This window comes from Pongo pygmaeus, chromosome 13 (genome assembly GCF_028885625.2).
Source record: "Pongo pygmaeus isolate AG05252 chromosome 13, NHGRI_mPonPyg2-v2.0_pri, whole genome shotgun sequence".
Taxonomy (NCBI): domain Eukaryota; kingdom Metazoa; phylum Chordata; class Mammalia; order Primates; family Hominidae; genus Pongo; species Pongo pygmaeus.
This window is the reverse complement of record NC_072386.2, coordinates 96,366,282-96,438,370: the sequence shown is the minus strand read 5'-3', so window position 1 is coordinate 96,438,370 and position 72,089 is coordinate 96,366,282.

Sequence of the window (72,089 nt, the reverse complement as noted above, 5' to 3'; positions counted from 1 at the left end):
CTAAACCTTCCAACTCAGCCAATCCTTGAGATGAAAATTATAAATATTCTGGTAAACATAAGAATCCTTTTAAAAGGGAGCATATGTTTACAGAAGATATCATTATGCTCTTGCTTTCTTAACCAAGGAGCCCCAACTCAGGCACCTGAATAAGGATGTGAGGCCAGAATTAGGCAGGAAGTGACCATTTCAGAAACCTCTGGCTAACTATGAGATATGGGAGTGTTTTCTTAAGGCTTTCTTTTACTGCTGCTTTTTTTTTTTTTTTTTTTTTTTTTTTTTTTTTTTTTTTTTTTTTTTTTTGCTAACTGGTCCAGAAGGAAAATTACAAGGTGGAATGAAAAAGGGATGAAAACTCCCAGCAAAATGATGACATGTCAGTCCTTTTTAAAGATGCTTGGAAGAGTCTTTACAATGGCCCCTGTTGATTTTTAAGCATCCAAAATGTGAAAATCATTGCATTATTTTTCATCATGCCAGAAGGTATTTGCATTTTTATTTTTGTGTGGTTGGGGCAGATGAATTCCTAGAAAGGAAGCTGGCACCATGCCAACTCTCAGCAGCTGATGTGGATGGGGATCCTGCATCTTCCAGGCAGAAAGGTGACTAGTAAATGTGTTGTGTTACTGTTTCCAAGTAACTTTTTTGACATACACCATTCCACCACAACTCCATAAGGTAAGTAATTAAGATCCCAATTTAACAAGGAAAATTCAAGAAGAGTGAGTGACTGTCCAAACATCAGTTCTGTGTAACAAGATTTGGCTTCAACATTGATGCCTCAAGCAGATTTGGTTAATGTGATCACCCAGGCAGGTGTCACCTTCCCCCTCACTGCTCTTTTGAAGCTCCACCAAAAAACCTCCCAGCCAAAAGACAACATGTTAGTGATTTTTCTTAAAAGCTACAGCTTCCACAGAAACTCCAAACCAGCTTTGGCAGTCCCCTTGAGTGTAGGCAGGAATTGGGACTTTCCTCTAGCCCATAAAATACAGCAAAGGGGGTGGGATGTCATTCCTGTGATGAGGATACTGTACATAAGACCACCTTGTTAGTAGACTTAGTCTGGCTCTCCTGCTGGATTTGAAGAAGGAAACTGCTATGTTGTGAACTGCCAAGGTAGAGGGCAACATGGTGGGGAACCACAGGTGAACTGTAGGACCTGCAGATGTCCTTCAGCCAATAGCCAGAGAGAAACTGAGGCCCCCAGCTCCCATAGACCACCAAGAAATGAATTCTGCCCACAACCTGAATGATCTTGGAAGTGTGTTCTTCTTCAGTCAGGCCTCCAGATGAGAATGCAGCCAGCTACACACTGTGATTTCAGCCTTTGAGACCCTGAGCAGAGGACCCAACTCAGCCATGCTTAGATTCCTGACCTATAGAAACTACAAGATAATAAATGTGTGTTGTTTCAAGCCACTATGTTTAGATAACTAATGCAAGCAGAGCTAGACTTGAACCAAGATTATTCTATCACAAACCTTTCTTTCTTGAGTTGCACAAGTAAGAACCAAGCTATGCAGCTACAGCAAGCTTACAAAATGTAAACCGAACTGAGGCGGGGCTCAGCAGCCCCAGTGTCCCACTACTAAGTGGCTATCCCTTCACTAAGGAGCTATGCTCATTGACCACCTCTCCATAAGCATGAAAAACAAACAATGAACAGAATCGGATTCATCTGGGTCCTCCCTTCTACCTAGAGACGTCCTGGCATTATGGGAAAAGCCATAAAAATCTGTGTTCTGCCATTCCTGTGCTTATTTGGGCTCATTTGAACAAGTCATATCAGCTCCCTCATACTTCATTATTCTTTTCTTTAAAATAGGGGGCATCAAACATACTTTGCAGGATTATAGAGGGATCTGGAACTAAAATACATACCTGACACATATTAATAATTATATATGGAAACGGTTAGTATTATATTATCTACATTATTTTCCCTATATTACAGATGCAAAACAAAAATGACTTGTCCAAGACCATGCAGCTATTAATCTGCAAAGCTGGGAATGGAGCCCAGGTTCTCTGATTCCAACTGTAGAGCTTTTCCTATTACATTCCCCTTCCTAATTTTTGAAAAATGTTCAAAATACAATTTAATTTATGTCAATTTGAAAAATAAGGGGGAGGAGCCAAGATGGCCGAATAGGAACAGCTCCGGTCTACAGCTCCCAGCGCGAGCGACGCAGAAGACGGGTGATTTCTGCATTTCCATCAGAGGTACCGTGTTCATCTCACTAGGGAGTGCCAGACAGTGGGCGCAGGTCAGTGGGTGAGCGCACCGTGCGCCAGCCGAAGCAGGGGCGAGGCATTGCCTCACTCGGGAAGCGCAAGGGGTCAGGGAGTTCCCCTTCCAGGGGTGACAGACGGCACCTGGAAAATCGGGCCACTCCCACCCGAATACTGTGCTTTTCCGACGGGCTTAGGAAACGGGGCACCAGGAGAGTATAGCCCGCACCTGGCTCAGAGGGTCCTACGCCCACGGAGTCTCGCTGATTGCTAGCACAGCAGTCTGAGATCAAACAGCAAGTCCGCAGCGAGGCTGGGGGAGGGGCGCCCGCCATTGCCCAGGCTTGCTTAGGTAAACAAAGCAGCCTGGAAGCTTGAACTGGGTGGAGCCCACCACAGCTCAGGGAGGCCTGCCTGCCTCTGTAGGCTCCACCTCTGGGGGCAGGACACAGACAAACAAAAAGACAGCAGTAACCTCTGCAGACTTAAATGTCCCTGTCTGACAGCTGTGAGGAGAGCAGTGGTTCTCCCAGCACGCAGCTGGAGATCTGAGAACGGGCTGACTGCCTCCTCAAGTGGGTCCCTGACCCCTGACCCCTGAGCAGCCTAACTGGGAGGCACCCCCCAGCAGGGGCAGACTGACACCTCACACGACCGGCCAGGTACTCCAACAGACCTGCAGCTGAGGGTTCTGTCTGTTAGAAGGAAAACTAACAGAAAGGACATCCACACCAAAAACCCATCTGTACATCACCATCATCAAAGACCAAAAGTAGATAAAACCACAAAGATGGGGAAAAAACAGAGCAGAAAAACTGGAAACTCTAAAAACCAGAGTACCTCTCCTCCTCCAAAGGAACGCAGTTCCTCACCAGCAGCGGAACAAAGCTGGACGGAGAATGACTTTGACGAGCTGAGAGAAGAAGGCTTCAGACGATCAAATTACTCCGAGCTACGGGAGGATATTCAAACCAAAGGCAAAGAAGTTGAAAACTTTGAAAAAAATTTAGAAGAATGTATAACTAGAATAACCAATACAGAGAAGTGCTTAAAGGAGCTGATGGAGCTGAAAACCAAGGCTCGAGAACTACGTGAAGAATGCAGAAGCCTCAGGAGCCGATGCGATCAAATGGAAGAAAGGGTATCAGCCCTGGAAGATGAAATGAATGAAATGAAGCGAGAAGGGAAGTTTAGAGAAAAAAGAATAAAAAGAAACGAGCAAAGCCTCCAAGAAATATGGGACTATGTGAAAAGACCAAATCTACGTCTGATTGGTGTACCTGAAAGTGACGGGGAGAATGGAAACAAGTTGGAAAACACTCTGCAGGATATTATCCAGGAGAACTTCCCCAATCTAGCAAGGCAGGCCAACATTCAGATTCAGGAAATACAGAGAACGCCACAAAGATACTCCTCGAGAAGAGCAACTCCAAGACACATAATTGTCAGATTCACCAAAGTTGAAATGAAGGAAAAAATGTTAAGGGCAGCCAGAGAGAAAGGTCGGGTTACCATCAAAGGGAAGCCCATCAGACTAACAGCGGATCTCTCGGCAGAAACCCTACAAGCCAGAAGAGAGTGGGGGCCAATATTCAACATTCTTAAAGAAAAGAATTTTCAACCCAGAATTTCATATCCTGCCAAACTAAGCTTCATAAGTGAAGGAGAAATAAAATACTTTACAGACAAGCAAATGCTGAGAGATTTTGTCACCACCAGGCCTGCCCTAAAAGAGCTCCTGAAGGAAGCGCTAAACATGGAAAGGCACAACCGGTACCAGCCACTGCAAAATCATACCGAAATGTAAAGAACATCGAGACTAGGAAGAGACTGCATCAACTAACGAGCAAAATATCCAGCTAACATCATAATGACAGGATCAAATTCACACATAACAATATTAACTTTAAATGTAAATGGACTAAATGCTCCAATTAAAAGACACAGACTGGCAAACTGGATAAAGACTCAAGACCCATCAGTGTGCTGTATTCAGGAAACCCATCTCACGTGCAGAGACACACATAGGCTCAAAATAAAAGGATGGAGGAAGACCTACCAAGCAAATGGAAAACAAAAAAAGGCAGGGGTTGCAATCCTAGTCTCTGATAAAACAGACTTTAAACCAACAAAGATCAAAAGAGACAAAGAAGGCCATTACATAATGGTAAAGGGATTAATTCAACAAGAAGAGCTAACTATCCTAAATATATATGCACCCAATACAGGAGCACCCAGATTCATAAAGCAAGTCCTGAGTGACCTACAAAGAGACTTAGACTCCCACACATTAATAATGGGAGACTTTAACACTCCACTATCAACATTAGACAGATCAACGAGACAGAAAGTCAACAAGGATACCCAGGAATTGAACTCAGCTCTGCACCAAGCGGACCTAATAGACATCTACAGAACTCTCCACCCCAAATCAACAGAATATACATTTTTTTCAGCACCACACCACACCTATTCCAAAATTGACCATATACTTGGAAGTAAAGCTCTCCTCAATAAATGTAAAAGAACAGAAATTGTAACAAACTGTCTCTCAGATCACAGTGCAATCAAGCTAGAACTCAGGATTAAGAATCTCACTCAAAACCGCTCAACTACGTGGAAACTGAACAACCTGCTCCTGAATGACTACTGGGTACATAACGAAATGAAGGCAGAAATAAAGATGTTCTTTGAAACCAACGAGAACCAAGACACAACATACCAGAATCTCTGGGATGCATTCAAAGCAGTGTGTAGAGGGAAATTTATAGCACTAAATGCCCACAAGAGAAAGCAGGAAAGATCCAAAATTGACACCCTAACATCACAATTAAAAGAACTAGAAAAGCAAGAGCAAACACATTCAAAAGCTAGCAGAAGGCAAGAAATAACTAAAATCAGAGCAGAACTGAAGGAAATAGAGACACAAAAAACCCTTCAAAAAATAAATGAATCCAGGAGCTGGTTTTTTGAAAGGATCAACAAAATTGATAGACCGCTAGCAAGATTAATAAAGAAAAAAAGAGAGAAGAATCAAATAGATGCAATAAAAAATGATAAAGGGGATATCACCACCGATCCCACAGAAATACAAACTACCATCAGAGAATATTACAAACACCTCTATGCAAATAAACTAGAAAATCTAGAAGAAATGGATAAATTCCTCAACACATACACCCTCCCAAGACTAAACCAGGAAGAAGTTGAATCTCTGAATAGACCAATAACAGGAGCTGAAATTGTGGCAATAATCAATAGCTTACCAACCAAAAAAAGTCCAGGTCCAGATGGATTCACAGCCGAATTCTACCAGAGGTACAAGGAGGAGCTGGTACCATTCCTTCTGAAACTATTCCAATCAATAGAAAAAGAGGGAATCCTCCCTAACTCATTTTATGAGGCCAGCATCATCCTGATACCAAAGCCTGGCAGAGACACAACAAAAAAAGAGAATTTTAGACCAATATCCTTGATGAACATTGATGCAAAAATCCTCAATAAAATACTGGCAAACAGAATCCAGCAGCACATCAAAAAGCTTATCCACCATGATCAAGTGGGCTTCATCCCTGGGATGCAAGGCTGGTTCAATATACGCAAATCAATAAACGTAATCCAGCATATAAACAGAACGAAAGACAAAAACCACATGATTATCTCAATAGATGCAGAAAAGGCCTTTGACAAAATTCAACAACCCTTCATGCTAAAAACTCTCAATAAATTAGGAATTGATGGGACGTATCTCAAAATAATAAGAGCTATTTATGACAAACCCACAGCCAATATCATACTGAATGGGCAAAAACTGGAAGCATTCCCTTTGAAAACTGGCACAAGACAGGGATGCCCTCTCTCACCACTTCTATTCAACATAGTGTTGGAAGTTCTGGCCAGGGCAATTAGGCAGGAGAAGGAAATCAAGGGTATTCAATTAGGAAAAGAGGAAGTCAAATTGTCCCTGTTTGCAGATGACATGATAGTATATCTAGAAAACCCCATTGTCTCAGCCCAAAATCTCCTTAAGCTGATAAGCAACTTCAGCAAAGTCTCAGGATACAAAATCAATGTGCAAAAATCACAAGCATTCTTATACATCAATAACAGACAAACAGAGAGCCAAATCATGAGTGAACTCCCATTCACAATTGCTTCAAAGAGAATAAAATACCTAGGAATCCAACTTACAAGGGATGTGAAAGACCTCTTCAAGGAGAACTACAAACCACTGCTCAAGGAAATAAAAGAGGATACAAACAAATGGAAGAACATTCCATGCTCATGGGTAGGAAGAATCAATATCATGAAAATGGCCATCCTTCCCAAGGTAATTTACAGATTCAATGCCATCCCCATCAAGCTACCAATGACTTTCTTCACAGAATTGGAAAAAACTACTTTAAAGTTCATATGGAACCAAAAAAGAGCCCGCATCGCCAAGTCAATCCTAAGCCAAAAGAACAAAGCTGGAGGCATCACACTACCTGACTTCAAACTATACTACAAGGCTACAGTAACCAAAACAGCATGGTACTGGTACCAAAACAGAGATATAGATCAATGGAACAGAACAGAGCCGTCAGAAATAATGCCACATATCTACAACTATCTGATCTTTGACAAACCTGACAAAAACAAGAAATGGGGAAAGGATTCCCTATTTAATCAATGGTGCTGGGAAAACTGGCTAGCCATATGTAGAAAGCTGAAACTGGATCCCTTCCTTACACCTTATACAAAAATCAATTCAAGATGGATTAAAGATTTAAATGTTAGACCTAAAACCATAAAAACCCTAGAAGAAAACCTAGGCATTACCATTCAGGACATAGGCATGGGCAAGGACTTCATGTCTAAAACACCAAAAGCAATGGCAACAAAAGCCAAAATTGACAAATGGGATCTAATTAAACTCAAGAGCTTCTGCACAGCAAAAGAAACTACCATCAGAGTGAACAGGCAACCTACAAAATGGGAGAAAATTTTCGCAACCTACTCATCTGACAAAGGGCTAATATCCAGAATCTACAATGAACTCCAACAAATTTACAAGAAAAAAACAAACAACCCCATCAAAAAGTGGGCGAAGGACATGAACAGACACTTCTCAAAAGAAGACATTTATGCAGCCAAAAAACACATGAAAAAATGCTCACCATCACTGGCCATCAGAGAAATGCAAATCAAAACCACAATGAGATACCATCTCACACCAGTTAGAATGGCAATCATTAAAAAGTCAGGAAACAACAGGTGCTGGAGAGGATGTGGAGAAATAGGAACACTTTTACACTGTTGGTGGGACTGTAAACTAGTTCAACCCTTGTGGAAGTCAGTGTGGCGATTCCTCAGGGATCTAGAACTAGAAATTCCATTCGACCCAGCCATCCCATTACTGGGTATATACCCAAAGGACTATAAATCATGCTGCTATAAAGACACATGCACACGTATGTTTATTGCGGCATTATTCACAATAGCAAAGACTTGGAACCAACCCAAATGTCCAACAATGATAGACTGGATTAAGAAAATGTGGCACATATACACCATGGAATACTATGCAGCCATAAAAAATGATGAGTTCACGTCCTTTGTAGGGACATGGATGAAATTGGAAATCATCATTCTCAGTAAACTATCGCAAGAACAAAAAACCAAACACCGCATATTCTCACTCATAGGTGGGAATTGAACAATGAGAACACATGGACACAGGAAGGGGAACATCACACTCTGGGGACTGTTGTGGGGTGGGGGGAGGGGGGAGGGATAGCATTGGGAGATATACATATGTAACTTACCTGCACATTGCGCACATGTACCATAAAACCTAAAGTATAATAATAATAATAATAATAATAATAAAAGAAAAAAAAAAGAAAAAAAAAAAAAAAAAAGAAAAATAAATATATTCCATTCAGTTCTTTGAGGAAAGGGTTGCTGTGTAATGAAACAAAATATTTGAGCTGCCTCAAATCCTTTGTGGAAGAGGCCAGGATAGAAATGCATTTCCAAAAAAGATGGGAATCCCTGGTTTAAATAATTATGCCTAAAATAACCACTGCAATTAAGCAGCTCCTTAGCATCAAGTTTCTAAATTTTGGCAGAGGCAATTGACTTTTTCTTGAATTCTTTCATCCTAGTTACAAAACTGGATTAATTGAATCACTATGTCCAAGTTCCTTCTGCAACCCTGGGGAAGACTGCTACCATAAGCATGAAACACATCTGTGACAGAGTATTAAGGCTTTATCCACAAATTACCAAGGGACCACCAATTCTCTAGGACTTGTGACAGTCAACACATTCTAATTTAACAAAGAAAAAAAAGTCTGCTGTTTTGAAATTAACACAACCACAGATGTATTCACCAAAATGAAATTTGTCTGCAGAATTCAGTACCACAATTTTTTTTTCTAGTTTGTCCAGCTCGTAAGCAGGTGAGGGGTTCTGATACCACTATATTGCCTAAGCAAGTCAAGAAAAGCATCATATAGGGATTTGAACTAGACCTCCTTTCAGGTCCCATGCAGCCCTGGGAACCCATGATTCGAATGTGTGTTTTGCTATTCCAGGATACAAACTACAAGTCTATGAGGGAAACCAGATTGAAAATAAGACTCATAAGTTCTATTTAAGTGATGCTGCTTTGAATCACATAGCTGGAGAAGTTTGCTAAAGGCACTTATGCACCAGTTAAACTACAGGCACACAAGCATTTCTATTTACTGCCTTACGAAGGAAAGGCAAGAAGGGGAGAGCTGCCAAACCAGGAAGAAATAGAGGTGATGTTCAAAGGCCAGCTAAAAGCACATTCAATGTTTAAAGCAATCTAGAAATGTGAAACCAGGCCATTAAATAATAAGAATTAGATGAAACAGCAACAAACATTAGATTAAGAAAAATACCCATAAATATCAATTAATATAGTACTTTGATTACCAAAAACATTGCATTATTGGAATATATTCCCAGTAGAGAAATGGTACTGGAAACTATTAGATCTCCTATGCATGGGAAAGCATGCATAGAAATGGAGATAGAGAAAAAGAAAAGGAGGAAAGATATGGAACAATTATGCTGCATCTGTTTCTTACACATCAGCGGGGGGCACTTTTCCCTAAATCAGTTGAACAGTCAGTGATGTGAAAGATGAGGGCTCATTAGGCAGCCTGCAGACAGCACCTGAAATGGTTTGTCAAACAGTCGTGCCTCTGAAAATCAACAATGAACCAGGAGGTGATGCTTCATTTATAGGGGGAAAGGCAAAAGCAATCAAGACCCAAAGACAGGGCAACTGGGCTCTATGTAGGCTCATTATGCTCAGCTCTGCCAAAATAAAATGACAAAGAAGCCAAATGCCAGGGTAGGAAACAAAAATTAAGGCAGCAACAGGGAAGGAAGGCACAAATATTTCTTGAATGCTTAGCAGGTGCCCCATACCGCATATCATCTCTTTTTCATTTACAGCAACCCAGTACAGTGGTATTGCTTCCACTCTTCAAGATAATGAAACAAAGAATAATTTGCTCAAAGTCACAGTGTACTAGATTCAAAAACATGTATGTCCAACTGCAAACAGGAATCTCTTGAACACAGCAAAGCTGTTTTCCAGAAAGTACAAAATATTAAGGATAATGTCTATCAATGAAAGAGACTAAGAAAGAGTTTTAGGAGCTCAGTAGAGAAAATAGCTACAGACCTGTGAATTAAGAGCTGATTATGGATTCAGCTTATACTTCTCACATGTCAGGAAATGGAGGATCCATAGTTCAAGCAGGAATAAAGAGGAGTGGGGGAGTAAGTCTTTGTGGACAGCATCTTTGTATGGCTTTCTTTCTCTACAATAGGAATTTTGCTGAGGCACTGGTCCAAACGTTCTTGGGTAGTTCCTACAAATGCTTACCAAGTCAAGTACCCCGGCTTACATGGAGAACACTGCGCGTGTCCTTCCAGACCAGGAGCCATTTGTCAGACTGTGTGAATTATCTACTAGAGGAACTTAGGGTTCTCTATTGAACAGAAAATGTTGAAAGTAAGAAATATTGCTTAAACAAGGTAAGTCTCAGATCTCCTTTTGACCTCAGTTTATAATTTAACATGCAGCCAGGAAAAAGGCTTTTATTCACAAATATTTAATGACCCTCTACTATGTGCTGAGCATTAGGTTTCATTTCACTCATCTACTTATTCTCAGTCTTAGAGAAATCCATAGAAACCCTCAGGTCATCTTACCCAACTATCATGTGAAAAGAAAGCCCACCCTTAAATTCAAGTCAACAAATATTTCCTGAGAAGTCAAGATACCATGGAACCAAGAAGCACAAAGCATGGCTCCTGTTCTCTAAAAGGTTTAAGATTATACAGCATGCAAATGTAAGTTCCCTTGCTCATTCATAAGAGAAGCTGTTATCAGCTCAGCTTCTGCCTTCCCTAGCATTTCCACTACCAGAACTTCCATCTGAAGTCAAGGTCTCCTTCAGGTTCCAATACAACAAATGAAAAAGCAAAAACTAGTCTGGCTCATGGACTCTTCAGAATCCTTATTGGCTTGATGATCCTCCTTTACAAACCATAGCAGCAGGTCATGTCAAACCTTCTTCCAAGTACCAACAAACAGATGTAACAAAGGTTATAGAGGTTAAAATCCCCTCCCCACCACACCACACCATAACAGCACATATTTTCCAGAATCCTCCCAGCATTATAGCAGTCAAGCATGAAAAGCACGAGGCACATTTTCAGGAGGGACAAAAGGAACATAAAGAGCACTTAGCTCTGCTCTAGAGATGTCTGTTCTCAATTGTATCATCTCATGATCTTAGCTTCTTCTGAGGGTTCTTGGCATCTAGCAATGAATTGCACCATTACAAGAGCCCTGGAAAAGTCTAGACTAAACCAAAGAACATACTGAAGAATGCTACCAAAGTGGTATTATGATTGTGGAAGTATCACTTGAATCTACATGTCCTTCCCCAATATCCAGCATTACTAGATTAGACAGCACTACATTTACATAAATTATTTTTTAATGCAGAAAAGCAAGAGATTTGGACAGTATGGTTGCAATTATTTCAAGGCTAATGAGAATGTAGGTTATTAGGTGGCCCATCCATAGACAAGAAAACAGAAGATGCTTGAGTGTTGCAGCAATAACTAACTGGAGAAGAACATGAAGAGAAATGTTGATCACTGCAGTTTTGTACTCAGACCCCAATTAAACCCCCAGTACACTTTGCTCCAATTCCCATTCAGGACCCACCTTAGTAATCCTCCCCCAACAACCAACCCTGCCCAGCTGTCAGCTCAAAGTCCTCTACCTGCCCAGACTGTAATCAGTGGAGCAATTCAAAAACTTCATCTCTAAGGTCTAGAAACAGGGCCTGTTTCTTCAAGAGGGACCTAGACATCCATGTGAATTCCATATCTTAACCTACCTAACTGAAGGAACTTGCATTATTTAACCTCTCTATTCCTCAGTTCCTGCATCTTTAAAATGAGAATTGATCCCTATTGGGGGAACCTGCCCCCAATATTTCAACATATGTTCTTTCTATTTTCCATAAGTGTCAGCGAGCTGAGAAATAAAAAGAAAGAGTACAAAAAGAGGAATTTTATAGCTGGGCCACCAGGGGTGACATCACATATCAGTAGGACCATGATGCCCTCCTGAGTCTCAGACCAGCAAGTTTTTATTAAGGTTTTCAAAAGGGGAGAGGGTGTAAGAACAGGGGGTAGGTACAAAGATCACATGCTTCAAAGGGCAAAAAGCAGAACTACTAATAAGGGCCTAACAAAGATCACATGCTTCTGAGGGAACAGGACAAAGGGAAAAAGCAGAACCACTGATAAGGGTCTATGTTCAGTGGTGCATGTATTGTCTTAATAAACATCTTAACAGAAAACAGGGTTCGAGAGCAGAGAACCGGTCTGACCACAAATTTACCAGGGCAGAGTTTCCCAACCTTAGTGAGCCTGAGGGTACTGCAGGAGACCAGGGCGTATCTCAGTCCTTATCTCAACCGCATAAGACAGACATTCCCAGAGTGGCCGTTTATAGACCTACCCCCAGGGATGCATTCCTTTCCCAGGGTATTAATATTAATATTCCTTACTAGGAAAAGAATTTATGATATCTCTCCTACTTGCACATCCATTTATAGGCTCTCTGCAAGAAGAAAAATATAGCTCTTTTTGCCCGATCCCGCAGGCAGTCAGACCTTACGGTTGTCTCTTCCCTTGTTCCCTAAAAATCGCTGTTATTCTGTTCTTTTTCAAGGTGCACTGATTTCATATTGTTCAAACACACATTTTACAATCAATTTGTACAGTTAACACAATTATCACAGTGGTCCTGATGTGACATATATCCTCAGCTTATGAAGATAACAGAATTAAGAATTAAAGACAGGCATAAGAAATTATGAAAGTATTATTTGGGAACTGATAAATGTCCATTAAATCTTCACAATTTATATTCCTCTGCCATGGCTCCAGCTGGTCCCTCCATTCGGGGTCCCTGACTTCCCACAACAGGTCCCTAGAAGGATTAAATTTGCTAATATATGCTAAATGTTTAGAAAACAATTCAGCCAATTTGTGAGAAACTTTGTAAGTGCTTGTCGTTATAATTATTATTATTATTATTATTTTCCTTCCCACCACCACCATCACTTGTCATAGGCTATATGAGAGGTTTCTGGCTTGATTTCTCTCCTGAGCCTAGATCCTTGCCCAAAATCTCAGCCACCTAACTATGTCCTAGTCATGACAAGGCTCTCACTAGCTCCCTTTCCCAGTAAGGTGCAACTTTTCTCTTTGTTTGCAACACAGAGTTCTGCCATGAACCAAAATACACTCTGATATCAAGAATCACACCTGACTGGACCTACTCACCTTCTCAGCTCTCTAGTTTTGGCATATGCAGCTAAAACAAACCCAGTAAGGTCTGGAACCTAGAGGGACCCAGAGGAGAGGCAAATGACTGAAGATAACAGGTCCCAGGGCTCTGATCAAGCTGAGCAGTATTTTTTAAGGGATATAGGCCTTGGGAAAATACTGAATATATATATATATTTTTTTCCTAATATTTATTTTATTTCCCTGGATATATATAATTTTTATTATACATAAAATAATTATTATTATTATAATGACAAGCACTTACAAAGTTTCTTACAAATGGGCTGAATGCTGTTCTAAACATTTAGCATCTACTAACATATATATATATATATATATATATATATATATCCAGAGAAAGAGTCTGGGTCACATCAATGAGGAAAATCCACAGAAGCAGTCTCGGTTCTTTGCTATAAGGTCAAGCTAAAGCAATAAGCAAGCAAATAACCAAGAGGTCAGAAACCAAAAATATTGGACACAGGTCAAGAAACAAACTACGAAATGGCCTAAAGAAAGTAGTTCAAGCCAAAGACATGAATGGCATGCCCACAAGGACAGAGATTTTATTTCATTTGTTCCCTTGTATAACCCCATACTAAAAGGTCCTCCAATATTCATGGAATGAACAAACGAATGAATCATCAGATTGTAGAGTTCCTCTTGATATGGTGCTACCTGAATGGTACAGGAAAACTGAGAAGAGGACAAGCCTCAAAACACTAAGGATTTGAAGAACTAGACACAGATTTTCTAGGGATCAAGCCTGAATATACCTCCAGCCTGGACATTGAACAGCTGGCTCACTTCTCTGGTCTTCATGGTCTGGGACCTCTCCTCTGCTATTTGAGCAGAGGAGACTTCCGTCTGTCACTGCACTGATTACACTGCACTGTAATCTTCCACTTCTCTGTCTTCTGGACTGAATGTGACACAGGACCTGGCACATAATAATAATTCAGGAATGTTGTTAAATGACCCTTCCCTAAGGATTCTGCCATAGAGGTGAATAGGCAAAGAACAAGAGAATAATTCAATTTGGTGGTTTAAGTCTTATTTTTGCCTGGACAGCAGGGCACTAATTTAGCAAGAGGCAATAAGATAAATTCAGAACTAACTAGAAAATAACCAAAAGAGTTTGACTCCGTATCTCTAGACTGACAAGGATGGCAAGGGAACTTAAAACTGAATTTAAAAATTAAAAATAATAACAACATTAATAATAATGGCTGACATGAAGGGTGAATGTAGGGGTGTTAGTCGATGAGGTACTGAACCTGAATCAGCAGAGCCACGTGATCGCCACAGAAAATGATGCAGCCCTCAGTTTCAATGTTAGACTAGCACCCAGAACAATGGGGAAACAGCCCTGCTCATCTGTGCACTAGCCAGGCCACATCCTGAGGGCTACCTGCCCTCAGTTCGAGATTCTACACTCTGAGAATGGAAAAAAACAGACATATTCAGTTGAGCATACCGGTAAGGTAAGCAAACTCAAACCTATAACAAAATAAGACCTGTCAAAAACAAAACAAAATAAAACAAAACCAAAAAAAAAAAAAAAAAGCTGTTTGGCCTGCAGATGGTCTGCAGAGGCATAAGAGCTATAGTCAATAGCAAAAGGCCTATTGGACTAGAAACTGAGGCTCAAGGAGGTTAAGTTACTTGATCAAAATCACACCATGACTTGGTGACATATACCTGGGAATCAAACTCAAGTCTAATTCTAAAACCCAAATTAAGTATAAAATTATTATGCTTGAACTGGAAAGACCTTGATGTCTTAGAAAATCCTCTCTGGGTCTCAAGTCTCCATCTGTACAAGGGCAAAGCTACATAACTTCAAAGCACCAGTGGTGTTTTGAAGATCTCTGCATTGTATGTACATTCAGTGAAGGAAAGAAAATCTGAGTGTCCTTAGCAAATTGACCCCAAACTTTCTCACAGGATCAGGGTGCTGACACCTATATGTTCAAACAGTACCTTTAGCCATCCTAGCCTGAAGTGTGTAATAAAGGATATTGGATCAGAGTCACATTTATCAAAGTCCCATCAGGACAATGGCTGGAATCCCCACATTCATTCAACAAATACGTTTGAGTGTCTGCTCAAGCCAAAGCCCCATGCCATGTACTGGGTGCATAGTGGTTAATAAAATGACATTCTAGTGAAGGAGGCATGCATTGTTCAATAAACCACAAATAAGTTGTATGTAATTACAACCTGTGATAAATATAATGAAGGCAAATAACTAGATTTTATAAGAGAAAATAACAGGCAGGTGGGGTTTATAAACAATGCAAGCAGTACATAACCCACAGTGTTCTTCTCTCTGGGAAAAGCTGTTTTTTGTTTTGTTTTGTTTTGTTTTTGTTTTTTTATTGAGATGAAGTCTTGCTCCATCTCCCAGGCTAGAGTGCAGTGGTGCAATCTCGGCTGACTGTAAACTCCACTGCCTGGGTTCAAGTGATTTTCCTGCCTCAGCCTCCCAAGTAGCTGGGAATACAGGTGTGTGCCACCACGCATGGCCAATTTTTTTTAATTATTATTTTTAGTAGAGACAGGGTTTTGCCATGTTGGCCAGGCTGGTCTCAAACTCCTGACCTCTGGTGATCCGCCTGTCTCGGCCTCCCAAAGTGCTGGGATTACAGGCGTGAGCCACCGCACCTGGCCAGAAAAGCTGTTTTAGAGCAAAGTTTCCCCTAAAACCAAAATTGAGAACTTAAAGGCTCAGGCACACCTCCAGTGAGCCCTTCAGACCTTCAGTAAAAAGGTGGGACAGAAAGAATGATGTGCCTCAATAAAGAGGAGACACTACCTGTGTATGTGTTACCATAGCAGAATGAGAAATACAAGAGGAGCTGTCTTATGTTGAGCTCCAGAAAGGAAAAAGGAAGAGGAAAGCAGGCAGGAAGGGGCACTGCAAATGAGCAGTAGTTACCTTTAACACAGGACACAACCCACTAGTGGCAGTAGCAATAGAAATGACAACTTATGTCCACACAATGACTTGTACATGGACGTTCACAGCAACTTTATTCATAATATCCCAAAATGGGAAAAACCAAAATGTTCAACAGGTGAATGAATAATTATGGTATATTTGTGAAATGGAATAGTCATCAGCAATAAACAGGAATGCATTACTGATACACTCGATGGTATTGGTGAATCTCACAGACATGCAAAGTGAAAGACCCAGACACAAAAAGACACATATCATATGATTCCATTTATATGAAATGCTAGCAAGACAAAACTAATCTGTAGTGATAGTAAATCAGCATTGGTCCGGAATGGGGGGAGTAGGGACCAGAGGCAGGGGGAAGAGATTGAAAAGAGAGACACATTCAGAGAATGTTCTAAGAAAATGGGAATCTTCTATATCTCTATTGGAGTGAGAGTTACATGGGTTCGCAACCTGTACATTAGCATGCATAAATTTTGATACATGCAAATCATACCTCAATAAAACTGGTTTTACAATCTCCTCATTCTTGCAATTTTGTCCAATATTCTTTCAGAAGCTGAGACAAGTTTCTTAGAAGGAAGGAGGTCAACACCATGACAGTGCTGTACCCCAAATCACCTCGCTATCCTGGCATTTAATTAATGGCTGGTGAATGTCAGCCCTTCCTGGCATCCAGTCCACTGCCTGAGAATTGAGGACATCGTATTCTCCCCTGACAAGGAGCAGCCAGCCCCAGCACCTCTACCACTTCTTTCAGACAGCCTGACAGGCACTTACTCGTACAGACCCATGCTGCCAGACTAGCGCATCCCTGGTGGTCATTCAGAGTAGGACCTCTTTGGGGAAAGTATATTTATTATAAAGCCAAGACTTCTACTCTATGAAACTCATTATTTTTTTGTTGTTGTTACTTAGCAAATGTTGTTGAGGACATAGTTCACTCCTTTATCCTGTCTCTGGTAAAAAGAAAGGTAAGAGAAATTCTTCTCTGGTCTTAGTCCCAGGATTAAGTGTGCTACTGTTTTTCCCTTATGGATACTATTATTGTTTTTGCCTTAACTGCTCAGAAATTAAATGTGTACCCCATCTCTAGCAAATGTACACACATTTTATTCACTAACCTTATCCAAGTTTTGAACTTATTTCTCTGTTATTATTTTCTTTTTGCCCTCATTTCCTCAATTGCTTTTTTAAATATAGATTTTATTTTCTTTAGAGTAGTTTTAGGCTCACAGCAAATTTGAGCAGAAAGCAGAGTTCCCATATTCTCCTCTTCCCTTCCCCCAGCTACAGTATCTCCCGCTATTAATATCACATGCCAGAATGATATTATATATTTGTCACATTCCATGAAGCTACATTGATACATCCTTTTCATCCCAAATCCATCATTTACATTAGGGTTCAGTCTTGGTGTTATATGTTCTATGGGTTTTGATATGTGTATAATCACATGTATCTACCATTATAGTATCATACAGAGTAGCTCACTGACCAAAAAATCATCTGTGCTCTGCCCATTCATCCCTCCTATCTCCCAAATCTCTGGCAGCCACTGATCTTTTTACTGTCTCCGGAGTTTTGTCTGTTCCAGAATGTCATACAGTTGTAGTCACACAGTATGTAGCATTTTCAGATTGATCTCTTACACTTAGTAATATGCATTTAAGGTTCTTCTATGGTTTGATAGTTTATCTCTTTTTAACACTGAATAATATTCCACTGTCTGGATATACCAGTTTATCCATTCACTAACTGCTTAGTTGCCTTCAAGTTTTGATAATTATGAATAAAACTGTGTTAAATATCTCTGTACAGGTTATTATGTGAACATAAGTTTTTAATTCCTTTTGATAAATACCAAGGAGCACAATTGCTAGACTGTAGGGTAAATGTATGTTTAATTTGTAAAAATCTGCCAAAATGTCTTCCAAAGTGGCTGATACGGTTTGGCTGTGTCCCCACTCAAAATCTCATCTTGAATTGTAATAATCCCCAAGTGTCAAGGGGATTATTACAATAGTATGGTGATTTTCCCCATACTGTTCTTGTGATAGTGAGTGAGTTCTCATAAGATCTGGTAGTTTTATAAGGGGCTTCCCCCTTCACTTGGCTATTATTCTCTCATTCTGTCTCCTGTCACACTATGAAAAGGTGCCTTCTGCCATGATTGTAAGTTTCCTGAGGGCTCCTCATCTATGCAGAACGGTGAGTCAATTAAACGTCTTTTCTTGGCCAGGCACAGTGGCTCTCACCTGTAATCCCAGCACTTTGGGAGGCCGAGGCAGGTAGATCATTTGAGGTCAGGAGTTCTAGACCAGCCTGACCAACATGGTGAAACCCCATCTCTACTAAAAATACACAAAAAATTAGCCGGGCGTGGTGGTGGCGCGTCTTTAATCCCAGCTACTTGGGAAGCTGAGGCAAGAGAATTGCTTGAACCCAGGAGGCAGGGGTTGAAGTGAGCTGAGATGGTGCCACTGCATTCCAGCCTGGGCAACAGAGCAAGACTCTGTCTGAAAAAAGAAAAAAAAATCCTCTTTTCTTTATAAATTACCTAGTCTTGAGCATGTCTTTATTAGCAACATGACAGCCCACTAATACAGTGGCTGTATCATTTTGCACTCTCACCAGCAACTAACGAGAGTTTCTCTTGCTCCACCACTTCCCAGCATTTGGTGGTGTTAGTGGTTTGTATTTTAGTCACCCTAAAAAGTGTTTATCTCATTGTTTTAATTTTCAGTTCCCTAATGACATATAATGTGAGCATCTTTTCATGTGCTTATATGCTTATTCGACATTTGTGTATCTTCTTTGGTGTGGTGTCTGTTCAGATCTTTTGCCCATTTTTTTAACTGGGTTGTTTATTTTCTTATTGTTGAATTTTAACAGTACTTTGTATATTTTGAATAACCGTCCTTTATCAGACACATCTCTTGCAAATATTTTCTCTCCGTCTGTGGGCGAGTGCCCTCTCATTCTCAATTACTTGTTAGAAACCTTTTTGTAGTATATATTTTTAAAAGTCAGCCTGATCCTTTCTGAGACAAATTCATATATTGATAATTTTTACATAGATTTTAAATATAAAATAGAATAGGGAAGGCTATGCCACAGGTGATTTCTCCTGCTTTGTCATCTGTTTCACTTTGTTTTAGCTCATTTACTGACTGTTAAAGCTTGAACGAATTCCTTCCTCTTAGGACCTCAACTTCTTCTTCTGTAAAATGAGGTAGGTGGATCAGATCATGCCCAGCGTTCCTTAAAGCTTTCACAGGACACATGCCAACAGTCCAGCCAGTCGAGGGCTCAACCCCAGCTCATCTCATGGCAACAGAGAGACCTACACCCTGAAAACTTTGAAAAATGGATTCAACATACTGACATAGGGCATGATTCTCAGTGACTCTCTCTAATCTTCACTAACATCTGTCTGAGCAAAAAACTGGTATTATTTTATTAGCTTTTTGGAGGAATATCTGGGATAGAAATATCCCATGCTCAACTCTTGGCTGACAATATGGAAAAACCGACATTATAGATTCCAAATGAATGTAGGGGAGATTGGGAAAAACAAGGAAGTGAAAATATTTTGCAAAACTAAATCTGAAAATGGTTAGGAAAAAAGTCAAATAACAATAAGCATTTAGAGTCCACAGAATCCTAGCACCTCCAGGTATTCTCATAGCCCTTAGCATCACTTAAATTGCAGTGAAGATTCCTTGGAAGCTCAAACTCATTTTCTGTGATTCCCAATCTTACCAGGTATTACTAGCCACACTTTGTTATTTTATTTTGTTGTTGTTGTTGTCGCTTTATGAAGAAACTGAGGCTTAGATACATTAAATAATCTAAGACCACACAAGTGACAGAAAGAGTGAGGGACCAGGTCTTCTAACTTCTGGCCCAGAGCTCTTTCCACCCCATACTCCTGCCCCATGATTGGTTCAATTTTAAATCTTTCTTGGGTAAATATCTCCCTTCTATGCCCATTTCCATTCTTATCCCTTCAATTCCAGCCACTGGCCAGTTTTATAGGGCTTTATGGACATATTTCAGGTGACTCCTAGTCAGGAGAGATTTTTAATATCGCAGATGTCAGGATGAAGAATTGAAAATAATCCTAAAAGGTTGGAATGCAGAGCAGAAGCCAGTATGCTGAAATCTTACAGGCTTAATATAAAAACCTGAACAAGTTATTTCCCACTATATGCTGTGTGCTGTGTTGTAGCTCCAGGTTTCTTGCTGAGAATGCCTTTCCACCACAGTCTACCTAACTAGGACCTGCAGTTAATCCTGCAAATCCTAGCTGAATTACCTCTCCTCCTGGAAACCTTACTTAGCACATCCAGGCAGAATCATCAAATCTTTCTTGTGTCACCTAGAACACACTTCTATTGATGCACTGGCCCCAGATTACTATATAAAATTGTATGTGTCTATGTCTCCCTACTCTGTGAAAACCAAAAATAGCCACAAGAATCTTGTGTGCATTATAAACTATTTCTTTACGTGACTGAAAGTTCCTGGAGAGTAGGGTCTGGGTCCTATTCATGCCCATATCCCCAGGCAGCACCAGGCCAAAGTACATAAACATCTGTGCCACACAGTATTCTAGTGAATGAGACAAAGTTTATATACTCGTGGTTCTTATGTTCTAGCAGAGAGAAGCAGATAATATGCATCAAGGTAAAACAAAGAACACTTGAGATTGCTGTACTAGGAAAAAAAAACAAAACTAGATGACTTAAGGGACTAGCCTGGGTTTTTGGTTTTTTTTTTTCCTTTTCTTTTACATTAAAGTTCCAGGATACATGAGCAGAATGTGCAGGTAAGTGTGTGCCGTGGTGGTTTGCTGCACCTATCAACCCATCACCTAGGTATTAAGCCCCATATGTGTCAGTCATTTGTCCTGATGCTCTCCCTCCCCTCATCTCCTTCCCCAACAGACCCTGGTGTGTGTTGTTTCCCTCCCTGTGTCCATGTGTTCTCATTGTTCAGCTCCTACGTATGAGTGAGAACATGCAGTGTTTGGTTTTTCTGTTCCTGTATTAGTTTACTGAGGATGATGGCTTCCAATTTCATCCATGTTCCTGCAAAGGACATGATCTCATTCCTTTTTATGGCTGCATAGTATTTCATGGTGTATATGCACCACCTTTTCTTTGTCCAGTCTATCATTGATGGGCATCCAGGTTGGTTCCATGTCTTTACTATTGTGAATAGTAGCCTAGGGTTATTGTTAACCAGGGCAAGAAGAGCCTTTGGAAAAAGCAACCTTTGAACTCAGACTTGAATGATGCCTAGGAGCCAGCCATGGGGGGAATCTAGGGAATGACCATTCCAATCAGAAGGGCAGCAGTGCCAAATAAATCATGGAGACAGGAAGAAGCATGACACATTTGAGGGACAGCAATAAACTGCTTATTAGGTTTAGAGTCATTTCTCAATCTTCCATGAGGGCAGGGGTGAAGGAGAGAAGAGTATGTGATTAATTTTTCTCAAATGCCTTCCAGATCCCTGGAACTTTACGTATGTGATCTCATATAATCCTCACAACCATAGAACAGATTTATCCCATTTTACAGATGAGGCCCAGAAAGGAGGGGGGGCAGAAGCCATATCTGAAAGACCCGGCTTTGGTTCTTCCCACCTTGTCACTCTACACCAGTTGCCTCCTCATGTAGTAGAGGAAACAAGAGAAGAGCACGACATACTCCGATGCTAGGTAAAAAGCCCCAAGTAGCACAGAAATGTGCAGCCCAACAGCTGTTGGTATTTTAGGACATGAAGGAACAGAACCCACCCATCTTTCCAGCTTCTGCCCATCTGTCAATGCCACAGCATACCATAGGCACCTAGCGAAGTCTTTGAAATACATTCTCTGAGCGATATGTTAAGTATCCAATTTGAAAAGAAAACTGGCTATGAAAGCTGAGCTGTGGATAATTCCCTAAGCTCTTTCCCCCTAATTATGGTGCACACAGCCAGCCAGCGAAACAAAGACTTAGGCCCTCTGTTGATTCTCTGATGCCTCATCTGAAGTCTAGGTATTTATTTTAATTCAGGACTTGGTTCCTTTTAAAGAAAAATCAGAGTCCCTGAAGAGATTCTCCTGCTAAGATTTCAATCTCCATTTCCTCCGAAATGGATGTCAAAGACAAAATCCCCAGGATCCTTGTGACAGTCCACTTGGGTTTCTAATTTTGACAAGGAAACCATAATCTGGTGGTTTAACCCCTGAGGATGAATGCAAGAAGGAATGAGAATCAAATGGATGAATCGATCAAATAGAAACAGAGGTCTGCACAGAACAACATTCATGGAAATAAAATCTCCTGAGGCTCTAAGCTAATAGAAGCAGCTGGTGAAGACCACCAAAGACAAGAGAGTGAGAAAGGGCTTCCAGTGCGAGAAAGCAGAGTGGCTTCTCAGGGACAATGGAGCAGAAATTAGCATTCCAATGAACCAGCACAAAGGGACCCTGGCCAAGCCTGGGAAGGAGGCCCCTCTCCTCCTGGCCCCTTCTTAAGGTCCATTTGTATCCCTCTGCAGCCTTCCCACAAAATAAGTTGGTTTCCTACACATTATCTTCTTGTGTATTTTTAATCAAAATATGTTTTCTGCTTCAGTTAGCTAAAAATAGAGGGCTCCTCTGCTTGATATTTGGGCAGAATACGGCCCCAACATTGAAATACTCACTGTTGTCAGAACTGTGCTGTCTCTCTTTCCCTTTCTTTTAATAAAAGTTTGGATTCCACTGAGTGTTCTTCCACTCTTAAGCTCCAAACATTTCAAACACCACAAAAGATATGACAAGATGAAAGGAAGTGTCCACAAATAGACAGCTAGACAACTAGTTAGCAGCTGTCTGCTTTTCTTCAGGGTTTGTCTTTTTTCAATTTTTTTTTTCTGCGGGGGGGAAAAATGTTTATTTTTCATTCTTGAAGAAGCCTGACTACAGACTGACTCTCTCTCTCTCTCTCTCTCTCCCCTTCCCTAACCCCCTCTCTCCCTCTCTCTCTCTCCCTCCCTCTTCCCCTCTCCCTCTCTCTCTCTCTGTCTCTAACATTGGCCATTTTCCAAGCCTGTTGAGTGTTAGAAGGAGAAAAACACTTACCACGCCATGTGTAACCCTGATCTTTGGAACTCATTGTCCTTCTGGGGCACCGTGTGGAGGGCTGCAGCAGCTAAGTAGAATTGCTCATTCTCCATCTTTTATAGTCCAATGTTTGCAATTTAATGAGGTTTTGATGTTCCATCAAGTAAGGGCATTTCTTTAACAAAAGGAACCTGAAACACAGGTTTTGATTTAAAAACCTGCCCAGGCTTTGGAGAGCTGATTTAAATCTATTTTAGATCTGGATCAACTAAGGTTTGATTTGAAGTTATTTCTCTTGTTCCCTAGCAGATCAGGAAAGAACATTATTCTTTAATTCTTGATTTTAATTGCAGCTGCTTTGCAAATTTCTCACCACTCCTGTCTCCAGGTCTTAAGCTCATAAAATGAAGATCCTGTAGCATAAAGACAAACCTTTAGAGTGCAGCTGAGAACACCTCTTTCCTACTAGTCCAGATCCCCTCTCAGATCTCAGGTTGATATCACTGGATGGCCCAAGAGGCAACAAGAGCCTCCCTGTGAGTTAATTCAGGGTTGCAAGTGTGTACCTCTGCTCACACTGGATCACCATTCCCCCCTGCCTATTAAATACTGCCATGGGACTTTCTGATGTATCTGACCAAACCCTACCCATCTTGCCTATTTTACAAGCTGGATATAAAATGAACATCACATGTAAAAGCACTTTGCAAACCAAGGGTGATGCAAACTATCATCCTCATGCTCATCACCTACTCTTCCCCCCAAGGCTGCCCTTTCTAACGAGAGAGAGTATCCTCCACCTGTCCAGAAATTAGATGATGTCTAAGGATCTTCCTCTCTTAAGCATCACCACAACCCATCCATCTCTACCAATGTCAATTACCTCTCCTAAACACCTCACAAATGTATCCCTGTCCTCTCCCACAGTCTTGATGGTGCCCAGGTCAAGGCCCTCTTCCTCTCCTAACTGATGTTACAGCCTAAAAGTCCCATTTCTCTCTAAATCATCCTCTGCTGCAAGAAAGGTTTTTTTTAATTACTATTATCACCCCCTTTGTTACCATCTCCAAGCAATTCCCACCTTCCTCGGCATAAAGTCCAGACATAGTCAAGGTTCTAGGGCCCGCCACAATCCAGCCTCTGTCAATTTCCATGGCTTTTGTCCCATCACTCACCCCTCACCCCAACACCAGTCACACTGGCCTTTGCACTCCCAGGCTTCCATGATTTTCTTCAAGGCTACCCCTCTGCTAGGATGTCCTTTCCCTATTCCAGCCTGATCAACTTCTCAGTTCACTCCATGAAAACTTTCCCTGCCCTGGTTTTGGTTAATGGTCCTGCCCCTGTTCTCCCACAACACTGTAAAAACACCTCTATCACTGCAACCAGCAGTCAGTCACTTACTAAGCCTCATTTGTTGTTCCTCATTCCTGTGCATTCTGGCCAAAGAACAAATTATACATTTCTCGCCCCACAGCCTAACCCAGGACTAGGCATCAATAAACAATTGATAGGTAGGTTAACTAATTAATTAAATACTTATCTATCAAATAGGTCAAAATTTTCAGCAGTCCTATAAGCTGTGGTAGAAAAAAAAAGACCAAGAGGGCTTCTTTGTGAAAGGTCACTTAGGGCAGCTTATCCATCTAGAACTGACTGTATGTGGGACAAAGGATGGTATGCACGATGCCATAGATAAAGAAACATACTGTGCTTAGATGGGCACTTACAAGGCATAGCTTACTCAGTGATAGGGCTAACCCTTCCAAATCATAGAGAAGTAGTCTTGGGGTAGCAGAATGAGACTTGAACTAGAGTCCAAAGTCCTGGGTCCACTGACATGTACTCACTTTGCAACTCTGTGGAAGTCAACCTCTCTGATCCTTTTTCATGAAACAGAAAAACACTGCAGATCCTGCCTGTTTCACAAGCTGGATATGAGATTAACATCATATGTAAAAGCAAACCAAGGGTGATGCAAATTATCATCCTTATTTGATTTAAGGTCAGCTTAGCAAATATGCCTGAATTTTTTTAAAGTCTACCCTCTACAGATGTTCTCCTATTAAAATCTTGCGTATATATTTACAAGCAAGTAGGACATAACATATAACAATAATTTGAAGTAGTAATTAGTGTGTTTTCCTTCATGTCTGCTTTCATGGAATTTCCTCACTGTTACTCCAAGGACATCCCCTCTTTGCCTAGACACCTAGATGTGAGCCACCTACTGCTTGGAGGTAAACGACACACTGAAGAACCAGAAAACCACAAGGGACTATTCTTAAATATTGAGTTCAAAAGCCACTGGGCTAGGTGTAAAACAGAAAGATTGAGAGCAGACATTGAGAGGAGATTGTTTCTGCCACTAGACTAGATAAAAGTCTCCATGGGCCAAGAGGAGGGAAGAGGAGGAATCACATAGACAAAATGAGTGAGATGGAGAGACCACAGGCATGTGCCCCAGCAGGAGCCATTCATCATCATCATCAGCCTGGGAGCAGAAAGAAAACCTGGCTTCCCCATTGTTATCTACTAACAACTACCAATCAATAGAAACCAGTGCATCACCCACGAGATGTTCACCTCCTTTCTGCCCTTAGAGATTTCCTAGCCTCTTATACAATCCACTCCATGTCAAAAATGCTTCATTCAATGGCCCAGGTCACTGGTAGGGATACACACACACAGACACACATACACACACACACACACACACACACACTCACATACACATACCCGCACACACACACACATGCACCCATGCACTGAGTAGAAAATAGGGCCCAGAAGACACAGGAGTGGTTATCCTCATGTTTGTGGAAGCGAGACTAGATGCAACCAGCAGAAGATCTCCCACCAAGCTAACACTGGGACACACACACACAAAACCCTATCTCCTCCTTCCCTTACATATTGTAAAGTGCCTCTCAGTCTTCATACAGAACATCAGAAATTGAACTGATAAATCAAGGATACATTTTTAAGGGGATAAAAAAGCTTGGCTTCTAAACAAATACAGTAGAATATTTACTATGAAGAATTGACTTAGAATAATATCAAGGTCTTGCCTGAAGTAGCTTTTGTCATAAAACTTCTTTCTGAGTGCATTGCCCTTATGTATCAAAAGTGTTTGGTACATTTTGCTGAATACTGAGGAGCATTTATGAAGCCAGATGATCTTAGGCACAGAATGGCTAAACACTAGCACTCACGAAGTTGGTGGGAGAAAGAGGGGTCACCTTGGATGTGTTACACAGAAAGTGCCAGAGCATCCATGCTTCTGTCCAACAAGAGATCTGTTTATAATTCACACTCTGATCTTTGTGGCAAGAAGCAAGCAGGATTCAACCCGCCCCCTGCCCCCCACCACATCTCCTATAGCACAGTGGCTGACCCAAGCCTGGAGCATGAAGATGAGGAAAAGGCAGAGAGGGTGGGCAGAATCCTGCAAATAAATGAACAGCCCAATTCCTAATGGAGTAGTAGAGAAGTTACGGCAGGTTCATGGCCACGCAGGTTGGAGACAGGTATACTGCACGTGAGAACAGAAGCCAGCAGGATACACAGAGCTACTGCCCACGTGGAGGTTACTACAGATGATGAAGGAAGAGAAATAACTGCCTAGGCAGCTATAACACAGTGGGATAAGTGCTGGGATAGAGAAAGAAAGGCTTCCTGTAGTGCCTCCTATTACAGAAACACCCTGGAGGGGAACTTGACATAGCCAAGGGTTAAGGGCAGGAGCTAAGAAAGATTATTGTCAGAAGTAACTTATTTTTTTAATTGAGAGATAATAATTCTATATATTTATGGGGTACAATGGGGTGTTTTGATACATTTAAGAATGAGTGAGAGTTTTCTAGGTAAATAGGATGTGATGAGTGAACCAAGCAGTTGGCAGAGTTCTCATACTAGATATTCAAGAGAAAAAGCAAAGCCACAGATCTATTTAATCTGGCTCTCAGAGCTTTGTAGGTTTGTGGATGTTGTTGTTGTTAATTACTGTCATCAGTGAAGGTTTTCACATTAAAATTCTGATTTCTGATTTCTCTTGAAATACCCTCATGGTAACAACTGACTAGAACTGAGTAATGACTACCCCTTTAAATGTGGTCTGATTTACCCCAGTTGCTATCACTTTTTCTTGTGCCTTCCTATGGTCTGAATGTATCCCCCCAAGTTCATATGTCAAAACTTAATGGCAATTAATTATTGTTAATATGAGAATGGTAAGAGGTGAGGGCCTTTGGGGCCACCAAGTTATGAGGGCAGAGCCCTCATGAATGGGATTAGTGCCCTTATACAAAGAGCTTTAGGGAGCCCCGTTTCTCCTTCTACCATGTGAGGACACTGTTCATCTCTCCTGTCACATAAGCACACAGCAAAAGGGTTCCATCTATGAGGATCAGACATGAAAGCAGCTGGCACCTTGATCTTGAACTTCCCAGCCTCCAGAACTATGAGCAATAAACTCCTATTATTTATAAATTACCCAGTCTAAGGTACTTCGTTACAGAATCCCGAATGGACTAAGACATGCCCTTAGCAGTGAGGCCTAGGTCAGCTCCATTTGTCATTAAGCTTGTGCTATTGTCTTTCTAATAGTACAGTTCAAGGAAAAACAAAATGTTTCTTACGTTCATGTTTCTACCAAAAGTGAAAAAGGTAGGATAGAGCAAGAAAACCATGTTTCGCCGACTCTTTTCCCTCACAGTATGGCCATCCCAGCCCCTATATACCTGAGTGCTGAGTCCCAGCCTAGACCCACATGAGGATAGGAACCATATCTTGTTCACCTCTACAAATGGCACTTGGTAGAGAAGAAATGAATGCTTTTTGAGTGATTTTTTTTTAATGTACAATGTCTACAATCCAGGAAGAACACATTTTATTCAGAGAACTGGAGGGAAAATTAGGATGAATGTAAAGGAATAAAGGGAAACCTGGCATGAGGGTAAAGAGGAGGACAGAGGCCGTATCAGGAAAGTCTGGTCAGGCTTTCTAGAGTGGAGACTTTAAGAGCACTGGGAACGTTTTGAAAGGTTTTAAGCAGAGGGAGTGGACTTCCCTAGACTGACGTTTAGAAAGAGCTCTCAGCAGCATTGTAAAAGCTGCATTGGAGGAGCTTTCATTTTGTTCATGTTAGAGGCTGGTCTAAGAAGGCATCACAATGGTCCCGGTGACCACCAGCGAAGGCCTGAACTGGACAGGGGTGGTGGCAATAGTGAATAAAGAGTTTTAAGGCATCAGAATCCCCATCAGAAGCTGACCATTTGAGGGTAGAGAAAGGAGAGTACAGGTCAGACTTAGGCCCGGTGGGTGGGGCCATCCATGTCTAGCAATGAACAAGGCTCCCATGAATGCACTGAAGTGAAATGAGGCCACCTTCCCTAGTCACCTTTTTCTGTTCCATAATCTGGAACAGAAGTTTAACTACTATTTCTGGAAGTTTAACTACTATTTCTGGAAGTTTAACTACTATTTCAGCTAGAGTTTGATAGACAAAATATTGGGTGCCCAGTTCAATTGAATTTCAGATCAACAAAATTTTCTTTAATATAAGTATGCCTCATAAAACATTTGGGCATCCTATATTTTTATTTGCTAAATCTGGCAACCCTGGTTTCAGCCCCATTCCTTCCACCAGGGCTTGCCATTGTAACCCACCCTTATCTCCCAGAGTGATGGATTTGGGGAGGCATTTTCTTACCACAGGGTAGAAATCTCCAAACACTGTTCTAGAGCAACTTTACATACGGAAATTGATGGAGCTGTTTTTCTGTAAAACATTCCCATGGCCCATTAAGTTTTGGTGTAAAGAAAGTATCACCATGCTCCCCCAGTGAAGTTTCCAAAGGAAGCAAGTGAGTACCCCAAAGGCAGAGCCAATGAGCCAAAATCACAGACACAAAAGGAGACAGGAGACATGAGAGAAAGGGCAACTAGGAGCAGAGAAGAGAAGAGGAGTGGTGGAACAAAGAAAACCACATCTATCGTGAATCAGGCAGAAGACTCCAAGGTCCACAGGGAGTCTTAACATACTCACACATGGGTGATGGAATTATCAATAATATTCTATTCCTTCATCTTCACACTTTTCTATATTTCAAAAAGTGCTACATTGAATATGTGCTACTTTTATTTTTAAAAATAGTAAATGTTATTTTAAAAAGGAAAAGCAGGTAGGCTATTCAAAGTTTTTGCTACAAAAATTTTAGGATTTGTCTTCAAACCCATGATAGCAGTTGGTACCATTTGAGTTTAGGGGGCAAATGCATTTGTAGCAAAATTAGTGGAGGCAGCTAGGTTGTCTGATGACTGCATAAGCAATAATAAATCCAAAGTACTTGCATCTAGCAGCGGCACCTCCTAACAAAGAAGCTACTGGAACTAAAATGTCTCAAACCTTAGAGAAATCCTGCAACATGCCACATCTTTTTAGCAGAGCTTTCACAATGTGATGCCTCCATGCACCCAAAGTGTAGACCCAGAAAAGGAAAATATAAAATGATATTTTTTTTGGTTACAATGCTTTTTTCCCCCACACATGAATTCCAATGGGTGCAACTACTCTCTCTAGGGAGGAGGGGGGAAGAGGTAATCATGACAAATTATCCTTTTTGCAAGTTATCATCCTCTTGCTCTGTCTCTGTCAAATTGTTCCTCCAACACAGCAGCCTGCAAGCCCTGCTCAGCCTTCCCCTTCGAGTGCTATTTATACCTTTTGGATCAAACCAGCACTTTTGCATATCTCAGCCTTTTCAGGGGCTGTGATGGTGAACTGTACCGTTTTCAGTCATTCCCATCAGAGTCACTCGTCATCATGTCCCTGAATATCTGTAAGGACAATGCATTCCACAATCACTTCAATCTAAATCTGTCGATAATTATGATAGAAGGGGATAGTCTAAGTTTCACCTGTGAAGGAATGGGTCATTTTTCAAACCTACACGTTGCTTCCAAATTATCTGTAAGCAGCAACACAACCTTGATCAGCAAAGAAGTGGTTGCGAGCCTCTTTTTTGGTAATTCTCCCAGGAAACAAATCACTATTTCTCCTAAACAAAGACTGTATTTCTTCTCCTTAAGCAATTTTCTTTCCTTCATGCTGTTTGTTAGGTATTGGCTTATTTTATTGAAGAGAACACTCATGGAAAAGAAACTCAATATCCAAGGTGTTGGAGCAAAGAAAGGAGGTAAAAGAAGGGAAGGAAAGGAAAGAGTGCTACAAAGAAGGGAGAGAGGAGATGGGTGGAAAGTATGACGTTAAAGAGATGATGATGCTTGTCCTGGAACAATCAGCTTAGCAGAACATTGCAGCTGCTTCTTTCCAACTATTTTTCTGGATGGGAAGTAAGTTCGAGTGGCTGCAGAATTTTTAAGCTTCCCCGTGATGGTTTACAAACTTCCCTTACCACAGACTCATTTCTCCAATCACATTTCCCTCTTTCTTTAGTCAACATCCTAGAAGTTTATATCTAAAGCATTTTAAATTGCTAGATATAAATAGACTCAAAACAAATTATTAATGCTACAAAATCAGGAAGTTTAAAACTGAAAATGATACTTCTGTAAAACTCAAAGGGAGTAATAAGGGGTAGAAGGATAGGAATTTTTTTTAACCCCAAGGCTACTTTTTCCAACCCATCAAGAGTCCACACATTTGGAAAATTCAAGAAAATGTATGGTATTTACTAGAAACTTGTGGGTTTCTAAACAATCAAGCAGGCTGTGTTTCACCCATCTTCCCCAATGAAGGTTTGGGAAAATATATAGGAAGGAGCTTCACACTGGCCAGCATTTCTCTTAACCCTCGAACAAGGAATGCACTGAGTAGCCAGATTGTGTCTCCGTGACCTCAAGGGAAAATTAGCTTTCCCATTTAATTCCTACCCAATAAGGGAGAGTACAAAGAGTACAGGATGTGGAATCAGGGGACCTTGATCAAGTCTTGCCTATTTGTAGATATGGAGTAAGTCTCAGTTTTCATACCCTTAAAATTAGAATAATAACTAAAAATCTGTGAGCATTTAATAACATATGGATTTTTAAAAATACTAGATAAACTATAGAGCTCTAAGTGTTTTTTTTTTTTTTTATCAGAACCAACTATCCTGGCTCAAAGGGAGGATCAGTCCCCACATCATCCTCATCATTTGGCTGTGGCATTTGCTTCCAAAAATTAACTAAAGAGATTTCTATTTACCCTCTGAGCAAGCTCAAGCTCTGTAAAAGGGCAAAATGAAAGTTAAAGAGATGACCCTTGCCTCCATGATTAAAATATGTCTCTAGACCAAAATGCTCACATCTAAAACTAAATTAGAGGTATTTTCTGCATGTTTCTTACAATGGGAACAAGGCGATTTTAAAATGCAGACAGGAAAGCAAGATGGAAACAAATTAGCTTGCTCTAATAATGATAATAATAGCAAAATTATATGGAACCTTCTCTATTTAACCCTCACTCTAGTCCTGTGAAATAGGTACTTTTAGTACCCTATTGTATGGATGAGGAAGCTGAGGTAGAAGACATGGAAGCAACATATGCCCAAGGTCTCATAGTGAGTAAATGGCAGTATGACTGGATTCTGATTAACTTCAGCATGCAATCTAGAATCAAGGGTGATACAGGGCTGGCTGGCAATGCAGGGAACAGACACATCTTACTTGCTCTGTGACCTAGACTTTATCTCTCAGAGCTTCATTTTTATATCCTTAAAATGAGATAATATTCCTCCCAACAAGTTTACATAAGGATTGAAGATAACATTTATAAATCATAGAACACATAATAGTTGTCTAAGAAATGTAACTAAAAATAATTTTGTTGCTGTTCCTGCTACTATATCTCTATCATGCTTGTTATAAAGACACAAGTTCTTTGTGTGTGAATCTTGTTCTTTGAACATTGGGGTCACTGTGCTGTAGGTTGTTACCATTATCTGATTGAGACCTATAAAGAAGGCTGCTCACTCATGGCTAAGTATAGGGATATCCCCAAAGATGAAGCCACCTGTAGAAGAAAGTTGTTCCTCAAAAAAGAAATGAGAACTATGACGGTGGGTTCTAGGTAGGCAGGAGACAGAGTTTCACTTCTCTCTCTGGATCTAATGTCAAGAGGTAGAGATGTCTGCAGCTGCTCTCCTGAAAGGTGGATGATAAAAGGGTGTCCTGTCTGCAAAGGGAGAGAGAAAGAGAGGAAGACAGAAACTCCTATGGGTACTTCAAGCTAGAAATGTGTAACTTAAATGAAGATCTAAATTCACAAATCCTCTCTTTATTTTCCCATTTTTGTCTCCATGCAACTGGTGTTGTACAATGCAGCTGGACAAGTGGATGAGTCTTTTACCTAGATACTTACCCCAAATGTTAAAGGCAGAAAGTGTTCTTTCGTGCATCATGGTTGCAGCAGTAGTACGTGAGAAGCACCAGGAGGAGGGTGAAGCTTGGAAAGAAAGGCTGAGATTTCTTAATTCATTTTTCCTTCCTTTTTAAGAAATTCTTCTTACAGTGCCAATTTGGAGGTTTCTGCATCTTATTTTTATTAGGAATGTGGCTTTTCCACATAAGTGCTAATTAGATCCTAGAGCTTTTAGAGGGAATTTCAGATATTTCTTGCTGTTATCCTTGTCCTGGGCAACCCTGATTTGTAGAACCATAAAAGCATCTGGAGAGGAATCAAGAGATGAAGAATCAAAAGTGAGGGAGGGGATCATGGCAGATGGGAGGCAGGAATACATTGCAGCTCTGACTTAGATGAACAGAGGAACATGTGGAGGCTCCTAACATGAATTTTTACTCCAGAATGACTGCAGGCATAAATCAGGAAACCTGAGAGGACCCACAGATCCCCTGAAGGAAGCAGATTGCTCCTGTAGGACCCAGGAGACAACCCAGATAGTGTGCTGCTATCCATGGCTGAGAGACTGACAGATGGGTCACATCACAGGACTCTGTACAGACAACCCCCAGTACCAGCCTGGAGCCTAGTAGACCCAAGCCAGAAAGTGTTCTTTAGTGGGCAGCATCATGGTGGTAGCAGTAGTACATGAGAAGCACCAAGTCTACCACGATCTGGGCTGGTACTGGGGGTTGTCTATACAGAGTGGCCAGATCCAGAAAAGAGACAACAACCACTACAGCTCTGGCCACCTTGTGGGACAAAAGAATCTGAAAAACAGTCTTCAGCCCTAGACCTTCCCTCTGACAGAGGCTACTCAAATGAGAAGGAACCAGAAACTAACTCTGGTAATATGAAAAAACAAGGTGTCTAATACCTCCAAAAAATCACACTAGTTCACCAGCAATGGACCCAAACCAAGAAGAAATCCCTGATTTACCTGAAATAGAATTCAGGAGGTTAGTTATTAAGCTAATCAGGGAGGCACCAGAGAAAGGTGAAGCCCAATGTAAGGAAATCAAAAAAATGATACAAGAAGTGAAGGGAGAAATATTCAAGAAAATAGACAGCATAAATGAAAAACAATAAAAACTTCAGGAAACAATGGACACACTTATTATATAAATGCAAAATGAACTGGAAAGCCTCAGCAATATAGCTGAACAAGTAGAAGAAAGAAATTCAGAGCTCAAAGACATGGTCTTCAAATTAACCTAATCCAACAAAGACAAAGAAAAAAGAATAAGAAAATACAAACAAAGCCTCCAAGAGGTCTGGGATTATGTTACATGAACAAACCTAAGAATAATTGGTGTTACTGAGGAAGAGAAATACAAAAGCTTGGAAAATGTATTTGGGGGAATAATCGAGGAAAACTTCCCCAGCCTTGCCAGAGACCTAGACATCCAAATACAAGAAGCACAAAGAGCACCTGGGAAATTCATCAAAAAAAGATCGTCGTCTAGGCACATTGTCATCAGGTTATCTAAAGTTAAGATGAAGGAAAGAATCTTAAGAGCTATAAGACCAAAGCACCAAGTAACCTATAAAGGAAAACCTATCAGATTAACAGCCGATTTCTCAGCAGAAACACTACATGTTAGAGGGGATTGGTGCCCTATATTCAGCCTCCTCAAACAAAACAATTATCAGCCAAGAATTTTGTATCCAGTGAAACTAAGTTTCATATGTGAAGGAAAGATAGAGTCTTTTTCAGACAAACAAATGCTAAGAGAATTTGCCACTACCCAGCCACCACTACAAGAACTGCTCAAAGGAGCTCTAAATCTTGAAACAAATCCTGGAGACAAATCAAAACAGAACCTTTTTAAAACATAAATCTCATAGGACCTATAAAACAAAAATACAATTTAAAAAACAAAAAACCAGGGTACACAGGCAACAAATGGTATGATGAATGGTACCTCACATCTCAATACTAACATTGAATGTAAATGGCCTAAATGCTACACTTAAAAGATACAGAATTTCAGAATGGATAAGAAGTCACCAACCCGCTATCTTGCTGCCTTCAAGAGACTCTGCTAACATATAAGGACTTGCATAAACTTAAGGTAAAGGGGTGGAAAAAGATATTTCATGCAAATGGACACCAAAAGCAAGCAGGAGTAGCTATTCTTAAATCAGACAGATAAACTTTAAAGCAATAGCAGTTAAAAAAGACAAAGAGGGACATTATATAATGATAAAAGGCCTTGTCCAACAATTAACACATATGCACATATCACAATCCTAAACATATATGTACCTAACACTGGAGCTCCCAAATTTATAAAACAATTACTAATAGACCTAACAAATGAGATAGATAGCAACACAATAACAGTAAGGGACTTCAGTACTCCACTGACAGCACTAGACAGGTCATCAAGACAGAAAGTCAACAAAGAAACAATAGATTTATACTATACCCTGGAACAAATAGACTTAACAGATATATACAGAATATTCCATCCAACAACCACAGAATATACATTCTATTCAACAGCACATGGAACTTTCTCCAAGATAGACCATATGACAGGCCACAAAACGAGCATCAATAAATTTAAGAAAATTGAAATTATATCAAGCACTCTCTCAGACCACAGTGGAGTAAAACCAGAAATCAATTCCAAAAGGAACCTTCAAAAACCATGCAAATACATGGAAATTAAATATCCTGCTCCTGAATGAGCATGGGGTCAAAAATGAAATCAAGGTGGAAATTAAAAAATTCTTCAAACTGAATGACAATAGTGAGAAAACCTATCAAAACCTCTGGGACACAGCAAAGGCAGTGCTAAGAAGAAAGTTCATAGCCCTAAATGTCTACATCAAAAAGTCTGAAAGAGCATAAACAGACACTTATAGGTTACACCTTAAGGAACAAGAGAAACAAGAACAAACCAAGCCCAAATCCATCAGAAGAAAGGAATAACCAAGATCAGAGCAGAACTAAATAAAATCTAAACAAAAACATAAAAAAGACAAATGAAACAAAAATCTGGTTATTTGACAAGATAAATAAAATTGATAGACCATCAGCAAGATTAACCAAGAAAAGAAGAGAGGAAATCCAAATAAGCTCAATAAGAAATGAAACAGGATATATCATAACTGACACCACAGAAATATAAAAGATCATTTAAGTCTACTATGAACACCTTTATGCACACAAACTAGAAAACCTAGAAGAGATGGATAAATTCCTGGAAAAAAACAACCCTCCTAGCTTTAGTCAGTAAGAATTAGATACCCTGAACAGATAAATAACAATCAGTGAGACTGAAATGGTAATTTAAAAATTACCAGCAAAAAAGATTCAGGACCAGATGAGTTCACAGCAGAATTCTACCAGACATTCAAAGAAGAATTGGTATCAGTCCTATTGACACTATTTCACAAGACAGAAAAAGAGGGTACCTTCTCTAAATCATTCCATGAAGCCAGGATTACACTAATACCAAAACCAGGAAAGGACATAACCAAAAAAGAAAACGGCAGACCAATATCCCCGATGAACATAGATGCTAAAATCCTTAACAAAATACTAGCTAACCAAATCCAACAACATATCAGAAAGATAATCCACCATGATCAAGTGGGTTTCATACCAGGGATGCAGCAATGGTTTAACATATGCAAGTCAATAATGTCATACATCACATAAACAGAATTAAAAACAAAAATCACATAATCATCTCAATAGATGCAGAAAAAGCATTCAACAAAATCCAGCATCGCTTTATGATTAAAACACCTAGCAAAATCAGCATACAAGGGACATACCTTAATATAAGAAAAGCCGTCTATGACAAACCAATGGCCAACATAATACTGAATGGGGAAAAGTTGAAAGTGTTCCCTCTGAGAACTGGAACAAGACAAGGATGCCTACTCTCACCACTCCTCTTCAACATAGTACTGGAAGTCCTAGCCAGAGCAATCAGCCAAGAGAAAGAAATAAAGGCCATCCAAATCAGTAAAGAGGAAGTCAAACTGTCACTGTTTGCTGATGATGTGATCATTTACCTAGAAAACCCTGAACAATCCTCCAGAAAGCTCCTAGAACTGATCAAAGAATTCAGCAAAGTTTCCAGATACAAGATTAATGTACACAAATTAGCAGCTCTTCTATACACCAACAGTGACCAAGCTGAGAATCAAATCAAGAGCTCAACTGCTTTTATGATAGCTGCAAAAAAAATAAAATACAATACTTAGGAATATACCTAACCAAGGTCATGAAAGACCTCTACAAGGAAAACTATAAAACACTGCTGAAAGAAATTGTAGACTACACAAACAAATGGAAACACATCCCATGCTCATGGATGGGTAGAATCAATATTGTGAAAATGACCATACTGCCAAAAGCAATCTATAAATTCAATACAATTCCCATCAAAATACCACCATCATTCTTCAAAGAACTAGAAAAAAAAATTCTAAAATTCATATGGAACCAAAAAAGAGCCTGCATAGCCAACGCAAGACTAAGCAAAAAGAACAAATCTGGAGGCATAACATTACCTGATTTCAAACTATACTATTAGGCCATAGTTACCAAAACAGCATGGTACCGGTATAAAAATAGGCACATAGACCAATGGAACAGAATAGAGAACCCAGAAATAAACCAAAATACTTACAGCCAACTGATCTTCAACAAAGCAAACAAAAACATAAAGTGGGGAAAGGACAGCTTTTCAACAAATGATGCTGGGATAATTGGCTAGCCACATGTAGGAGAATGAAACTGGATCCTCATCTCTCACCTTATACAAAACTCAACTCAAGATGGATTAAGAACTTGAATCTAAGACCTGAAACAATGAAAATTCTAGAAGATAACACTGGAAAAACCCTTCTAGACATTGGCTTAGGCAAGGATTTCATGACCAAGAACGAAAAAGCAAATGCAAGTTTAAAAAAAGATAAATTGCTAGGACTTAATTAAATGAAAGAGCTTTTACATGGCAAAAGCAGCAGTCAGCAGAGTAAACAGACAACCCATAGGGTGGGAAAAAATCTTCACAATCTGTACATCTGACAAAGGACTAATATCCTGAATCTGCAATGAACTCGAACAAATTAACAAGAAAAACAAACAAACAAATAATCTCATCGAAAAGTGGGCTAAGGACATGAATAGACAATTCCCAAAAGAAGATATACAAATGGGCCAACAAACATATGAAAAAATGCTCAACATCACTAATGATCAGGGAAATGCAAATCAAAACCATAATGTGATACCACCTTACTCCTGCAAGAACGGCCATAGTCAAAAAATCAAAAAATAGTAGATGTTGACATGGATACAGTGAAGAGGGAAGACTTCTACACTGCTTGTGGGAATGCAAACTAGTACAATCGCTATGGAAAACAGTGTGGAGATTCCTTAAAGATCTAAAAGTAGAACTACCATTTGATTCAGCAATCCCACTACTGGTATCTACCCAGAGAAAAGAAGTCATTATACAAAAAAGATACTAGTACCCGCATGTTTACAGCAGCACAATTCACAATTGCCAAAATGTGGAACCAACCCAAACGCCCATCAATCAACGATTGATATATGATGGACTACTACTCAGCCATAAAAAGGAATGAATTAATGGCATTCGCAGCAACCTGGATGAGATTGGAGACTAGTATTCTAAGTAAAGTAACTCAGGAATGGAAAACCAAACATTGTATGTTCTCACTGATATGTGGGAGCTAAGCTATGAGGACACAAAGGCATAAGAATGATACAAGGGACTCTGGGAACTTGGGGTAAGAGTTGGGGGGGGGTGAGGGATAAAATACTACAAACAGGGTGCAGTATATACTGTGTGGGTGATGGGTGCACCAAAATCTCACAAATCACCACTAAAGAATTTACTCATGTAACCAAACACCACTTGCTCCCCAATAACCTATGGAAATTTTTTAAAAATTGAAAACAGAGATGAGAAATCAAGTGTTCAGAAAATAACACTGATAAAACCCTAAACAAAACATACAAATTTATAGAGACCTAATAGAAAAACAAACCCTTCACCCTAGACACCATCCACAGTGGCATCCAGGATGGTGCCACAGCTCTTTAGATTGTTGCCAGGAGAGGTCTGAGCTCTTTAACATCAGCTGGGCCCTTAGTGTGCTTAACAGGCATTGCTCTTAATCATCTGTGGCCAGTTCCTTCTTTGCCCCTTCAATGGCGGCTACAAACCTCTCGACTCACTTCAAGCCCCCTATGTCTTCCCTTCCTCCCTCTCCTTCAGATGATCTCACAGACAATATTCAACAGATAAAACAAGTGAGCCAGCCTGAATTTCTTGATCCTCTTTCGACTACACCAACAACCATCTGACTCACCCACTCCTTCGTGAACTTCTCCCTCCAGTGCCCGAGAAAGATATGTTCCTCCCACTGCTCCAGGCACATTCTTCCTGATTGTTCTTCATCTTATCCCTTTCCACCAGTGGTCCTTCAGTCTGTGATGGTCCAGATCCTTCTTTCTCCTGGATCCTTCCTTTACTCCTGGGAAACATGAGCAAGTGTCTCCTAACTTTAATGTCCCTCCCTTTCCCATATCCCTATCTAGTAGCTACCGCCGTCTCCTTCCCTCTTTTTATAACTACGTGTCTAGAAAGAGTTGTCCACTTTCAGTGTGCTTAGATTCTATCATTCACTCTTCAACTCAACCCTAGACACTCTCACCAAGAACACCTGTGAACTCCATATTGCATAAGCCAATGGATACATCTCAATCCTCACCTCCATGATCCCTCATCAGCACCACTACTAGCTCAATTACCTGGGAAACATTTATTTACCCTTAAAATTTGGTTTAAGAGAGTCACCTCTTCTGTGATTCATCCCTGGCCTCTCTAGGCCAGGGTGACCCCTCCCTCTTGGCACCCAAGCAGTACTGAACACTGTATGCATACCTCTGCTACCCCTCTTCTCACCTTGTATTGCATTTAACTCCGACATCTGTCTCTCTGCTCCAGGTGTGTAAGTTTCTGGAAAACACAGGCACTGTGTTTTCAGTACCTGACATGTAGGCCTCCAATAAATATATCTCAAATTGAACTGAATTCATCCTAGTCTTAAGTTCCTAGAGAGTAAGTTCAAATAATGCTTATTTGGTTAAGAAAATCTTGTGGACTAATGTAAATTAGAACCAAGTCTCTGAATTGTTTTTCTATAAATATCAAACAGGAAGAAAGTAGAAGCATGAAAATATTCTCCACATTGAAATTAACCTCACATGTTTTCATTCAAGTTCACAGTAGCCCCTACCTTGGGTATGTCTTATGTACGTGGCTACACACTAACACTGATAGTAAGACAAGGAGTCTGTCTGGGAAGATGCAGTGGTGCAGCTAAAAGAATCCCCAAACAGAAAAAAGACACTTGGGATCTATTCTCTGCTCTGCTAATAACTCACTTGGTCAAGTCCCTTCTTCTGTCACCCTATCTGAAAAATGATAGGGTTGAATTAAATGATCAATAAGGGCACTTCCTGTTCTGAATGGCTAAAATTCTATTTTTTTTTCTAGCTTAAAAGATTTGATATATGGAATACAGCTGAAGGTCACAGATTTCAAGAGGCTGAGGAACTGTGAAACTAGCTTCTGGGAAGGGATGTCAGCAAGGATGTTGAAGTCAGCAAGGATGTTGAAGTCAACAAGGTCAGCCAGGGCTGGAATTCAAGATCATTTCTTCATCTGTAAAATGGGAATAACGGTGGTCATCTAAATTAACCCTTGTGGTAATTGTGAAGATGAGTTTAGCTGATCATGTGAAAATGCAGTATCAGCAGTCAAGCAAGCACTTTAAAAAGTTTTTGTTTTTCATTATAAATTATTAATAATAGTAGCTAGCTATAGGCAGAAACTACAGTAGAAATTTCTCAAGAACTTAAACACATAAATCAACAAATACTCTGTCCTCAGGTGAGAGTAGCTCCTCTTATATTCATCTAAAGAAAATACCTGATTTGATATCTCTAAGAGCCATCTAGATTCACTATAACCACAGTAAAAAAGATTTACAAATGTTACCCTGACATTTGAAATATATTCAAACTGTGTTATTAATAATAATAACAAAATCAGTAGTTTTCAGGATGCACTTTAGAGTTTATAAGACACTTTCATTTTACCCATAATGATACTGAGTCTCAGAGAGGTTAAGTAACCTGCCCAATGCTTCACTCCCAATAAAGAAAGATGCTGGAGTTTACCTTATGTAAACCAGGATTCCGTTTCCCATGGAACTACTAAGAAAATTTCTAAAATACATATATAAAGACATAGACAAAGTGATACATGTGATAAATAAAACTGAAACTCCCCATGCTACAGAGCTCATAAAAATGATCAGTGTGTGTGTATAAAATTTTCATTGTTTTAGAATGAAAAACCTGACGAAAAGGCCAGAGGAATGTAGCCCCAATCACACAGCAGTATCTGAAAATTCACTGAGTCCAACTTTGCAATGGGAAGGTTTGCTCCTAAGCAGATGGCAAACAAGGTTTCATTTTCCAAGGTGATAGCAGGCGAGAGGACATGGGGAGAATAGGAAACACACACACACGGAGCAGAGATTTCCCAAAACCTCGGGCCCTCATTGTATAAACACACAGGCAAAGTAGTCACCAAAGGAAGTGGCACTTGCCCAGGGATACTTCCTGGTATATAAAGTCTGCCTTTTATTTCACCAGTGCACTACTTTGTAAAAGCATAGCATTCGTGAGATTCCTAACTCCATGCAAATCCAAACACTCATGAGAGGGTGGGAACTTCTTAACTGCTGCCTTTCAGAGACTGGTGGGGTCTGGGGTCACTAGGTGGCAGATTGGAGGCTAAAGCTAAGAAGGAAGTTCAAAGGAAGCCTCTCCCTGACCTCCCCCTTGATCAGCAGGTGGATTTGAGGGGATTTGCACTGGGAATATCACAACTACTCTGTCACTTTAATCAAGAACCTTACTTTTTTAAATTTTCTAACCCATTGCAGTGACATTCTAACTGGAATCTGAATGCCTAATCTCAGTCCCCTCCAATTTATCTCTTCAGTGACAACTAGTGATCTTTGTAAAATGCCAATCTGACCACGTTATATCCCTTAATTAAAACAAAATTTTTTTAAACCTTCCAATAAATTACATCCGCCTTCAGGATGAAAAATAAATCTCTACTGAATCTAAAGTTCCCTCATCCTCTGGCTCCCTTCCACAACTCACTCTGAACCCTAAAATTCAGCCTCCCCAAGTTAATTTCAAGACACACTCCCACGGGTACCATATTCTGCCATGTACCCATGCCTTCATTCAAGCCAGGCTTTTTGCTGGAAATGCCCTTTCCCTTGTCCATTAGGCAGCTCCTATAATGCTTCAGAGCTTCTGGTCACACGCTACCTGGTCTAGACATCAGCACCCACCCCTAAAACCCCCCAAATTAGTTGCTGTCTCTGTGATATGCTCCTTCAGCCCTCTGCTGACCTGTTTCCTAGCATTGTTCTCAATATGTTACAATTGCCTCTTTTCTTTCCGCCTAACTAGACTGTGATGGCAGGAGGGATTATGTCTTATATATCAGTATATTCCCAGTTTTGGCGAGGACACAGAATAGATGTTCAATGCAGCTTTGTTGAAAAAAAGCCCATGGAGCATTTATGGAACTCTATAAGTGCACTATAAGTATTGGGCACTGCATGTATAATGTATTAGGATCTCTAACTTTGTTAAATATCAGGGGAACAAATTGCTGGAGTGATCAAGTGAGCACACCCATTTACTTCCAAACATTGGCTCATCGACCACATCCAATTTCTAATAAAGGTTTTACTTTTTATGTAGGTCATAATAAAATAAGAATAAAGTAATATAGTTAGATTTTCTACAATTATTCCCTTCTTCCTTTTTTCGGTGCTAAAATATCTTCATTTGGTAAGATAAATAGAGCGGTAGCAGACAGCAGTTTTGTTTGGGTCTTGCTTATTTGTTTATGCCCTTACTTGGCAATCTAAAAATAAGCAAGTCAATATTGGTCTTTGTAACAGTCAGGGTCTCAGCAGGAAACAGAATTCACCCCAGATGGTTCAAATAAAGAGACTTTAATGAAAGAACCGCTCACAAAGCTGGGAGGGGTGGGAGAATAAACAAGGGCAATGAGATGCCCAGAAGGGTCAAGGGGAGGAAATTGTGTCACTGGAGCCTGGTGAGTGCTGGAGCCACGGAGAAGGGGCCATCGCAGAAGCCATAACTTTGAAGGAATATCACTACCCCTGACATGCCACACTGCAGCAGAGTTTCTCTCCTGTCGCTACTCAGTCTCCTGCCAGGGACTCCCACTGGTCAACTGGAAGCCAGCCAGCAAGGAGCTGGTACAGCCTACAGGTCAGCCTCTTGGACACAGAGCAAGCCAGGGATGGGTCCAGAATGAAATGAGGGAAGACGAGAAATGAGGAATAAGCTGCATAATTTTCCCCAATTGTTAAACTGGTCCTTGAAAACCAAATCTTGGCTACTGCTGATCGAGTGGCCTGAGCACCAAAAAGGGAAACAGAATCCTGAATTATAAATTAATCCTTTTTAGTTACTAGCTGGGTGACCTTAAGCAAGTCCTTTAACTTCTCTGTATGACATTTTCTTCATCTGTAAAGTGGGAACAATAATCACTGTTATACCAACTCCCACGGTTGTTGCAAGAATTAAAAAGTGTCTCATACAAGCAAGGGCTCATAAACTGCCAAGTACTATAGTTTAATTTAACCAACATTTATAGTTCTCACTGTGTGCCAGGCTCTGTTCTAATCCCTTAGCAAATACTAACCCAGGCAATCCTTCACGCAGGTTTCCCCCACATAAATATCTTTTCCTCATAGGGGCAGAAAAATATTCAACAGATGAATGATACACTCATCATTACTTTCAATGTTATAGGAGGAATCAGCTTCACTCATTCTGAAACTAAAACACTAAGTTAATCTTTACATATCACACTAAGAGGCTGTAGGATATCTTGATTCTTTTATTCAAAATAACATTAAAATTTACCTTATTTTCATGCATTTCACTACTGGAGGAAAATAAGAACCAGTGGCAGACTATGGACCTTTACTATTGCCATTATTCTTCTTACTATTTTATTGTCAACTAAAATTGAGACGCTGTAGTGGCCTAGAGATAAACACAGAACATTCTCCTGGGAACATAACAGATTTTTATGGCATTTCTTCAGCTTATTTTTCCAAACACTCTAAAAAAATAATAATCATGGACACCATAATTGGTTCCATCAAAATGAATAATCAGTGTGGTTCATCGCCCACTCATTTTGCCAGTTAGCCAACTATGACCACCTGCAGATTTAGACTGGTAAACGGGCTTAAAGCGTTGTTTGTCCCAAACCTGTTCCAAATGCTGTTCCTTGTGCCTGGAGCTTTCATAAAACATGTTCACAAATCATCACAGACAGAGAATTTCCAGTGGAGATTTTAGAGGGTGTGGCTGGAGGGCAAAAGTCTTTGAGTTCAATTACATATTGTTATTAGGAGTATTTCTCATCCTAGAGCTGCCCAAATCCTAAGCAGTAATAAGGTAGCTGAAAGAAGACAGGCTCTGAAGTCAGACTAGGACTTAAATTGCAGATTCTCCACTTACTAGGTATGTGACCTTGGGTAAATTATTTAATGTGGCCGAACCTTGACAAAGTAGGAAAAGAATTTCTGCCTCATAGGATTATTGTAGAAATACATGAGATAATATACAACGCACCTGGTCTGGTGCCTAGCATATAGCTGGTGCCCACTAAATAAATATAATGATGCTGATGATGAGGAAAGCCAATGATGTCCTGACCCAGAAGGGGTGGCTGTGGATGAAGACATCAAAAGTAGATGAATACAAGACTTGGCTTTCTCTTCAGACAGGAATCTGTGCTAATCAATGCTCTTTGGCTGTAATGAGCAGTTACCTTTTGTCTGCCTAGCACTCCTCTCTCTTTCTGGGAACAGCACTCCCCATTGGAATGAGGATGGAGTCTCCCCTTCTCCACCTATTCCGCTCTAGTACGGTTGGACAACTGTAACTCCCCACACCACCTCAGGCCACAGAAAGGACCATGAAATCAGGAAAAACTGATCAGAGTCCTTCCCCAGAACTTTCCAAATTGGAACTAAGAGAAGAAAGTTTTTTCCACCCTGGAGTCAAAGCTAAGAGGATGTGACCTAGCACCCGTCTGTGCCCAAAACTTGGTGAAAAGAAACTAACATGCAGGGTAAGGTAGAAGCAAAGGCAGCACATGAGAGACAGGCCTGGTAGAAATTGAGCCCCTGGTTCCTGACATCCCTAAGGCCAGCTGTACCCCTGCCCATCCATCCAACAGTTTGGTATCAGAGCCAATAAATCTCCTTTCTGTCTAAGCCAGTTAACTTAGTTTCTGTCATGCTCAATCATACAGGGGCCATTCATCTAAATACAGGACAAAATCTAAGACAACACCTCTCCACCTCTTCAGAATTCAGAGTGCCAAAGAAATATCCATGAGAAGAAGCCTTGGTGGTAGGGGCAGAGGAAACTACGTTTCTTCCTCTATTTAGTCAGTCATTCAACAACCATTACAAAATTGTATTATGTGCCATATGCAAATCTGAGCTAATTCAGCACTGTCTACATCTCCATAGTCTAAGGTCAATGCAAATTAGTAATCATTATATAAGAAAATAATTTTATTAATGAAGGTATGTACAAAGGGCAGGCAGCATAAGGAATATTTTTCAGGCCTTCACAGAAGAAAAAAGCTAAGCTAAGACTTGAAAGTTAAGATGAGTTTGCTTTTTCAAACTCTCTCTAGTGAAAGCCTAGTTTAGTTTGAGTGAGAGAGAGAGGGTGAGGGTGTGTGTGTGTGTGTGTGTGTGTGTGCATGTGTGTGTGTTTTATTGCCAATCCTTTGCAGGCTGGTTTATGGTCCTACTACATCTGAACTTGACTAGTATGCAGTTTGTACCACCTGTGACTCACTGTACAAGTTCAATAACTCCTAAACTGTCAATAACCTCTTCAATGACACGTTTACTAATCAAAGTCTTGTATGTTACAGCAATACTAAGTTGTCATAAAATTTTTTTAAATGCTCACTTTCCATTTCTGCATTTATTTTGTCCCAGAGTAGTAACTAACAGTTCATGGCCCAGTAGTGTGCTAGAGGAGCAGCAGAATTCTAGAAGGCAGGCTGGGCCAGAGCATCTCAGGCAGCATGGTGAAGGCTTCAGAGAGTTCAATGATAAGGAAAATGAAGCTCCCTCTTGGAGTTATACCATAAAATAAACACATAGTTACAGGCACCTTAACCATGCTGACTGGCTTCTAGATGAGAGTAAGACTTCACTATATTGGTGATATTACAGTCTTGAGGCAAGAAGCAGAAATCAGAATATTATAAGGTCATCATAGAAAATAAAGAAAAATGAGGAGGAGCATCTCCAGTATCTGCCTAGCCCTGGCTCAGCGTCCCCATCCTGGCCCGGGATCCAGCACATGTTAGATGGCTGCCTTTATAGACCTTTCTTTTGCTGAGATTCCAGGTGATACAGAGTATCTGACTTTGAATCCCACTGCTATGTACAGCTGAGCTTTTAGCATTCCTGTTGTAGAAATGGGTGCATCAGAGCTAAAGGCCACTGAACACAGGGATCTTCCAACCAGGTACTTCCCTTTGTTCTAAGCCCTGACTCTCCAAACCCTCCTTGTCCTGTGGTACCCCATGAGCCGCTGTTGGGAGACAGACCTCTGGTTAAGTCAGTGAACATGGGTCAGCTGGTATGAGAGACTTGAGTTTTCCCTCACACATAAATGAAGAACTGGGAACCCTGGTATACAAGTTGGTTATCGTTACATAATAAACTATCTCAAAGCTCGGTGGCCTAAAACAAGATGCACATATTACTGCACACAAGTCAGTAGGTCAGCTGGGTGTGCTACTGATCTGGGCCAACCTTGGCAGATCTTGGCTGGGATCACTCATGTGGTCTGCAGTCTCCCGGTAGATCAGCTGAGGGCTGGCTGCCTATGGGTTGGCTGGCTTCTGGCAGCTGGCTGGCTGGTGACTGTGGGAGCAGGGGTGACTCATCCTCTAGAAAGCTGGTTTGGTCTTGTTCACATGACAGTGGCAAGAATCTGAGAGTGGAGGCGTGAGTTGTCTCTTGAGGCCTAGGTTTGAACTGGAACACCATCAGTTCCACTTCATTCAATTTGTCAAAGCAAACCACAGGATAACCCAAATTCAAGGAGTGGGGAAACAGGCTCCATCCCTTGATAGGAGCAGGTACAGAGTCACATTGCTAAAGGTAGGAACTTGGGGAGCCAAGAATTAGGGCCATTTTTGCAATCCATTTGCCCCATCTGGCTTCCACTTCGGGTGTTTCCTCTGGATGAGTTACTGGCCAAGTATTAAGTTTCTGAATCCTCCAAATCCAGCCCCTGAACCATAGAAAATTCCCCAAGGTAAACGCCACTCTCCCCAGCTTTGGTAAGCAAGATCCACATCTGACTAGATGCTTTTTGTTTGTTTGGAGACAGGGTCTCACTCTGTTACCCAGGCTGGAGTGCAATGGTACGATCTCAGCTCACTGCAACCTCTGCCTCCCGGGTTCAAGTGATTCTCATGCCTCAGCCTGCAGAGTAGCTGGAATTACAGGCACGTGCCATCATGCCAGGTGAATTTTTGTATTTTTAGTGGAGACAGGGTTTCACCATGTTAGCCAGACTGGTCTCAAACGCCTGAACTCAAGTGATCCTCTCACCTCAGCCTCCCACAGTGCTGGGATTACATGCGTGAGCCTGACTACATGCTTTCTTTAAAACTCTAACCAGTATCAAGTTGAACATCCTTTTTTTGGGGGGGGGGGGGGGTGGGGAGGAGCATTTAAGTTAGCCAAGAAGCTCACGAGAAAATGTCATCCTTATGTTAGAAAAAAAGCATGCAAGAATATGGGAATTATAGGATTCAAAATTCAATTCATTCATTTAGTTATCCATTCAATAAATGTTGGTTTAATACCTTCTAAATGCATGATGCACCTAAGATGTTTTGGGGCATATAAAAGCAATTTAGACCTGCGTAGTGCCCATATGGGAATATGACCTCATATATAGTCAGTATTAGAGGGTTTGGTGCCCCAGTTCCCCTAGAAACTACAGTTGTTTGTTTACCTGTTTCTCCTCCAGCAGCCTACGAGATCCTCAAAATTGCGGATCTCATTTTGTCTCCATTTAACGCATATTAAGCACTCAATGAATGTTTGCTGAAATGCAATTAAATAAATATCTGAACAAAAGAAAACTATAAACATTGACAACATAATTTACTCTTCACAGACAAAATGGTTCGATTTACCCCCTCCCCATTTAACAGAATTAAAACATGTGGAAATCATACAACTTACCCAAAAAATAGTGATACTATGGCCCCTTTACAAAAAGCTTAGTGAGTTTATAAGTCAATAAAAAGGGCACTTTTGTTTTTCCCCACTCCTCTGTAGGAGCATATCCTCCATTGGAAGGAAGAAAGAAGACAAACAGCAGCCTGCATGCTTTTGAAGCTGGACTATCAACAAAGGATCTTCTCAATCAATTCACCACCAGCAACAGAATGCAGGCGGTTCTCAGAAATGGCTCACAAAGAAGCACAAAGAAAGGCTGTCTGAAGGCAGAAGCAGGAGATGTTTCCCTCCTGAAGATGGAAATTGGACCTTCAAGCTTTTCTGTGGAGTCAGAAGTGCCAGGGCCATCTCAGTGCGGGTGATTCAGAGAGGGTCAGAACACTTCCTCCAGGCCACCCAGGGGAGTTTTCATTACAGCCATAAAAGTCAGATTCCCCAGCTGCCCTCCTCCTAGGCTCTCCAGCCTCTGCCAGCACGAGGCCCAACGGGCAGTGTCCACCAGCAGAGGAACAAGAAGCATTGAGGAGGAGCACCAACTTGAGCAGCTGCCAGCGCCATCTGCACATTCCACTGGCGGAGGAGACAGAAGCAGCCTCAAATCCCATTGAATTTAAAGAACGGGGATGTTGAAGAGTGAGACTGATGACATCAGCTGGACTTAACGGGGGCCAGGACCTAAGGGGACTCAGTGGGTCCACTCAGCTTTCCAGGCTCCAAAATGTGATTTTGCCCATGCACTCTGAGCTTGTAAGAGCTGATATTCGAACTAATCTCATTTTTTAAATAATCTTTTTGAAAAATAGACTATTTTTTAAAGTAGTTTTAGGTTCACAGCAAAAGTGGGCAGAACAAAATAACTGTATTTTTAAATTTATAATTGGCTCAATAAACATGCTTGCGCTGGATGAAAGTACAGCAAATAAGACTGCATTGTCCCAAAACCGAATTGCTCAAAGTGGATGAGAGAGAAAAATATGCGTTAAGAGTTCTCCAAGTGAGTGAAGGCTTTAGGGGACATTTTATTCTAGGAAAAATTGATGTCCTATGATCTCTCCTTGTCCAAACCCAAGGCCAAATGAGCCTTAGAAAATCCCTGCAGCCGCCTTCTCTGAATCCAGGAAGTCCTCCATGTCCATCTCTAATATCCTGCTCTAATGCTTCACTTTCTTCCCATTGCTCCTGTTTTCACTGTGAATTCAACTTCTCTTGGCAGACCCTTCAGGTGAGTGACCCATTGGATGATTTCCAAACCTGGATTTCAGTTTCTGCCCCAGATGCTGCCTCTCTTATCACATCCACATGTGGGTGGGCTATTTCCCAGGGTACTATATCTGAACCCAGAGCTCCATGACCCCTCTGGCTTGGTAGGGAATGGGGAGATTTGACCACTGCAGGCAGTGGAAACAGATGTACAATGGTAAAAATCCCCTCTCTGAAGAGTGCTTTGCCTCATTCAGATCCCAGTGTCTTCAAATAAGGCAGAAATAGGTGTCTGGACGACATTAACTCCACACCCAGAGAATCCTAGAAGTGAGTTCTTCAGGTTGTAGCCAAAGCCCCATGAACGATTTATCCCAACTAGAAAGGTGAGTGAAGAGTGAATTCTCAACACACCTGAGAACACACACTGCTCTTCTTAATTCACTGTGAACATATTTAATGTTCATTAAGTGATATATCTAAGGACCATCCCACCAGCTCTTTTCTTAGGAAGATAGCCAACCTCAGCCATTCTAGACTGGTGTATACGACTGCCCCCCTCAGAAGGGAAATGTCTTAAAATGTTGACGACCTCCAACTGTGATGCCCTATGTCTTGCTGCAACCCCTCCAACATAATTGAAATGAGGTATTTCACTAACAATCTCCATAGGTTCCTCCCCGTTCCTTCTCCTAGAGAGAAATATTTCCTTGAAGCCACCCTGGGCCTCGGCTCACTCTTACACCCATCTGTAAACACAGCCTGAATTATTCCATATAAGAGTTTCCTCTCCCCAACTGAATTGTGAGCTCCAAGAGGGCAGGTGCCACATCTTAAGTCATTTTGTGTGTGTGCAATGAACACACATTCAGTGTACACGCTAAACAACGTGGAGCAAGTTAGCCTCCCTGTAAAATTGGAAGAAATAACCAAATGGATGTCAGAGGGTCACTGGTAGCATTACATGAAAGGATGTATGAAAAATCCCCAGCATGGAACATAATAAGTGCTCAAAACTTATTTGCTGCTGTTATATGTTGTTAATATCTTAATTAATTAACTCTGTGTCTTAGCTCCCTCATTAATTAAATAGTAATAAAGTGGGTACTTTACTGGGTTACAGTAAGTAAATGAGACAATGCTCATAAGAACCTAGCATGCTGCCTGGCACATACTAGTCTCTTTGTAAATGGAAGCAATTAATACTAATGCACTGAGAACTTGCCTCCCCTTCTTCCCTATTCCCACCCATGGAGAGGGGTACTTGACCTGGTACCTCTGAATTAAGCACCACTAGGAGACCTAAGGTACATGAGGTTGAGGATGCTCCTCTCCCCTGGGTTTCCTGGGAATTCTCAGAGATACCCTGCCCAGTGCTACCACAGAGGGCTGTTATGGGGCTCACCAGAGGCATCACCAACTTGCCCCAGGAAAGCTGAGCATCTGAGCAAGGGACACACACCCCAAATAGGAACCAAATGCCTACCACTGGTGAGGACTGCAGAGGGATGCCACAGCCCAGTCCCCTGGGTTTTGTGAATTTGTAAGCCAGGGCAAAGAGAACACTGCTTGAGAGCCTACTGAAAATCATCCATTCATTTGCTTATCTAACCATCCATTCAGCCACCCATCTGTTCATTTACAGCATAGAGGCTCTGGAGGCAGGCTTCCTGAATTGAACCCTGACTCAATCACTTACTAGATGTGTGACTTGAACAAAGCACTTAATACCATAAGCCTCAGATTCCCCCTTTTATAGAATGGGAAATAATAACAATAAATGCCCCATAGGTTTACTTCATGGAGAAAAACAATCCCTGAGTATAGCACCTGGCACAGCATAAACATCATTACATGTTACCTGCTATTATGACAAAGATGATGACGATGATGATGATGATGTTGATGATGATGGTGATGATGATGTAGGAAGCCTGCACAAAGGTGGAGGATGGAGCTGCATAAACCAAACTGCAGATGGAGTGCACACAGGCAATACCAACAAAGCCAGCCCTAAATAATTGGGGCTGGGGCTGCTGCTTCTATCATTAAGCTGTTTTAAGATCTGTTGTGTTTTCAAAGGGAAGAAGATATGCTGCCACTTCCCTTGAAGTTTCCAGTTTACACGGGTCAGCTGCACACCTGCAATTAAACCTTGAAGGGATTTCGGGAGGCCCTCTTTTTCAGCAGCTCCTTTTTTTTAACCATCATTTTCCAGGTTTGTTCCCACAGTCACCTGTCAATGTGTCACTTCCCTTCAACCTGCCCTCAAATGCACTTGCTAAAAAACAATTTCCAAACTCTCCTTGTTACCAACAGAGATGCTGAGAAAGAGAGAGGAGAGCTGGAAAAGCTACCGATTCTCTTTGATGAGTCAAAGATTCTAGCATTTTCCTTTCTTGATGCTCTGGCTTTGACTGACATTGGGGCCTGTTTATAATCTCTAACCTGAGCCAGTGATCATTTCCCAAAATCTAAAACTGCAGACCAGAATCAACCTTAGAATTGATTGCAGTGGATTTGTTTTGGTTGCTCATTTCTCCAGAGCCTTAACAAACAATCTTTCAAGGCTTGCTGGTGGGAGGGATGGATGGCCTGAAAGGAAGGAGGTGAGGGGATGAGAGCCCCCCAGGCTCCCGCACCACCCCTGCTTTCTCTCTACTACTGGGTGATTTCTTCTCTCTACTACTTTTTGAAGCTACCAATTATTCTCTCCACCACCCTCTGCCTAAGTCAAGCACTGCTTCTGCTTATGCCAAGTCACATTCAAATTGAAAAAATTAAAGAAGTGTAGTAGCAAGAAAGATAGCCCTAAAATCCTGTTCAGTGAGTTTCAATAATTCTATTTTTTAAAATTACCAGAACATCAAGACATGGTGCACATAGGAAAAATACAGAAAAGCACATTGTCTATATTGATGATCTACACGTTGGTGTGTACACGCAAACAGGGGATGACCCCCTTGTGTCCCACTGGAAGCCTCTGACAACATCAGGTTCTAAATTATTATTATTTTTTTTAAATTAATTAATTTATTTATTTGTTTATTTTTTTCTCCCCTCTCCCCCCACCCCACAACAGTCCCCGAAGTGTGATGTTCCCCTTCCTGTGTCCATGTGTTCTCATTGTTCAATTCCCACCTATGAGTGAGAATATGCGGTGTTTGGTTTTTTGTTCTTGTGATAGTTTACTGAGAATGATGATTTCTAATTTCATCCATGTCCCTACAAAGGACGTGAACTCATCATTTTTTATGGCTGCATAGTATTCCATGGTGTATATGTGCCACATTTTCTTAATCCAGTCTATCATTGTTGGACATTTGGGTTGGTTCCAAGTCTTTGCTATTGTGAATAATGCTGCAATAAACATACGTGTGCATGTGTCTTTATAGCAGCATGATTTATAGTCCTTTGGGTATATACCCAGTAATGGGATGGCTGGGTCAAATGGAATTTCTAGTTCTAGATCCCTGAGGAATCGCCACACTGACTTCCACAATGGTTGAACTAGTTTACAGTCCCACCAACAGTGTAAAAGTGTTCCTATTTCTCCACATCCTCTCCAGCACCTGTTGTTTCCTGACTTTTTAATGATTGCCATTCTAACTGGTGTGAGATGGTATCTCATTGTGGTTTTGATTTGCATTTCTCTGATGGCCAGTGATGGTGAGCGTTTTTTCATGTGTTTTTTGGCTGCATAAATGTCTTCTTTTGAGAAGTGTCTGTTCATGTCCTTCGCCCACTTTTTGATGGGGTTGTTTGTTTTTTTCTTGTAAATTTGTTGGAGTTCATTGTAGATTCTGAATATTAGCCCTTTGTCAGATGAGTAGGTTGCAAAAATTGTCTCCCATTTTGTAGGCTGCCTGTTCACTCTGATGGTAGTTTCCTTTGCTGTGCAGAAGCTCTTTAGTTTAATTAGATCCCATTTGTCAATTTTGGCTTTTGTTGCCATTGCTTTTGGTGTTTTAGACATGAAGTCCTTGCCCATGCCTATGTCCTGAATGGTATTGCCTAGGTTTTCTTCTAGGGTTTTTATGGTTTTAGGTCTAACATTTAAGTCTTTAGTCCATCTTGAATTGATTTTTGTATAAGGTGTAAGGAAGGGATCCAGTTTCAGCTTTCTACATATGGCTAGCCAGTTTTCCCAGCACCATTTATTAAATAGGGAATACTTTCCCCATTTCTTGTTTTTGTCAGATTTGTCAAAGATCAGATAGTTGTAGATATGTGGCATTATTTCTGACGGCTCTGTTCTGTTCCATTGATCTATATCTCTGTTTTGGTACCAGTACCATGCTGTTTTGGTTACTGTAGCCTTGTAGTATAGTTTGAAGTCAGGTAGTGTGATGCCTCCAGCTTTGTTCTTTTGGCTTAGGATTGACTTGGCGATGCGGGCTCTTTTTTGGTTCCATATGAACTTTAAAGTAGTTTTTTCCAATTCTGTGAAGAAAGTCATTGGTAACTTGATGGGGATGGCATTGAATCTGTAAATTATCTTGGGAAGGATGGCCATTTTCATGATATTGATTCTTCCTACCCATGAGCATGGAATGTTCTTCCATTTGTTTGTATCCTCTTTTATTTCCTTGAGCAGTGGTTTGTAGTTCTCCTTGAAGAGGTCCTTCACATCCCTTGTAAGTTGGATTCCTAGGTATTTTATTCTCTTTGAAGCAATTGTGAATGGGAGTTCACTCATGATTTGGCTCTCTGTTTGTCTGTTATTGATGTATAAGAATGCTTGTGATTTTTGTACATTGATTTTGTATCCTGAGACTTTGCTGAAGTTGCTTATCAGCTTAAGGAGATTTTGGGCTGAGACAATGGGGTTTTCTAGATATACTATCATGTCATCTGCAAACAGGGACAATTTGACTTCCTCTTTTCCTAATTGAATACCCTTTATTTCCTTCTCTTTGCCTAATTGCCCTGGCCAGAACTTCCAACACTATGTTGAATAGAAGTGGTGAGAGAGGGCATCCCTGTCTTGTGCCAGTTTTCAAAGGGAATGCTTCCAGTTTTTGCCCATTCAGTATGATATTGGCTGTGGGTTTGTCATAGATAGCTCTTATTATTTTGAGATACGTCCCATCAACACCTAATTTATTGAGAGTTTTTAGCAGGAAGGGTTGTTGAATTTTGTCAAAGGCCTTTTCTGCATCTATTGAGATAATCATGTGGTTTTTGTCTTTGGTTCTATTTATATGCTGGATTACATTTATTGATTTGCGTATATTGAACCAGCCTTGCATCCCAGGGATGAAGCCCACTTGATCATGGTGGATAAGCTTTTGATGTGCTGCTGGATTCTGTTCGCCAGTATTTTATTGAGGATTTTTGCATCAATGTTCATCAAGGATATTGGTCTAAAATTCTCTTTTTTTGTTGTGTCTCTGCCAGGCTTTGGTATCAGGATGATGCTGGCCTCATAAAATGAGTTAGGGAGGATTCCCTCTTTTTCTATTGATTGGAATAGTTTCAGAAGGAATGGTACCAGCTCCTCCTTGTACCTCTGGTAGAATTCGGCTGTGAACCCATCTGGTCCTGGACTTTTTTTGGTTGGTAAGCTATTGATTATTGCCACAATTTCAGCTCCTGTTATTGGTCTATTCAGAGATTCAACTTCTTCCTGGTTTAGTCTTGGGAGGGTGTATGTGTTGAGGAATTTATCCATTTCTTCTAGATTTTCTAGTTTATTTGCGTAGAGGTGTTTGTAATATTCTCTGATGGTAGTTTGTATTTCTGTGGGATCGGTGGTGATATCCCCTTTATCATTTTTTATTGCATCTATTTGAATCTTCTCTCTTTTTCTCTTTATTAATCTTGCTAGCGGTCTATCAATTTTGTTGATCCTTTCAAAAAACCAGCTCCTGGATTCATTTATTTTTTGAAGGGTTTTTTGTGTCTCTATTTCCTTCAGTTCTGCTCTGATTTTAGTTATTTCTTGCCTTCTGCTAGCTTTTGAATGTGTTTGCTCTTGCTTTTCTAGTTCTTTTAATTGTGATGTTAGGGTGTCAATTTTGGATCTTTCCTGCTTTCTCTTGTGGGCATTTAGTGCTATAAATTTCCCTCTAAACACTGCTTTGAATGCATCCCAGAGATTCTGGTATGTTGTGTCTTGGTTCTCATTGGTTTCAAAGAACATCTTTATTTCTGCCTTCATTTCGTTATGTACCCAGTAGTCATTCAGGAGCAGGTTGTTCAGTTGAGCGGTTTTGAGTGAGATTCTTAATCCTGAGTTCTAGCTTGATTGCACTGTGATCTGAGAGAGAGTTTGTTATAATTTCTGTTCTTTTACATTTATTAAGGAGAGCTTTACTTCCAAGTATATGGTCAATTTTGGAATAGGTGTGGTGTGGTGCTGAAAAAAATGTATATTCTGTTGATTTGGGGTGGAGAGTTCTGTAGATGTCTATTAGGTCCGCTTGGTGCAGAGCTGAGTTCAATTCCTGGGTATCCTTGTTGATTTTCTGTGTCGTTGATCTCTCTAATGTTGACAGTGGGGTGTTAAAGTCTCCCATTATTAATGTGTGGGAGTCTAAGTCTCTTTGTAGGTCAGTCAGGACTTGCTTTATGAATCTGGGTGTTCCTGTATTGGGTGCATATATATTTAGGATAGTTAGCTCTTCTTGTTGAATTAATCCCTTTACCATTATGTAATGGCCTTCTTTGTCTCTTTTGATCTTTGTTGGTTTAAAGTCTGTTTTATCAGAGACTAGGATTGCAACCCCTGCCTTTTTTTATTTTCCATTTGCTTGGTAGATCTTCCTCCATCCTTTTATTTTGAGCCTATGTGTGTCTCTGCACGTGAGATGGGTTTCCTGAATACAGCACACTGATGGGTCTTGAGTCTTTATCCAATTTGCCAGTCTGTGTCTTTTAATTGGAGCATTTAGTCCATTTACATTTAAAGTTAATATTGTTATGTGTGAATCTGATCCTGTCATTATGATGTTAGCTGGTTATTTTGCTCATTAGTTGATGCAGTCTCTTCCTAGTCTGGATGGTCTTTACATTTCAGTATGATTTTGCAGTGGCTGGTACCGGTTGTGCCTTTCCATGTTTAGTGCTTCCTTCAGGAGCTCTTTTAGGGCAGGCCTGGTGGTGACAAAATCTCTCAGCATTTGCTTGTCTGTAAAGTATTTTATTTCTCCTTCACTTATGAAGCTTAGTTTGGCAGGATATGAAATTCTGGGTTGAAAATTCTTTTCTTTAAGAATGTTGAATATTGGCCCCCACTCTCTTCTGTCTTGTAGGGTTTCTGCCGAGAGATCCGCTGTTAGTCTGATGGGCTTCCCTTTGATGGTAACCCGACCTTTCTCTCTGGCTGCCCTTAACATTTTTTCCTTCATTTCAACTTTGGTGAATCTGACAATTATGTGTCTTGGAGTTGCTCTTCTCGAGGAGTATCTTTGTGGCGTTCTCTGTATTTCCTGAATCTGAATGTTGGCCTGCCTTGCTAGATTGGGGAAGTTCTCCTGGATAATATCCTGCAGAGTGTTTTCCAACTTGTTTCCATTCTCCCCGTCACTTTCAGGTACACCAATCAGACGTAGATTTGGTCTTTTCACATAGTCCCACATTTCTTGGAGGCTTTGCTCGTTTCTTTTTATTCTTTTTTCTCTAAACTTCCCTTCTCGCTTCATTTCATTCATTTCATCTTCCAGGGCTGATACCCTTTCTTCCATTTGATTGCAGCGGCTCCTGAGGCTTCTGCATTCTTCACGTAGTTCTCGAGCCTTGGTTTTCATCTCCATCAGCTCCTTTAAGCACTTCTCTGTATTGGTTATTCTAGTTATACATTCTTCTAAATTTTTTTCAAAGTTTTCAACTTCTTTGCCTTTGGTTTGAATATCCTCCCGTAGCTCGGAGTAATTTGATCGTCTGAAGCCTTCTTCTCTCAGCTCGTCAAAGTCATTCTCCGTCCAGCTTTGTTCCGTTGCTGGTGAGGAACTGCGTTCCTTTGGAGGAGGAGAGGTACTCTGCTTTTTAGAGTTTCAGTTTTTCTGCTCTGTTTTTTCCCCATCTTTGTGGTTTTATCTACTTTTGGTCTTTGATGATGGTGATGTACAGATGGGCTTTTGGTGTGGATGTCCTTTCTGCTAGTTTTCCTTCTAACAGACAGGACCCTCAGCTGCAGGTCTGTTGGAGTACCTGGCCGGCCGTGTGAGGTATCAGTCTGCCCCTGCTGGGGGGTGCCTCCCAGTTAGGCTGCTCGGGGGTCAGGGGTCAGGGACCCACTTGAGGAGGCAGTCAGCCCATTCTCAGATCTCCAGTTGCGTGCTGGGAGAACCACTGCTCTCCTCAAAGCTGTCAGACAGGGACATTTAAGTCTGCAGAGGTTACTGCTGTCTTTTTGTTTGTCTGTGCCCTGCCCCCAGAGGTGGAGCCTACAGAGGCAGGCAGGCCTCCTTGAGCTGTGGTAGGCTCCACCCAGTTCAAGCTTCCAGGCTGCTTTGTTTACCTAAGCGAGCCTGGGCAATGGCGGGCACCCCTCCCCCAGCCTCGCTGCCGACTTGCTGTTTGATCTCAGACTGCTGTGCTAGCAATCAGCGAGACTCCGTGGGCGTAGGACCCTCTGAGCCAGGTGCGGGCTATACTCTCCTGGGGCACCGTTTCCTAAGCCCGTCGGAAAAGCACAGTATTCGGGTGGGAGTGGCCCGATTTTCCAGGTGCCGTCTGTCACCCCTGGAAAGGGAACTCCCTGACCCCTTGGGCTTCCCGAGTGAGGCAATGCCTCGCCCCTGCTTCGGCTGGTGCACGGTGCACTCACCCACTGACCTGCGCCCACTGTCTGGCACTCCCTAGTGAGATGAACACGGTACCTCAGATGGAAATGCAGAAATCACCCGTCTTCTGCGTCGCTTGCGCTGGGAGCTGTAGACCAGAGCTGTTCCTATTCGGCCATCTTGGCTCCTCCTCCTAAATTATTAAAGTAACAAAAATTTAAGGTGGCCACAGCCCCTCACAATGCCCAATAACAAGTAGCTGTATCTCTAATAAGATGCATTCTCAGGCCACAAGCCCGGAGCCTGCTGAGCCACTCTACAGCTCATCTTGTTCACCAAGGCCTTTGCAGCTTGAAGGTGACAGAGTCCACACCTGCAAGGGCAGGGTCATCCCAGCAGCCACCATGGCTCCTTCAATCAGCTAATCTCAGATATAACTTCTTTTCACAGAGAAGAGAAACTACATGGATCTTTCCACTTGGTCATCCCCTGGGGATGGAGCCTGGTACACGAACTTGCTCAGAGACATGCCAGCCAGACAAATTAACTAACAGGCCTGGGGCACAGAGGCCAGGGCCACCTGTGCAGGCAACCTGTGATTAGGCAGGCTCCTGGCATATCAGCAGAGGGACTATGGCCCAAGGGACAGAACCACATACCCTGTTAGGCCCAAATTTGCCCTGTCAGCCTGCAGCCTGGACAACCTCTGTTCCCACCAAGTTAAACAGAGCTGAAAGGATTGTAGGCACCTTCGCCACTGCTGAGAGTAATTGAGCAATAGCCTCCCAGCAGGCTGAATCGTGATGTGTTCCTTGGGAAATTATATATTTTTAACCTCTAAAACAATATAATTTAAAGGTGAATGTATTTTTCCTCAATAGTTACAGAGCCTCTTATTTCCTCTAAAGAGCTGAGGTGGGAGATTATTTTGCTGCTCCTACATATGTATTTAAAGAGATACTTACAATGGATTCACCTCCAAATGTAAGTTTTGGTAGAGGGGTATTTAGAAGGCCTCTGAAAGTAACATTTCTGTATAGGATTTTATTTCCAATTAACCCAGTTTTGCAACCAAAGTATATGTGCCCACTCCAACCCCTTACAGAGTTTCTATTTATGACAACAGAATCTTCCCAAACACCAAGACAAGAAGAGTTATATTCATGGTGAAGAATGAAGGTGATCTCATCACTACCCTTCATTCCTCATATTCCCTCATTCAAAAATTCCATCACCGAGAGTTAGTCAACCATCCAGTCTGGCCTCTTTTTCATTGAAGTGGCTCTTGTATTCATTCTTATTCAGTCCCAATATCCCTAGACAAGGCAAGACTCTTCCACCCTCATGCTGGGATCACTGTGTCCATTCCAATTAAACCCCCTGGGTTCCAGCAGCTTCTTCACATGGTGCAATCCTGCACACAGCTGCTAGCAGCATCCACTTTCATGCTACTCTCTGCCTGGTCACTCCTCTGCTCAAAAACCTTCAATGCTCTTTTTCTATCATGGTATTCAAAGCCAGCATTCTCTGGCCATCCCACGAGCAAGATCCACCCTGCCTATCCTGCTGTATTCACAATATTTTTCAGCAGGTACTCACTATTACAGCCACACCAACAATGTTTGGACCCACAAACACATCAAACTCATTCATATCTGAAACTTCTATCTTTGCTCATCCTGTTTCCATCATTTGGAATTCTCTGTAATCTTCTCACTTCCTAACTCAATTCTAGGCATCCTCCAAAGTTTACCTCTTCCATGAAGACTTTCTTGATTGTCCTGTGCCCTGCTATTCTCCCACAAGTGCTGTGTCAATCAACATTGTGCTTTATTATGGACTATTTGTGACCAAGTCACTGTTTCTTGTTTTTTCAATGTCCTATTTTTTCAAAATTGCACGAATTTGAATGTCATAACTCATCTGTATCATTTTTTACACAAAGTCTAGAACCGATTAGCAAATAGGCAGCTTATGCAGACTTGGAAAGAAATGAAAAGATGCTGTGATGCCAACCTGAGCTCATCAAGGACAAGTCACACCAGACTAGCTTAATTCCTTCCTGTGCAGGGATTTTAGAAAGGTATAATAGGAAAATAGAATACATGCAATGCTCTGCGTTTCACCAAAGTATTTAACAAAGTCTCTCCTTCCCAAAAAATTTAAGAGCAAAAGTACCTTTGATGATCTAGATAATCAAATGATTATCTAGAAAGGATGCCCAAAGGATGCCAATAATTGCACTGTTGTCAACCAGCTAGGAGAGTTCTAGTGGTATGCTCATGAGTCTATTTCAAGAATATTTTTGTCAATGGCAGAATGGTAATATTTATGGCATTCTGGGGAAAATATACAACTTGGAGGGAAAATGATAATATTGAATGGCCAAATAAAGTTACAAAATTTTCTGAATTGGCTGGTGAAAGAGGCAAAGCTGTCAATATGGCATTCAACAGAGACAAATTTAAAGTTTCACCCACATCCATTCATCCAACATGACAAGTATGGAATTCCTGTTGCTGAAGCTTTTCTGATATAAATTATTTTTTCATTTTTATGATTTACAAAATATTCAGTATCCAAAAGAGGGCTGAATTATATGACGTCAAAAAATCTTCCCAACTTTGAGATCATAGTGATGTATGATTCTATATATCTCTGTCTCTATCTCACACCGAAACTAGATTGTAAATCTATTGGCATGAACATCATGGTATAGGGAAAAGTACATGGAATTTGCAGTCAGATAGACATGAGTTCAAATCATACTTTTTCCGGTTACTAGGTGGATAACTTCTGTTTCTTCTTCTACAAATTAGAAATTGTGCAAGGTATGATAGTTGACTTGAATAATGTTCCAAACATATGACCTAGTCTAATGTCTGGCATATAGTGGGCATCGAATACATGTTAATTATAAACATTTCTCTATATCCTATCCAGCTGATAGGCTATTAGGAATAAACTGGAATTTTAGTAAGAAATCATTTAGTTCTTTGATTTTGAGGAATGTCTTAGAGAGATTACTCGCTCATTAGAAAAGGTTTGAAGATGGAGGAAGGATAAATACAGGTATTCCAGACAGAGAAATGGCAGGAGGAAAGGCATGGAAATGTGAATATGTAGAACGTGGCATATGCAGGGAAGGGGAATAACTCCAACCCACTAGGACTAGAGGTTGGAGAGAAGGTTAGGTTGGTAGAATGGCTCAGATGATGCAGAACTTGAAGTGCCACTGAGCCAAACTGTAAGCCATGTGTACCTTCTGATACTCACATGGTAACTCACCTCTATACCCTCTTTTTGGCATATTTTAAGAATATTAAATGATTATTATAATCAAGACATTTTCTCTTTGAGAGCAATGGCATGACAAAAACAATTCACAAGAGATGTCTCTTCTAGCAGCAACCAAATTACTTCATCCTCATTTTTCTAGCTTGCTTTCAAAAGCCAAGGTTTACTGATTTGAACCAGGTGCCCTATTCTACCCAGGAAGTCTCTCTAGCCAGCAGAGTTTGAAGGCCTATTTCACCAGTTCTATTCTTTTTCTGACACTAACATATTTGACAGGAATATGAGTAGGTGGAAAACACAATGTTTTCAATTGAAGTTCACTAGCAAGTCTCCAGTAGAGTTATTTTAGAGATTAAAGAAAGGATCATTTGGACACATGAATTTGAATATGATTTATAGATTACTTCCACAGACATAGAGTTGCTTATCTCTCAGACAGCTGTGAGAATAGACAGAAGTCACATAGGAGGTACGTAGTCTCTAGAATGGGGAAAAATATATATATTAAATCTTAAAGTGGCTGATGCAGCAATTAATATTTCAACCTTCCTTGTGCAAGGAAGAAAAGAGTAAGATTACAGGGATGTCGGATTCCCATGAATATGTGATTTCAGACTTGCGGGGGGAAATGCTAATTATGTATTACAAACCTAAACCCCTCAGGCACTAATGGGCTATTTTAAAATGTTTTTTACAAATTGTGGAGACTAAAAAATTTTGTTTCCATCAAGGTTTCAGTAACACATTTCTAGCACATTCCTAAATAAGGTTATGGAAAAGAAACAGTATATAGTCAAGCTCCTTTGAGAATGAATTTTCATTGTTTTTTAATTTATCAACAAGTATTTAGTAACCATGCTCTGTGGGGCTAGCAGACCACATCCTTTTACCCTCTAAACCCCACTCTCTTTCCAAAACACACACTTTCTTACACAAATATACAAGCAAAAAGATATATGGGTCAGTCCTGAAGGGTTTTATCACCAGTTTAGGGGTAGAAAACAAACAGGAAAAGCCTATGAAAATGTCTTGTGCATTCACCTCTCTGACCCTGACTTGAAGTGTTTCTGGAGTTCCAGAAAGACTCTAGGTGAGCTAAAGAAGTCAAAAGAAATTTCAGAGAGAAAGTGTAAAGGCATCTGGGCCTTTGAGGTAGAAGGCAAAGGAGGCCAGGTCTACAATGAAATGAAGAATTTGTATGTTTGGCCAAAGGGAAGAAGTCATTTAAATGAAACAGGAACATTTTTAAGTTCATCAAGCGTTCCACCAACTCTATACACACTTTCTCAAAAACTGTATTCTGCCTTGCATTTCCAACTGATAGACCCAGCACATGCATCACCTCCCCATTTACTGACGTCATGTTGATATATTGATATGATAGAAAAAAAAAACTTTTTATGAAACCAAATATAAAGGAAGCCAGCTGTCACAAGAAATATTGAAGAAATCCTGTAAAATATAAAGCAGCTAGGACAAGTTCAATGAAGAATAAGAGTTGCGAAAACCATAGCTTAAAAATAAACAATCAAAGCAGTCCTTCGCAAGCATATAACAGAGCCTGAATGGGTAGAGGACTCATTATCAGAATAATAAACTACAGAATTACAATAGGAGTGTGAGTCTTAATCAGACCTTTGCTGTGTCCTCAGGCTTACAGAGCCTACGAGAATGGCAGCAGCATTTTATGCCCTCAGGATAAAGCATGACAACTTCTCTCTAGGAATATTAGAAATGTGACTGGAAAGGGAGTTAGTACAGGAGATGGGGCCTGAAAGAGTTTGAATAGATGACTATACACTTCCACATTAGACCAGATGGATGGGAGACAGGAGAAGTCAGCTCCATTTAGGAGTAAAATAAACTAAAGTTTTCTAACTCCAGAGTAAATTTCTATTACTTTGGAGATTGTGAGAAGTTTGCCAATCTACATGCTTCTTCATTTATGAACCTACCTGAAAATCTGCCCATCTATTCACCTTTTTGGAGCCCTAAGTAAGACCTCCCAATTGAAAGAGAAGTCTATTGAGAAAACAGACTTCTAAAAACTGCAGAGAAAATCCCATGTAAGTTACCTGTATGAATCAAACCACTCCTTCATTTATAATCAGGATCACAAGACATTTGAGGAAATCAATTTACATTAAAACAAGATGAACTCAATATGACATCAGAAGAAATAAAAATGATTCAGAAAAGTGAAAATAATTATTAAATGTTTTCAGATGTTTCTTTAGAGATATTTGAGTGGGTGTTGAACACACATAAAAAAATGAATAGATTATAAAAGCTTCCATGAAATAAGAGTAATCAGAGTACGTGAACAAATGTTGGGAAATTAAAAATATGGTTACTGAACATTAAAAAATTCAATGTATGGAACAGATAATTGGAACAAATAAGGTTGAAGACTGGATAAATAGAGAAAATTTCTCATGAAAAAGAGCAAAAATGAAAAGAGATAGAAAATATGAGCTTGTGGAAGATAGAGCTAGGAAGGCAACATATACCTGAGTCCTAGAAGCAGAAAATTGCAACAACAGAGGGGGAAAAATAATCAAAGAAATAAAGGTGGGTGGGAATACCAGGGGTAAAGAAAGAGATAATTCATAAGAATGAAAAGACCAGCTGGATGCAGTAGCTCACCCCTGCAATTCCAATACTTTCAGAGTCTGAAGCAGGAGGATTGCTTGAGGCCAGGAGTTTGAGACAAGCCTGAGCAACATAGCAAGACCCTGTCTCTAAAAATTTTTTAAAACTTAGCCTGACACGATGGTATATGCCTATAGTCCCAGCTGCTGGACAGGCTGAGGTGGAAGGATCCCATGAGCCCAGGAATTCAAGGTTGCAGTGAACTATGATCATACCACTGCACTCCAGCCTGGGCAATAGAACAAGACCCTGTCTCTAAAACAAATACATAATAATAATGAAAAGACCTACCAAGTTAATGTGTGAACAGAAACAACACATATCTGAACAAATCTTGGTGAAATTTCAAAAATCCTAAAAATTATCATGAAGAAGGGAAGTTTTTACAGAGTAAAAACATCAGAATGATAGCATACGTCTCAACAGCAATAAGGGAGCAATTCCTTCAAAGTTCTGAGGAAGATGTTTGAAATTAGAAATATATACTTAGTCAAACTGTCAATCAAAAGTGAAGTAAAAATAAAGACAGTTTTAGATATTCAAAGATTATTAAATGTTGCTCTCTTATATTTCATATTTTTTAAAGTTCTGATGAAGGGCTCCAGTAAAACAAAATTGGAATATGACAAGAAAAATGAGATAAATATTTGAAAAAGAAATAACATCTGAGCATGACCCAGAAAAAAGCAAGCTTCAAAGAAATGAAGAGAGAAAACGCTGGTTTCTGTGGCTTAGGATCTTTTGAGTTATTTGGGATCACATTCCCTTCTCTTTGGATCTAATCTCTTCACAGGGATAAGTTCTATAGATACTACTTTTCCTTGGTTAATAATTGCAATCCAATTTAACCCATGGATAAAGCATTACCAAAAACAATTGTAGTGACAACAGAACGTAAATATTTTAAAACTTGACAACATGAAAATAAGTGCAACAAAAATCTAGAACAAAGGGGAGGTGCAGAAATAAACATAAATGTGCTACATAGTGGGAATTCTATAGATAATGTCTAAATATAAGTCATCAAACAGAGAATGGAGAATTTGTAAAGGTATAAAGCTAACCATTGGAATATCAATAAAATCTCAAGAGATGAAGGGGAGGGAATGTGTACAATACTAAAAATAACCAAATACCTCAAATTTGCATAGCAGGATGTCAAAATATACTTTAAAATGTTGATATATTAAAAAACATAAAATTCTATGATTTATAATTTTAATTATAGCCACCAGAAATCTAAAAGCAGAAACTTGACTTTCATAGGGATAAAATTGGGGTACAGGAGGGAAACAGACAAGATAAATGTTTACTTTTCATTTTAGACTCATGAGTAGTTTAAATAATTTTTTTCTGTTTGGCATAGGCAGTTTGTATTTTAGTTTTTAAATTAATTCAAAAAATTATAAAGAAAAAAGTAAGTTATATTCTCTCAGCTTATCAGCAAGTGATGCCCGCAAAATGAGTTGGGTCCTTTTAGGTATTAGGAATTTAATATGGCAGCTGAAGCCGAGAACTAGTATCTGGGATTTGAAGGTCAAAACTTTTAGACGTATGTAAAATCCACAACAGGGCCAAATCAAGACTAAAAAGACATGTAATTGATTAATAAGCATAGAAAAATCATTCATTTATACATGCATTCATTCACTCTCTCATTCATTCGTTTACTCCCTCTGACTCATTTTCCCACTTATAAATCATTCATTCTTTCATTGGTTCACTTATTCAATGGTTTATCAGAAAACATAAGGCAGGCTCTCTGCCTTCAAGAAGTTTAAAAATCAAGCTGGAGGGAAGGCAATAACCTAATACACTGCTCTCGGAAAGCACTGAATCATGCTAAAAGATGGACATGGGCAAAAGTTCCATGAATAGAATAATAAATGTACTGGGCTTTGAAGAATGAATAAGCTCTGACTGGGAGGAGGAATTTGTTTCATTTTATATCTTCATACTTGTATTTTTAAGTTTTAGGCTACCCTTTGAGATATTGAGGATAAGGTTAGTGAGTAAGCTTTCTATAAACCAGAGCTGAGAATCCATAGATCTACCATCTCGCACTAATCAGAATGGCAATTATTAAAAAGTAAAAAAATAACAGATGCTGGCGAGGTTGTGGAGAAAAAGGATGCTTTTACATTGTGGAAGTATAAATTAGTTCAACCATTGTGGAAGACAGTTTAGCAATTCCTCAAAGACCTAGAGGCAAAAAATATCATTTGATCCAGGAATCCCAATACTGGGTACATACCCAAAGGAATAAAAAGCATTTTATTATGAAGATACATGCATGCATATGTTCATTGCAGCACTAGTCACAATAGCAAAGGCACGGAATCAACCTAAATGCCCATCAATAATAGACCAGATTAAAACAAGTGATACATATACACCATGAAACACTATGCAGCCATAAAAAGGAATGGAATCATATGCTTTGCAGGGACATGAATGGAGCTGAAAGTCATTATCGTCAGCAAACTAATGCAGGAACAGAAAACCAAATACCACATGTTCTTACTTACAAGTGGGAGCTGAATGATGAGAACACATGGACACTTGATGGGGAACAACACACTGGGGTCTGTCAGAGGGTTGGGGGCAGGAGGAGGGAGGGCATCAGGAAGAATAGCTAATGGATGCTGGTCTTAATACCTAGGTGATGGGATGATCTGTGCAGCAAACCACCATAGTACATGTTTACCTATGTAACAAATATGCACATCCTGCACAGGTACCCCTGAACTTAAAATAAAAGTTGGAAAAAAAAAAAAAGAATCCATACATAAATCCACAATAGAGCAGGCAACTAGTCCACAGAAGAAAACAAGACCTTCTTCAACCACAGAGAAAGTTCCATCACCCCTTGGGGTACTTGCTTAAGCTGTGTCTGGGTCCTCCAAAGGAGACAAGTTGCCCTGAGCAAGATGACTGACCACCTCAGTTTTCCCAGGACTGTCCTGGTTTTAGCACTTAAAGTCTTGTGTTTCTAGCAGCCTGTCACTCTCAAGGAAACTAGGACAGCTGGTTACTCTAGAGTCAGCACTCAGTTTCTAACACTTCAAGACTTGCTTCATTTGATTCACACCATGAACTTACTGTGAGTCAAGATACTGGTATCCCTACTTTTCTGATGACAAAATTGAGGCACGAAGGAGTCCACTGATTTCTAAAGACCACATACACAAAGGAAGTGGTAGAGCCAGGATTCAATCCCAGGTCTGTCTGCTTTTATCTAAAACTATCTCTCTCCAACAACCTCACTCCATGCCCTGTGTTTCTTTACATATACAGGCACGAGAACAGAGGTAGTATATGCTAAGGAATTCCAATTCTCCATGTGCAGAAGTGACAGAAGGAGCAGGAGACCTTGAGCTCACTGGCACCCTGCTCCAACCCAGTGAGCCAGGCAGCACAGTTATGAGGATAAGGCAATATCTACATTTAGTATTCAAGATCCACAGAACTGCTTGCAGGGTCTGATGAAATACCATTTAATTAGACAGGCACTCAATAAGTTTTCTGTAAATTGAGACAACATGGTTCCTTATTTTCTACAGCATACATAGTTTATCATTCCTGGAAAGTCATAGGAGTGATAATAATAATAATGCACCACTTAGGCACAGTAGGATTTTTTTAACAAAAACTTTGCAATACCTTGTCAAGGATGTTGAAGATTATGTATCTATCCAGTACAAAGAGGAAACTTCTGAGGCCTCTTCCAACCCTAAAAGATGACAGTTATCAGACTCAGAGAAAATGTACCCATATTCCTGGATAAAATCTTTGCATATGTGTACCCTACTAGGGATTTTTTTTAAGTATAGATTATAAAAAAGAGAAAGAGAAGAGATCTGGGATAAAATGAGATAAGAGGGGAAAGGAGAGGGTGACAGAAATAATGAAAGAGGTAGATAAAGGAAGGAATGAAAGAAAAAGAAGAGCTAGACCTGCATGATGAGAAACTAGAACAGATAAATGAAAAACGACAGTACAGAAAGTCATGGAGTGCTCAATTAATTAGTTATTGTCCATTTCCTTGAGAGACCTCTAACAAATCTGTCCTTGTCAGTGACAGGAAATCTTTTTGAATTCTTTGTAAAAGGATATTAACAGCCGCTGCAAGCTTCAGCACCCCTCCACTGTGATGCTGTGATGCAGGGAGGTTGTAGGAGTTCCTCTAGGTCATACCAGGAGCCAGCCTTGGTACAGGAGCGACTCCTCTCATGTGCACACAAAGAGTACTCCTCCAGCCCACAGACTGTCAACCCTCTATCCTTGACTGGTACATGGGAGGCTGACATTTAATACCCTGGGGATATAGATGTTTGAAAGCTGGTTATTGTAACAAAGGAAGCCATCCAAACTCTGCAAGACCAAATGGATCAGATAAAGCTGACACAGAGATAAATCTGTTTTACATCCATTCTTGCACAAGTTTTGCTAATCTATGTAGTTATAGCTTTCCCACTGAAGGGGAAAAAAATAGCCCACCACATGTCGGCAAGTCCACATCACATTCCTATTTTTAATCTCCAAGGTATAACATTCTAGGCAAAGACCATTTTTATGCTGACTTTTGCATGAACTCCATTCATGCAGAATGACACAGGAAGAAAATAAAAAAGGAGGATGAGAGAGCATAGGGAGGGGAAAAAAGAGAGAGAGAGAAGGGGAGAGAATTTCTTCTTGAATGGCTGTGTAAATGCAGATTTTGTTTTAAATGAATGAATTCTGCTCCATCAATGACACAGGATCGCTTCTCTCCCAGGCAGTCAGACATCTACTCTTCATTAGCCAGTATTTATGCTGCCAGATTGGACTTTCATATGGGAGCCTGAAGCAGGAATGGTGCAGATGGCAGGAAAGCTCTCATGAGATTGATAACGATGAAGAAAGATGCCACATTAAGTCAGAAGGTGCCACTGTTAACATCCCAGCTCGGAGGAGAATATTTCTAGCTAGCACTCCCCTCCAAGGTCTGTTTCTCTTCCAGCTTCAACTAAAATTCATCCCCCTCCCCAAAAGCTCTCTGCCCTACTCACCCTCTTTCTGGCAAGTAAGGGATACTTTGGATTTCCTCTCCTTTGTGTTTCAACTCTTTCTGCCTCAGGTACTTAACCTTTGCTTTCCAAAGGTGGCTGAGATCCTAGCTGTGGAGAGGAGCTGGAGGGAGCGGGAGGAAGGGAGAAGGCATTTTAGTCCATGTTTGCTCTAACAAAGGAACCACTATATAAGAAGTTCCAAGCAGGAAACCTGAATGGTATTTATTGTTTCAATTCAGGCCCTCATTGCATCTGCTGCCTTTCAAAGACAGACGCTGTGTTCATAAAACCAGAGCCCTGCCTCAAAACCTTCGAGAAAGGGCAATCTCCAGGGTGTAGGACTGACAGAAAGTCAACACCACTGGAGGATCTGCAGTGCTAGGCATTTGCTGCTAGGATGGAGGAGCAGAGCCTCCTAACTTTCTGCTTGCAAAGGAGGGACGGAGACTCATTTATACCTTCAGTTGCTGGCTAAACCAGTTGGTTCCTCATTCAAGGAAAACACAGGTCCTCATCTGTGAAGTCTGAGTCTTCCCACTGCCGAATAAAAGAATCCACTATGTTTCAGCAAAAAAAGGAGCAACATCTTGTTCTGATTTTTAATCTCCATGGTCCTCGTTACTGATTTTATCCGGCCAGTGACAAAGACTCTCTTTTGTGACCAAACTTGGGTCAGGCTCCTCTGAATCCTTTCTGACTAGGACAACATTAGACTTCCCTCTCTCTCCTTTGGAACCCAGTTTGAGAAGGAATCCTGCTAAGTCAGTCACTGAAAATCCCCACCCTTTGTTTCTGACCACCCTCTGCATCTTATCACCCTGGTCTGCCTTCAGCAAAAATTCTATTGAGTCAGTCTAGCAAGAATCCCCCTAATCCCCCCTGTTTTCCTTTTAGCAATTTTCCATCTACCAACCCCCACCCTGCTCCTTGGTTATAAATCCCCACTCATCTTTGTCGGAGTCAGAGTCCAGCTCAATCTCTCTCCCCTACTGCAAGACCCTGTTCCAGTGGGCCCCATGCCCATCACCATAGCCCCGCTTGAATAATGTCTGCCTTACCATCTTGAACAAGTGCCATGAAGAATTTTTTTCTTTCACACCACAAATACATCTTTGGCATTAAAGCAGGGAATGAGTTTTCTGGTTTCTCCTGACATCCCAGCCTACCTGGATGGCAACCTGACACCAGGCCAGGAAGGAGAGTAGATGAAAAGTTCTTCAGCCCTCAGTGCAATCAGATAGGGAGAGCATTTCCCTTGTTCAGAAACAGTCACCCAGAAAACAAACCAACAGACAAAATATGATATAATGAGACTTGCAAACTTAGCAACTTTGGAAAATTTGGCTGCTTTCACGCAACCTGAGTTATATACTATCAGAGTCCATCCTAGAAAATGTAGGCTGGAAAACAAAGAGAGGCCACATCAAGGGCCCCTGTGCAGCAATCACAAAATCATGTTGGTGTGTAAGCATTTAATTAGCTTCCCAGGTTTACAGGAGCTCCAGTCAATTTAAGACACTCTAGGTAGCTCCTCCTAGACCATGCTGGCCCTCTTGGAAGCCTGGACTTAGAATGCCTACCACCAGGGAAGGGTATTCGGAGAATCTTAATTGAAGGAAATTCCTATTTTTATGTCTATATGATGTACCATCAGCATTTCCTCCCCCACAAAAATACACAGAGGGGCAACTAGTCCAAATAACTGGTTTAAATCTGTAAATTACAGCACTGCTTCAAGGAACTTTTAAGGTCGTTTTGTGTCTACGGAAAAGTTAGATGGCATCATAAAATTTTTAGAGCTAATGTAATCTTTATACAGTGGATTCATCTCCACTGATGAGATGTGTTTGAGGCACTACCCCTCTCTCCCTTTCTTTTGACGGTCCTTGAGTCCTGAGAAAGAATTACTGCTCCAGTAATACTCATGCCATGACTGCACAAAAACATCTTCCACCCTTCGGGATGCAAGATCTCAGATCCCAGGTCTTCATTTTACTTTTCTCTACCAAGGGAAGGGGTTGGCTAAACATGGTTAATTTTCGGAGTTGGTTGCATTTCAGCTGTGGAGTCTAATCCTCTCTTACATCTCCTGTGTGTATCTCTTCCGGGCACTTCGGTCTTTAGTGACCTTCTCATACGTTTCATTAAATGCCCTCCACCTCGGTAAATTACAGTACTTTGAAGCCTTGGAGTTTAGCATATAAAAAAAGCAAGCGCCTCTATATACTGCCCTGGGATAAGGTGTGATGAAAATCCCATGCAAGCTGAACTGTACTTCCTAATCAAATGGGTGTAACAGATGGCTGTTGGAGCGAACCATCACAATGGAAATATCTGCAGTTCTCATGGTAACGGAATCTGCCAGGTCTGAGGGATTTGCTGTTTTTCAGGACATCTGAGCTGCAATCTCTTTCGAGCTGTCTAGCAGTCTCCGTCTCGCTCTCTCTCACTCTCTCAGCATGATGGAGATAGAGTTGAAAGGTGGAGCTCGATTTTGCATTCCAGCTGTGATTAAAGACACAGGCACACATCCTGGGAGATAATACGCTGCATATTCATTATGCTATCTAGAACCTCTTTAGCTACTGGGACACGACTGTCATGCAATTACAATATGCCTTCTTCAGGAGTAAAGGGGGGTTGGGATGAAGAAGATCAGAGAACGACAGTGAGGGAATATATGAGGAATTAAGATGCATGAGACGTACCTTGTAATAAAGATATGGAGCAATATTAAAACGAGCAGTTGTTTCTATTTCATGGCAACATGTCAAGATGACTTAACATAGCAGGATAAAACATCTGGCCTGGGGAAAAAAATACATGATGTCAAATTTCCAAATCACAATGTAGACTATGTGGAAGAAAAACAACAGATAAGCAACTGTGTACCTTCCCAATAAGTGAAAGCATGTGGAAGATTTCTTTATACTCCGCCATCAGAAAAGAGATCCATCTCATAAGGTGGAAGTTAGCATATAGACACTGAGCTTTTATTATAAATCTGAGGTTTGGGCTTAAACCCACAGGACTGCCTTAGAAAAGGGTTTTTTATTATTTTTTTTCCTCATGCTATTCATAACCTTCTGATTTCACA